This window comes from Lygodium microphyllum, chromosome 27 (genome assembly GCF_053477565.2).
Source record: "Lygodium microphyllum isolate KBCC chromosome 27, Lygodium_microphyllum_v1.1.10, whole genome shotgun sequence".
Lineage (NCBI taxonomy): Eukaryota > Viridiplantae > Streptophyta > Polypodiopsida > Schizaeales > Lygodiaceae > Lygodium > Lygodium microphyllum.
Genome location: NC_141161.1, coordinates 63,712,878 through 63,784,966, shown reverse-complemented (window position 1 = coordinate 63,784,966; position 72,089 = coordinate 63,712,878).

Sequence of the window (72,089 nt, the reverse complement as noted above, 5' to 3'; positions counted from 1 at the left end):
AGCTTAGTATACACCGAGAGATCTATACAAAATTCTCCACAAAATGAGGACTCTGCTTCATTTTCAAAAAACACATCCTCTATCTCCTCTATCTCCATAGGTGAGATCTTTCACCCAATCAGAGTTGTTGTTCCAGCTAGCCTTAAGCTCTTCACCTATCTTCTGTCTAGATCGCCATCTAAGCTTCACACAGTGGAAGCGCATGGGTGGAGAGAGCCATCTTTGTATCAGTTGTTTGGAGTTAAAGAATTTACTAATTCTCCTCTTATCTGTTGTGTACTCTCTATCTCTTTCTCAGATTCTGTTCGCTGCGCCGTGTAATATTTTACATGGTATCAGAGCCGAGGGGGCTCTAGAGATCGGAGAGCGTGCAAGAGGCAAAGGCTTCAACAGCAAAGAGAAACTATGTCAACTCCGGGAAGCGGTTCTGGCGCATCAAGAAGCGGTGCAGGAGGTGGTGTTGCTGTACCAGCTATTCAAACACTGAGGATTTGTCCACCAACCTTCAACGAAGGCAAGTTAGATGGTACAAACTACACCTTGTGGAAGTTCAAAATTACAACTATCCTTGATTCTTATGAGCTTCTGGAGACTGTGCTGGGGACTGACGCAGAACCACAGCCTACCCCCGACCCATCAAATCCTAGTGTGATGATTCCTCCGAATGTAGATCTTCTATGAGCTTGGAAACGAAGGAATGCAGATGCATTGTGTGCCTTAGTTACAAGCTGTTCTGACAGTCTTTTGACTTTGATTCAGCATACAACCAAAGCGTCAAAGGCTTGGAATGTACTAAGGAGTTGGTATGAAACACGAAACCAAACAAGGATTCAAAACTTGGAGAATCAACTAGCAGCGGAGAAGTTTGCTGAAGGAGAGACGGTTGAAGCATTCATCACTCGGATTAAGAATCTGCGTGACCAGATGGTTGGTGCTGGGATACAAAAGACTAGCGAAGAGTTAGCTCGGAGGTGTCTTCGGATTTGTCCACAAAAGTTTGATGGACTAGTAACTGCCCTTACTACTCAGGTGAGACCTCAAGCTTTGACTTTTGAGGAGTTTTGTGCATTATTAATGGAGGAGGAGTTGAGGCTGAACGCCCGAGAAGGAAGCAACAATGGAGATGCTGCATTCTCTGCCAATGCAAAAGGCAAAGGTGTTTCCTCCACCAAAAATGATGGTGATAAAAAGAAGAAGGGCGGCAAGAAGAAGTTTCAAGGAGAGTGCTTCTATTGCAAGAAGAAAGGACATGCAATTGTAGATTTTCGTGTCAAGAAGGCAGATGAAAAGAATGGTACCCTTAAAAGTAAAGGGAAAGAGACAGCCAATACGGCTGCAGCAGAGTTGGAATTATTCATGGCGACCATTGAGGAAGTGTGCTCCTCGGCGCAAGAAGAATCTACCACTGACTCATGGGTGTTGGATAGTGGGGCCAACGTCACATGACCAACAAGAAAGGTCTATACAGTTCTATGCAGCCTCTACAAGAATCCATCACTGTGACGGTTGGAAATGATGCTAAATGCCCTACTGCAGGCACAGGTACTATTTCTTTTGTTGCTACAAATGGTGAAGTCAAAAAGCTTTCAAATGTGTTGTATGTTCCCGAAATCAGGAGAAATCATAATTGATCTTGGTCATGAAGTGAGGTTCAAGAAGACAGGTACAGAAATTATTGATAGTGCTGGCACAATTGTTGGCAAAGGAGAAAGAAGGAACAACCTGTATGAGCTAAGTGCTCTTATAGCCATCGCTGGAGTGGGCACAAGTAAGCTTTGGCATGAAAGGTTTGGACACATCGGATTTGCAGTATTGAAGGAGATGCAAAAGCAAGGTATGGTTGCTCACCTACCTACAATAACTGAATTGAAGGAACCATGTAAAGTTTGTATGATGGGCAAGCAACAGAGAAAGGCATTTCCACAAGAAAGCAAGAATAGAGCACAGGCTCCTCTAGAGTTGGTGCATGCTGACTTGTGTGGTAAGATGCCTACACAGGCCTTGGGGGGATCTTCTTATTTTATGTTGATTGTCGACGACTACAGTAGGAAGATGTGGGTGTACTTCCTTCGTGATAAGGCTCAAGCTTTTGGTAAGTTTAAAGAATGGCTAATACTTGTTGAGAATGAAACAGGGAAAAGTGTGAAGAAATTTAGAACAGATGGTGGTGGTGAGTTCAACTCAAAGGAGTTTGAAGGCTTTTGCAAGAGCAAAGGGATCAAGCGTCAATTGACGATGCCTCACACACCTCAGCAGAATGGTGTTGTGGAACGCAGGAATCGCACCATTGTGGAGATGGCAAGATGCATGCTAAAGGGCAAGGGATTGCCTAACCATTTTTGGGCTGAAGCTGTTAATACTGCAGTCTACATCACATGTTGCAGATGAGAAGAGAAACAAGTTACAACCAAAAAGTAACCGATCATAAGAGTCTCAAATGGATTTTTACCCAGAACGAGCTCAACATGAGGCAACGTCGGTGGATTGAAGTATTGGAGGAATATGATTTTGAAATCAAGTACCGACCAGGGAAAGAGAATGTAGTTGCCGATGCACTCAGTCGCAAGGAATTCCTAAATTCCCTAATCTTGCAGAATCCATCAACGGCCAGATCTCTGGCTACAAAGGTATCTATGCCAAACAACCCTATACTTGAACTAGCTAGAGAGGAAGCATGCCATGATTTGGCCTACCAAACAATGATAAAGGAAATATCTACCAAGGAGCAGAATCAGAAGTTGCAAGCTAAGTATCAGGAATTTTCCATTGATAATGGACTTGTCTACTATAGAACAAGGCTGTGTATACCAGCAAGCCAATCACTTAAGCAGAAGATATTATGGGAAGCTCATGATTCTCATTTTTTAGGACATCCTGGCTATGCTAAGACTCTTAATGCAGTTAGGAAGAGCTATCATTGGGAGAGGCTTAAAGGTACAAATTATATGACCAAGAGGCAAAGAAGATCATCGCGAGCCGTGATGTGGTGTTCAAGGAGGAGCCGCATATAGTGGAGGAGGAGAAGGCAAGTTCTTCCACTTTATCATCAAGCGAAGAAGTAGTCCACTATAAACCTGTCCCGAGAGCTATCCCTATCCTTAAGGAGGAGGAAGCATCATCTTCAGATGATGAAGAAAAAGTTCACCAACCTGACATCACCCCACCGGAAAAGCCATTGCCGCGCTGAGTGAAGCAGCTCTATGACCACAATAATCCTATACCTGCATCTGTTGAGGAGAAGGCAAACATACCAAGGAGGTCTCAGAGAATAGAGGAGCAAAGGAGGGCTTCTGCTCACATAGTCAATATGGCCTTGATGGTTGAGATTATGAGAGAAGTAAAGGAGCCAACTGACTTAGAAGAAGCACTTGCAGATCCATCATGGAAGGCTGCTATGCAGGCGGAGTATGATAGCATAATGAAGAATGACACTTGGGAGCTAGTGGATCGACCAGCAAAGCGGAAGGTTATTGGCACCAAGTAGATCTGGAAGGTAAAGTACAAGGCTGATGATACCTTAGAAAAGTACAAAGCTAGACTGGTTGCCCAAGGATTTTCACAAGTTGAAGGGTTTGATTTTCAAGAGTCATTTGCCCCAACTGCCAGAATGACCACTATTCACATGGTACTTCCAGTGGCTGCCCACAAGAAGTGGCCAGTGTGCCAAATGGATGTTAAGTCAGCGTTCTTAAATGGTGACCTCAAGGAGGAGGTGTACGTGGCTCAGCCACCAGGGATTGAGGCCCCCCATTCTGAGAACAAAGTGTGTAAACTGAAGAAGGCATTGTATGGGCTGAAACAAACCCCCAGAGCATGGTACCAGCGGATAGATAGGTTCTTTTTAAACCTAAACTTCAAAAGATGTGCCTCAGATGCTAACTTGTATGTTTACAGGGATGGTAAAAAGTATGTAGTGATTGTCCTATATGTGGACGACCTTCTTATTACAGGTGACTATGAAGATATGATCAACCAAACTCGAAAGGCTTTGAGTTCTGAGTTTGAAATGACAGACTTGGGCTTGCTGCACTATTGTTTGGGGATTGAAGTCTGGCAAGAGCCAGGAAAGATCTTCATCTCTCAGAAGAAGTATGCATGGGAGATCTTGAAGGCATTTGGCATGATCGAGTGCAAGGAGATAGCTACACCTATGGAAGTGAATGCAAAGTTATCCATCGAGGATATATCAGCACTAGCAGACATTGGGAGGTATAGGAGGTTGGTCGACAGTCTGATCTACTTGTGTAACACCAGACCAGATATCAGTTTTGCTGTTGGTGTTTTGAGCTGGTTCTCAAACAAACCTCATGAGAGTCATTGGAAGGCTGGGATGCGGGTGCTCAGATACTTGAAGAAAACTCTTGATTATGGTATCACATACAGTTTCGGAACTTCTCTTGTGGGGAACTGTGACTCAGATTGGGCAGGAGACATTGATTCCAGGAAGTCAGTTTCTGGTTATTGTTTCTCTTTGGGTTCAGGAATTTTCTCTTGGATTAGTAAGAAGCAACCAACAGTGGCATTGTCTTCTACCAAAGTAGAGTACAAGGCAGCTTGTTTTGCTGCATGTGAGGCCATATGGTTGAGAAGGATTCTATGGCATATGGGAGTGCAGGATGAAGAACCAACTGTGCTGAGATGTGACAATCAGAGTTGCATCGCCATTGCCAAAAATTCAGTGTTTCATGCACGCACCAAACATATAGAGATCTAGTATCACTATGTGCATGATTTGATGGAGGATGGGATAGTGGAATTGGTCTACTGTCCAACAGAGAAGAATGGAGCAGATATCTTCACCAAAGCACTTACGAAGGATTTGCTTCAAGTTCATCTTCAGAGACTTGAGGAGATAGTTCATCTATGGGTGGACATTGAGGGGGGGTGTTAGATATGATCAATGCCCCACCCTCATTAGGTGCTACCAATGATCCATGGTGCTCAAAGTTGTAAGGCCCCCATTATGAGGAGAAGCCAAGTGTGAGCCCAGACATTGGTGGAGTCCTGACTTGTATATCAGATGAGGTCTATGTGAATGGATGGCAAAAAGGTGACCATTGTGGATCTAATCTTTGGGTTAGACGGAGTGGTTAAGCTGGTAGCAACTCGAGGTGCATTGCATCGAGTTGCGGTGTAAGGGAGTTAAAAGGGGCCCCTATTGTGGGGTCCGGGGGCCCCTATTGTGGGGTAAGGGAATATTCCCTGGCCGACTAGTGGAGGCTCATATGGTAGGTCGGCCGACCTAACGACCTTCGCGGGCTATAAAAGCTAAACCCCTTCACAGCCATCTCATACTCATCTTTCACCCAGTCAAAGTTGTTGTTCCAGCTAGCCTTAAGGTCTTCACCTATCTTCTGTCTAGATCGCCATCTAAGCTTCACACAGTGGAAGCGCACGGGTGGACAGAGCCATCTTTGTATCAGTTGTTTGGAGTTAAAGAATTTACTGATTCTCCTCTTATCTGTTGTGTACTCTCTATCTCTTTCTCAGATTCTGTTCGCTGCGCCGTGTAATATTTTACAGTCGTGAGGTTACTTGTACCAAGCAAACTGCTAAGGTGGAATTCTTCCTGGGAGGAAAGAAGACTTCGGTCAAATTCAGAGTCGTGAATTTAGGTATCCATGAGTGTCTACTCGGAATGGATTGGCTTAAGCCTAATGACGCCCACATTCACTGTGGAAATGGTCAAGTTTCCTTTCGAAACTTTGAAAGGGAATTAATCACAACTCAAGGTGAGGCTAGAATTAGGCACAACTCAAGGTGAGGCTGGAGTGCCAAGAATCCAATTGGCCAAAGTATCTCGGATCATAAAAGGAGTCAGAAAAGGATTATCTGTCTACTTGATCAAACTCAACAAATTAGATCAAAAGCAAGAGTCTAATGAAGGACCTTCTTGGTTAAAGGAATACGCGAACGTATTCCGTGAAGAGTTGACAGAACTTCCACCTCAAAGAGAAATGGATCATGAGATTAATTTAGTACCAAGAGTTGCGCCAATTGCAAAGAGACCTTATAGAATGTCCATACCAGAAGCAATTGAGCTAAAGGAACAACTCAAGCAATTGCTAGAGCAGGGCTATATCTGGCCTAGCAGCTCACCATGGGGAGCTCCAGTACTATTTCAGAAAAAGAAAGATGGGACACTTTGACTATGTATTGATTACCAAGGATTGAATCAATCAACGGTCAAGAACAAGTACCCTATCCCTAGAATAGACGATCTTCTTGATCATCTTCAGGGTGCAAAGATCTTCTCCAAAATTGATCTTAGGTCAGGTTATTATCAAATAAGGATCAAGGAAGAAGATATCCCAAAGGCAGCCTTCAATACAAGATATGGGCACTTTGAGTTCCTAGTTATGTCATTCGGGCTTACGAATGCACCTGCCACCTTCAACAGGTTAATGCAGAATATCTTTAGGCCATATCTTGATGATTTTGTACTTGTCTTCTTCGACGACACTTTAGTCTATTCTAAACATGAAGAAGATAATGAACCCCAACTTCGGATTGTCCTTGAGACAATGAAGTCGCATAAGCTGTATGCTAAGATGAAGAAGTGTGCATTCTTCAAATGCCAGATTAAATATCTGGGATTCATAGTATCAGCAGAAGGAATCTCAGTGAACCCAGCCAAGGTCAGAGATGTGCTAGAATGGCCAATACCAACATTTGTCAAGGAAATACGCAGCTTTCTTGGATTGACAGGATGGTATAGGGACTTCATAAAAAACTATACTTTGATTGCAGCACCTCTGACGGACTTACTCAAGAAGCAAATAGCCATTGCATGGTCAACTTCCGAAAAAAATAGCTTCAACAGATTGAAGCAAAGTTTGGTATCAACACCTATCCTAAAACTTCCAGACCTCAATAAAGAGTTCGAGGTAGTAACTGATACTAGCATACTTGCCTTGGGATGTGTACTTATGCAGGAAGGTCATCCAGTAGCATACTCTTCAAGGAAATTGAAGAGTCATGAAAAGAATTATGCTACGTATGATCTGGAATTGCTAGCTATCATCCATGCTCTAAAGCTTTGGAGACACTACCTGTTGGGTAACAAGTTTACTCTAGTAACTGACCATAAGAGTCTCAAATGGATCTTTACCCAGAATGATCTCAACATGAGGCAACGTCGGTTGATTGAAGTGTTGGAGTATGAATTTGAAATCAAGTACCGACCAGGAAAAGAGAATGTAGTTGCCGATGCACTCGGTCGCAAGGCATTCCCTAATTCTCTAATCCTGCAGAATCCATCAACAGCTAGATCTCTAGCTACAAAAGTATCTATGCCAAACAATCCAATACTTGAGTTAGCTAGAGAGGATGCATGCCATGATCTGGCCTACCAAACAATGCTAAGAAAGATCTCTATCAAGGATCAGAACCAAAGGTTGCAGTCAAAGTATCAGGAATTTTCTATTAATAGTGGACTTGTCTACTACAGAACGAGGCTGTGTATACCAGCAAGCCAGCCACTTAAGTAGAAGATATTGTGGGAAGCTCATGATTCCTCTTTCGCACGACATCCTGGCTATGCCAAGACTCTTAATGCAGTTAGGAAGAGTTACCATTGGGAGAGGCTTAAAGGTGACCTTCTCAAATATGTCACCGAGTGTTTTTGTCAACGTATCAAAGCCGAACATGTCAAGATGCCAGGGAAACTGCAACCACTTGACATTCCCCAAATGAAATGGGAATTCATCAGCATGGATTTTGTTCTAGGCCTACCCCAAGTCCAGGGAGGATACAACTCCATCATGGTTGTGGTTGACATGCTCACTAAGGTTGCACACCTTATTCTAGTAAAGACAAACTATAAAGCCTCACACATTGCAAGATTGTTTATCAAGGAGATATTCAAGCTACATGTTTTACCCAAAAGAATCATTAGTGATTGTGATTCTCTCTTCACGTCACACTTCTAGAGAGCTATCTTTGAAGCTATTGGGACTCAAATCTGTTTTAGCACTGCTTACCATCCCCAAACGGATGGCCAAATAGAGCGAGTAAATCAAGTCATGGAGGATATGCTAAGGGCATATTGATGTCGTGAGCCGAAGAGGTGGATTCAATACTTGCCTTTAGTTGAATTTGCCTACAATGCTTCTTACCAACAAAGCATTCAAATGACCCCTTTCCAAGCATTATATGGTCATGACTGTCGAAGTCCCCTAAACTTCTCAGATCCAACCTTAAGGGTTGAAGCTTCAAGGCAGATGTTGGAAGAGATGGATGACCAAATAAACTCAATAAGACAAGACATCCAAGCTACCAAGGATAGACAGAAGGCATACGCGGATTTGAAGCATCAAGATAGAATCTTCAAATAAGGAGACATGGTCTTCATTTGTGTACGCCCAAAGAGGAGTTCCCTATCCTTAGGAGATTACAAGAAGATAAGTCCAAGGTATTGCGGATGTAACGTGTCCTCTTAGTATCATCCAGGACACCTCTTAGCAGTCCATCGGAAAGGATGTCTAGAAAGCTCCACCTGGCACTCCCATGGAATGTTATGGGATTTGCGACTGTCATTACCTAACAGCAACTAGCATCAAACCCGAGTGAACTACTATACACAGAAACGCCACGTCTGAAGCGGATTCACGCTGCACTTGGTTCAAGGAGAATGGGAAACGAGAGGGATGCAAAGCTCAACCTCTCTGACATAAGGCATAGTCCCATTCCATTCCCCTAAAACAGCGTAAATCGGGTAAGACATAACTCTAGGTCATCGCTTTCGTTATTCGTTTTGACCATCATCCCGCTGTTTTTCGAGATTTTTGAGAAAAGTTCCCGGCTAACCGGAACCACCCAACCATAGGACAGACCCATGGCCCATCCTCCGCACTTTCCTCAGTTTGTTTTAGTTATGTAATTATCTAACACATTAATTTGGACATGTAACAACCAGCTTCTTTAATTGAACCTTTAAGCACTAGTTCCTTCACGTAATCATATCACGTGACATAGAAAAACAATATCAAACAAGTTCTTTATTAAGATAACATCATTTTTATCTTTGAAATACAAGGAGTTCCGCCCGTAGGCTTGTCCATAATCCGCCCGAAGGCCATCCAGTAATCCACAGGGATCACTAATCCAAGCTTCTTCCCATAGACCAGTATGTGGGCCTCGAGATCCAATCCCAAGTCACGTTAGCCTCTTGTGCAGGACCCGAAAGGCGAGAGATTTACGGCTAGAGCCCCCCCGGCACCCAAGCATCCTCCTGCTCCAACTAGAGCTCAGTGGAGAGACCTCTTGCGGTGGGTTTGGTCCACATTCCTGGCGCTGTCAACAACCCCCTTGGTTAGGGTTAGACAGGCACTCGAGGATAACTGAAACTCCCTCTCCCTTCAGGACTTCAACCTGAAGTATAGATATTCATTTAATTTGTAATTCACAAATCAAACAGTACTCTAAAATCTCTAGCAAGCACAAACATTTCCATTAATCGACCTTGTTGTTTGGCAAACTGCTAAGGAATGATTCTTTCCTTTCGAATGCATCAGCACTCGTTCCAAGGTGTCTTGCAACTTGGCAAGATCCCTTATATTCGGGTTAGGGCGTACCTTTTTAACCCAACTTGGTCAACCCTAAAGTTCATTGCATACTTTAGTTTCCGGTTTTTAACTTTCCCTGTTTAGAAGGATATCAAAGAATACATCCTTTTGCAAGATAACTTGCGTAAGGATCCACCATCCTTGTTGAGGATATTTAACCTTTCTTCTTGTGAATCAATCACAAGACTATGTGACTTCGTACTTGCTGCACAAGTCATGCGATGAAATAATCCGTTTTAGATTCTTTAAGTTGACGTATGTCGGACCTAGGGTCTCTTTTTAAGAACCTCAGGGACAACCCTAGTTCTTTTACCTTACGAATTTATTGACCCTACAATCAGGGAAGGTAGTCAAGTGCTTAAGGTATAAACATTTCTTTGGTCTTTAAATCATTCCCAAGGCATATTTTGTAGCATGGTATTTCTAAGTTTAGATTGATTTGGTTATCTTTTGGAAGGTAATATTGAGATCACCTCGGCACAATTTGTTATCCTTGTGACAATTGATTTTTCAGTCCTAAACTTTATTGCTTTGAGGTAGGTAAATTCAATTTAATCTTCCTTTTTCCTTGCAAACAAACTCATGCCAAATAACAATCTTTTCCTTGCTAAGATATGCAATTAGCAATTATAACTTCCTAGTAATTCGAGCAACGTAAAAAAAAAACCTTTCATGAATTTCATGATAATTCGTTGCAAAAACGAATAGGGTTAATGGTGCAAGATGCAGTTTTTATACCTTCAGGATTTACCTGAAATATACTACTATAGTAAGTAGATAATCTTGTTCGTAATTCTTTATAATGCATGATGCTATTCCAAGGAAACTATGCTCTATACATTATGATTTGTTCAATTAAACTAAACTCATTCATTGTAAATAACTCAGAAAAATATATCCTATCCCTAACAATTCATCTTTGCATGATTGACTTAAAATCGATAAAAAAACCAAGAAGGAAAAACTTGGTTTTGGGGTGAGATATCCACATGGATATCGGGAGATGACCCTCCCGCAGCTACTCCTTGGACTTTCTTAGGCGGCATCACAATTGTAACCCTTTGGATGTGAAGGCAGCTTTTACTCTCCTTTTTGGATTTCCACCATCTCTCTTTCGAGGCAAGGAGTCGTTTAAATGATTGACCTCGAGAAGGGATAATAAGACCTTTAGGTTCTTAGCTTCTTCAGAGAGGGAAAGGTTTATAGTAGGGAGGAGAGGGAAAAGGGAACACGGGGTTAGAAAGGGCTTAGGGGGTGTATTAAAAGGAATATGGGGTGAAATACGAGCTCACAAGAGGGGACTTATAGATTTAGGCACGAGGGGAAAAGGGAATTTGCGGGTTACGAGGCCAAGGGATGTGGAAGTTTAATGGCCCATGGAAAAAGGTCAAGGGATTTAAGACTGGGCGGGTTGAAAGGATTTTTAAGGGGGTAAAAACTGGGAGGGGGGTGAAAAGGGTTCTAAGAAAAACCGGGGAGGGGTTTTAGTGTAAAAAAGGGATATGGGGGGTGAAAGGGAAAAATCACAGGAAGGGGGGGCTTGAGGTTTAAAAAAACCCGGGGTGAAAGGGATTTTTAAGTATAGGAAGGGGGGCTTGAGGAGCCCCCCTTAGAAGCTTCAAGAAGCTTCTTGAAGCTTCCACAGAAGCCATGTGGGGGAAATTTGTTGTAACCACCGGGGGGGTTTCTAATGGCGACGACGGGAGGTGAAAGTCCACCTGGTGCGTCGAGATGGCGTCCTTCTTCCCACAGGTGTAGGGTGCTGCCTTCTGGCCACAGCTCCTCGCGAGCCTCCCATAGGCCCAGCTCACTTCCCTCCTTTCTTCCCTCCTCCACTCGATTGGCAATATGGTGACGGTCGTTCTTACCTATCCCCCACCCCCCAGACTGACAGCGCTCCCTCCTTTATATAGGGGAGGGGAGGGAATCCTCCCCCCCTTGCCTGTCCGCTTGCATGGCGAGGGCCTGAGCAAGCTCTAGCGAGGAGCTTGCTGGCCCCCTCTATCCCCCCTCAAAGATCCAGCCCGATGCGCCGCCACGAAGGCGTAAATTTTTTTCTTATATATTTAATATATTACATTCTCTCCCCCTTAGAAGAATCGAGATGTCCTCATCTCAAGAAAAACTGGGGATATTGATGGTTGAGAGTGCCTTCATCTACCCAGGTGGCATCCTCTTTGGGATAATCTTTCCACTGGACGAGGCATTCTCTCAAGGTTCTGGATCTTAACTGTCTCTCCCTAACATCTAAGATCCTATCCGGCCTTAGTTCAAGGACTCCTTGACTAGGCATTACAATTTGTTGGTCATCAAGTACATGGTTAGGGTTGGGTACATATTTTTTCAATAGGTTGATATGGAATACATTGTGAACCTTTAGGCTGTCAGGGAGTTGCAATCTATAAGCATTGGGTCCTAGGCATCTGAGGATTTTGTACGGCCCACAATACCTTGGACTTAGCTTCTTGCAATCTCCTAGGGATAGAGAACTCTTTTTAGGGCGTACGCGAATGAAGACCATGTCTCCTTGTTCAAAGACTCTTTCTTGACGCTTCAAATCTGCGTATGCCTGTTGTCTATCCTTGGCCGCTTGTATGTCTTGTCTTATTAACTTTATTTGATCATCCATGTCTTCCAACATCTGTCTTGACGCTTCAACCCTTAGGGTTGGATTAGAAAAGTCTAGGGGACTTCGACAATCAAGACCATACAATGCTTGGAAAGGGGTCATCTGAATGCTTTGTTGGTAAGAAGCATTGTAGGCAAACTCTACCAAAGGCAAGTATTGAATCCACTTCTTGGGTTCTCGAGAGAAGTATGCCCTAAGCATATCCTCGATGACTTGATTTACTCGCTCTGTTTGGCCATCCGTTTGGGGATGGTAGGCGGTGCTAAAACAGAGTTGAGTCCCAATAGCTTCAAAGATAGCTCTCCAGAAGTGAGATGTGCAGAGAGAATCTCGATCACTAATGATTCTTCTGGGTAAACCATGTAGCTTGAATATCTCCTTGATAAACAATCTTGCAATGTCGGAAGCTTTATAGTTTGTCTTTACTGGAATCAGGTGTGCAACCTTGGTAAGCATGTCAACCACAATCATGATGGAATTGTATCCTCCCTGGACTTGGGGTAAGCCTACAACAAAATCCATACTGATGAATTCCCATTTCATTTGGGGAATGTCAAGCGGTTGCAGTTTCCCTGGCATCATGACATGTTTGGCTTTGATACGTTGGCAAGACAAACACTCAGTGACATATTTGAGAACGTCACCTTTAAGCCTCTCCCAATGGTAGCTCTTCCTAACTGCATTAAGAGTCTTAGCATAGCCAGGATGTCCTGCGAAAGGGGAATCATGAGCTTCCCACATTATCTTCTGCTTAAGTGACTGGCTTGCTGGTATACACAGACTTGTTCTGTAGTAGACAAGTCCATTATCAATGGAAAATTCCTTATACTTAGCTTGCAACTTTTGATTCTGCTCCTTGGTAGATATTTCCTTTAGCATTGTTTGGTAGGCCAAATCATGGCATGCTTCCTCTCTAGCTAATTCAAGTATAGGGTTGTTTGGTATAGATACTTTTATAGCTAGAGATCTGGCCGTTGACGGATTCTGCAAGATTAGGGAATTTAGGAATGCCTTGCGACTAAGTGCATCGGCAACTACATTCTCTTTCCATGGTCGGTACTTGATTTCAAAATCATATTCCTCCAACACTTCAATCCATCGACGTTGCCTCATGTTGAGCTCATTCTGGGTAAAGATCCATTTGAGACTCTTGTGATCGGTTACTAGAGTAAACATTTTACCCAACAGGTAGTGTCTCCAAAGCTTTAGAGCATGGATGACAGTTAGTAATTCCAGATAATGTGTGGCATAATTCTTTTCATGACTCTTCAATTTCCTTGAAGAGTATGCTACTCGATGACCTTCTTGCATAAGTACACACTCCAAGGCAAGAATGCTAGCATCAATTACTACCTCAAACTCTTTATTGAGGTCAGGAAGTTTTAAAATAGGTGCTGATTGCTTCAATCTGTCGAAGCTATTTTGTTCGGGAGTTGAACATGTAATAGAAGTTTGCTTCTTCAGTAAATCCGTCAGAGGTGTTGTAATCAAAGCATAGTTTTTTATGAAAACCCTATACCATCCTGTCAATCCAAGAAAGCTACGTATCTCTTTGATGGATACTGGTATTGGCCATTGAAGCACATCTCTGACCTTGGCTAGGTCTACTGATATTCCTTTTGATGATACTATAAATCCCAGATATTCAATCTGACGCTTGAAGAATGCACACTTTTTCATTTTTGCATATAGCTTATGTGACCTCATTGTCTCAAGGACAATCCGAAGTTGAGGTTCATGATCTTCTTCCTGTTTAGAATAGACTAAAGTGTCATCGAAGAAGACAAGCATGAAATCATCAAGATATGGCCTAAAGATGTCCTGCATTAATCTATTGAAGGTAGCAGGTGCATTCATAAGCCCGAATGACATAACCAAGAACTCAAAGTGCCCATATCTTGTATTGAATGTCGTCTTTGGGATATCTTCTTCCTTGATCCTTATCTGATAGTAACCTGACCTGAGATCAATCTTGGAAAAGATCTTTGCACCTTGAAGACGATCAAGAAGCTCATCTATTCTAGGAATAGGATACTTGTTCTTGACTGTTGATTGATTCAACCCTCAGTATTCAATACATAGACGAAGTGTCCCATCTTTCTTTTTCTGGAATAGTACTGGAGCTCCCCACGGTGAATTGCTAGGCCAGATGTAGCCCTGATCTAACAGTTGCTTGAGTTGTTCCTTCAACTCAATTGCTTCTGGTATGGACATTCTATAAGGTCTCTTTGCAATTGGCATAGCTCCAGGTACTAACCTAATCTCATGATATACTTCTCTTTGAGGCAGAAGTTTGGTCAATTCTTCATAGAATACGTCAGCGTATTTCTTTAGCCAAGAAGGCCCTTCATGAGACTCTTGCTTTTGATCTAACTTGTTGAGTTTGATCAAGTAAACGGGTAATCCTTTTCTGACTCCTTTTATGATCCGAGATATTTTGGCCAATTGGATTTTTGGCACTCTTGCCTCACCTTGAGTTGTGACAAATTCCCTTTCAGAGTTTCGAAAGGAAACTTGACCCTTTCCATAGTGAATGTGGGCGTCGTTGGGCTTAAGCCAATCCATCCCGAGTAGACACTCATGGATACCTAAATTCATGACTCTGAATTTGACTGAAGTCTTTTTTCCTCCCAGAAAGAATTTCACCTTAGCAGTTTGCCTGGTACAGGTTACCTCACGACCATTTTCCAACTCCACAAGCAGGGTAGGTGCTTCTACTATGGCTATTCCTAATCTTTTTGCACATGATAAAGGAATGTGTACTACCACAATCAATCAAGGTTTTGAAACCTTTATCTTGATAGTCCGACGGTGTCTGAATCACCCAGAACTAGCGATTCGGCCCTTTATTGTGTAAAGCGGTGTCGTACTGCTACGCATCCGAGATGTGGAATCCACCAAAAAAGATATGTTGAATATGGATTTCACTAAATAGCAGATTAGTGGAAGCAACTTCGAAGCTTAAAAAGGGCGACTCTCTAGATGAAGACACCTTCATTGGTCCAATCATTGCTAAATCAGAAGCAAAACGTATTGAGTCATGGGTAAACAAAGCTATCGATCATGGAGCCACGTATGATATTATATTGTGTATTTATCAATTCACAAGTGTATGGTGACAGGTCCTCTTTCATAGAGTCTTAACCGAAGGAAACCGTGATGGAGCATTCTACGATGCCACTATCTTGGAGGGGGTACATCCTAAAATGGAGGATGGAGTATTTGTCAGTGATATAAACAAGGTTTTCTATGCATTCGAGTAATTAGATGTGCGAGGCGTATGCATCAATGATGTCCCTAGCATAAGGATAGATTCTCAGCCTTATGGTAGCGTCAAGGAATCTGGGCTGGGCCATGAGGGTGTTCGGTATGCCATGGAAGATATGACTGAGATCCGGGTAAAGATGCTTTGGAATGCCGGCCAATTGAGCAATTGAGGATGCCTACGTATGCTCATGAGCACTTTATCCATGCTTTTTACGTTTCACGATGGCTATCTGAAGAACAAAGGGTTCAGAAAAGAAAGCATCAGGTTCAGCATTGTAGTGTAATAATAATCTCCCTCCACGTGATCATGTTTCTCTTGGCTCTTCCACATGCCACAGAAAGGGGCCGCTTTTCTGGTGGGGAGAAAAACCAATTTGGGGGGGCCGCTTTATTAGTTTGAAGGCGAAAGAGGAGCCGCTGGAAACTTTCGTCGATTGGGAAGGGAAGCTTTCTCTGGGGGCGCAGGGAATTTCTGAATCATGGCTAATGTAATTTTTTTCTTCGGGATTGAAAAGGTGATTAAACGGAGGGGAGGGAAGAGGATTGTTAACAAAAAATGACAGGGAAATATGAAGTTCATGCTGGGGCGTTGAGTCCTCGGCTCTGGTTTGCTGTAAGGGACTCATCGCTTCTCTCAACTCTCATAGCTTGGGTGCAAAAGGAACACAGCAGAAGAGGAGGCTAATGAACACAGATTAAAGGAGACGAGCTCTAGATGACTGTCGTGAAGGAAGATGACGGATCGAGTTGCAGCTCAGACAAAGAAAGAAATTGTGATCGAATGCTGGAGAGAAGAATCCAGACGAAGAAAGGAGAAAAGAAGACGGACAGCTGAAGAAGACTGCTACCTATTAGCCTCACGCCATATGCTTGTTCATCGAGATTAAAATTCATGAGTTTAGAAGCACAGCCTCTGACTGTGGATTCCAAGGAGATGGCGCAACCATTAAAAATACCATCTTCAACAAGATTCAAAGGAATTGCACGAAGGAGGAGGATTGTTTCCAGAAATTCTCCGTTAGCAAGACAGAATGAGACGGGATTCGACTTGCATTTCTGTGCTGTTCAGTGAAATGTTGTGGAAGCTGATATGTGTGATAGCTACTGTAGATCTACTGCAAATCCAGACCAATGAGTTGCTACAGTGCTAATGCTTCTCTATCCTTTGTATGCATCAGTCCAGGTCATCGAAAGTGAGTCGAAAGAGAATGATCATCAATGGCTCACATACTGGATCCTATACTCTTCCTTGACCTTTGTCGAGATTGTGGCAGCCCCTGTTTTTGCATGGATACCTTTTTGGAACTTATTGAAACTGTCATCACATACTAGATCCTTACTTTCCCCTTTTCGAGGAGCCCATCATGTGTTGAGTGGCTGATACGAGGGAAGCTCCTGAAGCAGGAAGCAGCATTCAAGAGAAGAGCTTGATGAATCCAGGGCGAAGAAATATACTTCTGCTGTCAATGCGCTCCGGTGCTGAATATACTTCAAACAAATACAAGTGTTGCAAGCTCCCTTGGATAGCCTTTCCTTACACAAATATCACTTATCTACCTGCATATGCTGAATGTATACAGGATGAATAGTGAATTCATATTAAGTAACATAGTGACAGAGAGTTTAGACCAGACCCTGACTGGTTCTAAACACTTATGATATTGACAACTGCACTTTTCAATGTCCTATTACAACTTGTAAGCTCAAGCTTTCCTGAGTGTGGCCATGAATTGCAAATCCTTGGCAAATTGTTTGTGAATACATCTCTGCTGCTATGATTTTCAGATTCAGTTTCTCCTTGAACTTGGATTTCATATTGTTGGGAAGAATTTATTTTTGAAACCTTATACTTCTCAACTGTGCACGGCTTTGAATAGAAAAGATCTAACACAAGATCCATCTTTTATCACCGATATCTCTTATTTTAGAACTGATCTTCTATCTTGAAATTTATCAAGGACTTCTAAAGTCGCGACATTGCTTTCGAAACCCTTCAACATCTTTGGTGAACCCGACGTGAAAGCGTCACAGAAATTTCAGGATGGGAGATACTTCAGCATCTATTTCAGCCTCTTCTACAATTCCAGCTATGTCTTCTACTTCAGCTCCATCAATGACTGCTGCGTCAAGTACTTCAACAAATGATCTAAAGCAGATTTTGCAAAATATGTCCATGTATATGCAGCTTCAAAATCAGCAGACACAATTGTATATGCAGCAACAGCAACAATTGCATCAACAACAGTTGTCTCAGCAAAGGCAACTATATTCGGAGTAGGAGAATGCAAACAGCGCGACTAAGGCGATTGAAGCAGTTGAGAATGAGAAGAAGCTATTTGATGGTCGTAATGTTTCAGCATATTTGAAGACATATGAGATCAAGATGGGGCTTTTTGGAGTTCCAGCTGGACTTATGAGTAAGTACTTCCTTCATCTTGTCACACCCGCCTTGAGGGAAAAAGTGACTGATGGCAAGATTTTAAGAAGGCCCTGAAAGAAGAGTATTTCCTTGAGGACTTTGGGATGGCTACATGGCAGTCATTCCGAGAGTGGGTCTACATGCCAAACAAAGGTCTAGCTGCTTCAGAGTTGATTCGAGAATTTGAAGAAAGGTATAGTCAGCTTGATGCCATTGAACAAAGAGCATTGGATGTTGAAAAAGTTGAGCTTTTCTTGCAAGCTACAGATCCTGCTCTTCAGGAAGAATGGGGAGAGCTTCTTGAGGATCGCACGAAGCCTATGGGACTTAAAACGGATTGGCAGGATGCCCAGGATGCAGTCTCAACTTTGACCAAGAGGAGGATATGGAAGACCCGCCTACAAAATGGTTCTATGACACCGATACCATCATCTGCTCCTATGCCTGCTTCTATCCCTGTTATTTCTTCTCCTCCTCAGCCAGTTTCTTGGCCTATGCCAGTGCCTACTATTTCCACTCCACCTATTCTTCCTGTTCCACGATCGATGCCAGCAGCTTTTGCTCCAAAACCATCCGTTCCATCGGTGCCTACCTCTCTTGATGACATAATCAAAGGCATAACGGATTTGACACTGGAGTCAGTTAAAGCGGAGTTGGTGGGAAAATTGAAAGAGCAGTTTGCCTCGACTGCGCCTACTACTTCTTCTGGTGCTCTTACTGCACCTAGGAGTGCTCCTAGTGCACCTAGGAGAGATCGGAGATGTATTTGGTGTGATAGTACGGACCATCAGCATTGCAGGGATTGTGAAACTTTTCAGGATGCAAGGATGAAGAATTTGGTATATTGGGGACAAGATGGTAGGATTTGGTTGATTGAAACAGGAGCTCCGCTTGCTACCAACTTTGGTAAAGGCGGAATGAAGAAGTTAGTGGATGACATGGCTGCCCGTACTTCTTATGTGATAGCTAGAGGAGATGCTTCTGCATATGGAGTCCAGATTGAGAAGGGATTAGAGAATCAGTCAGCACTATGGACTTATACTATGGAGACTACAAACAAGGGAAAAATTCAGCAAACTGTTTTGACTAGTGCAGGCTCTAGCATCAGATCTAAGACAGGTTGGGATTCGCCTATTGACAGGTACTCTATTTATGCCTACTTGGCTAAGTATGAGGGAGCAGATGTACTTGTTGAGGAGAAGCGTAAGAGGGATGAAGAAAATCCAAGTGCAGCTAAAAAGACTAGAGGGGGTGAGTTTGTTACTCCACCTACTACAGGACCATCTTTGAGACCAGGGCCAGAACGATAGATGGAAGATGCTCAAAAGAGAGAAAAGAGGCAAGTGCCTAGAGAGAGAAAACAGCCAGGGTTTAGATTGATGTCTGATATTGAAACATCTACGGGCATGAAGAAAATGTTTAATGACAAGATACTTGGCAGTGAGGTGACTTTCACTATTTCTAAGGTTTTGGGCATCTCGAAAAGAGAGTTTCAAGATCAGTTCCAAGAGGTCCTGAAGAGGAAAAGACATGCATTGCCTACTACTGATATACAGGGAGTTTGGATTGGGGAGTTGGATGAGGATGAGGATGAGGTTATGGTTGAGAATGCTTCTGTTTTTCCGCGGGTAGAGAAGAGGGTTAAGCCTATGCATTATGCTGAAACTGATGAGCCTGTCTTGATACCGCGTAGTCACTTTTCGCGGAGTCATTGGGCTAGGGCAACTACAAAGACGATGGTAAAGATTGGAGAGAAACAGGTGCCTTATGTTGCTTTGGTGGATCATGGTTCAGAGATTAATCTCATAGTTCGTGGAGTTTATGAAAGTAACAGATGGCCTATGGATGTAGAGCATGGGTGGCGTATGAGAGCCGCCAACAATACTGCAGGTGATTTGTATGCTGCCTGTCCCAATGTCAGGGTTTCTATTGGTGATGTAGAGGAGGATTTCCATTTCTTTGTACAGGATTCATGCTCTTATCCTATAATTCTTGGACAGCCATTCATCACAAAGATGCGCATGGAAACAAAGGTAATGGATGATGGATCTGCTTATGCACGGATTCGCAGTAAAGATGGCATGAGAGCAGTTCAGTTTATGACTGTGTGTGTGAACCATGTTAGAAACAGGGATACTCTCAGAGATGCACCTTTGCCCACTGTGAGGGATTCGGGTTTTCATTAGGTACCGCCGTTTCACAAGACGACGGTGGTACAGAGCAGAGGAGACTGGAGTTCTCGCCTCCTGGCAACAGTGTTTTCTCCTCTGATTTTGTTGGGATTTCAGCAAATAGTTTGATGAGTTATCAGAAGACTTCTAAGTTGCCTAGAGCTGCCATGCAGTACATATGCAGGAAGGAGAAAATTTTGAAAAATGCAGGAATTTTAGAGGATGATGAGCACATAGATGGGATGTATGACAGTATGATTTGTGCATATACGATGGAAGAGATGGAACATATGCTGAAAACTGATATGCAGAGTTGTCACAGTTTTGTATTAGTGCAATCCCTGGACATGTTTCATGAAATTGCAGATTTTGTGTCATAGATTGAGTTAGAGGCTGAGGTGACTCAGCAAAAAGTGTTGAATGCTGAAGAAATTCAGCAAACAGAGTTTCCGGCTGATTATGATCAGCTTATAGAGACACAGAGGGCTGAAAATTTTCAGCCAACAGAGTTTACTGCTGAAATATTTCAGCATCTAGAGTTTAGGGTTGTTCCTATGCAGTCCATAGAGCAGAGGGCTGAGGATATTTAGCCATTGGAGTACAGAATTGCTGATTTACAACAAGAATTGAGTAATGCAAAGGATCATAATGAAGCCAAGGTTGACACAAAATACAAGACTGTGGATAAGAAGGTGAAGCCGGTAGCTGTACTGCTTCCACCTAACAGTGAATCAACAAATAGAGAGGGCGGCCAAACAGCCAATTTTGAGGAATCCGGAGCATATTGGCCATAAATTTTCAGCAGAGACTCTTGCTAAATTGAAAATTGGAAATGGTGATTTCTTGCTACCCACAGAGAAACAATGCTTTTAGGAGATGCTTGAGCGACATGGAAGGCGATTTGCTTTTTTCCCGCATGAGATTGGATGTGTGAATCCGGATATTGTTGCTCCTATGGTCATTTTTACTATTCCTCATATTCCATGGAATCTTCGACCTATTCCAGTGCCTAAGGCACACCTGCCAAAGCTGATTGATTTATTGAATGAGAAAATCAGGATGGGAATTCTTGAGCCTTCATCTACACCACACTCAAACAGGTGGTTTACGGTTCCAAAGAAGAATGGTACTCTCCAATTTATACAGGATATGCAGCCAGTAAACAGAGTTACTATCAGGAATGTTGGTATAGGTCCAGTTGTGGATGAGTTTGCAGAAGCATTTGCTGGACGTGCCATTTATTCTTTAGGTGATTTGTATTCAGGATATGATCAGTTTCAGCTGGCTTTGGAAAGGAGGGACATAACCACCATGAGAACTCCTATTGGGCTTGTCAAGATGTGTACCTTGCCTCAAGGTGCCACTAATTCTATTGCGCATATGATGAATGCCATGCATAAGGTTCTTCATGATTATATACCTCATCTTACCATGCCTTTCTTGGATGATGTGCCCATTAAGGGGTGTGCAGAAGAAGAGAAGAATGAGAGTCTAAATGAGCAGGGATGCAGATACTTTGTGGCTGATCATATTTTATCTTGTGAGAAGATTTTGGCCAAGTTAGAAGAAGTGAACTTGACACTTTCAGGGCAAAAATCTGTTTTTGGAGTGAATGAGGTTGTCATTGTTGGACATATGTGTGGATATTATGGCAGTAAACCCTCACCTGATAAGGTGGATGCTATAGGCAAGATTGCGGAGTATTGTTCTACTACTTCAGAGGTGCGGAGATTCATTGGAGCTTGTGTAGTTTATATGATTTGGATACCTCATTTTGCACACATAGTAGATTGTTTATATCAGTTGCTTCGAAAGGGGCATAAATTCTATTGGGACGAGAGCCACACTAGAGCCATGCGGAAATTGAAGAAGTTATTGCAGATTGCTCCTACTCTCAGGAAAGAGGATTATAATTGCAGAAGGCCTATTGTATTGACAGTTGACACTAGTCCAATTGGCATAGGTTGGGCTATGGGTCAGGATGATGCAGATGGAAACATGTATGCTATTCGGTTTGGGGCGAAAGTCCTAAACGAGAGACAGAGGAGATATCCGCAAATCAAGAGGGAGTTACTGGGGATTGTTACAGCTCTCAAATGTGACAAGGAGTACTTTATTGGAGCTTCAGTTGTGGTAGAGACAGATTGCTTGCCATTGATTGGTATGATTACGAGTTGCTCTACTCCGGATATAGCCATGTTGAGATGGATTGCATACATCAAGTCATTAAATCCGGAATTTAAACACATAGCAAGAAAGGATAATCCAGTGGCAGATATGCTATCTAGAGCCAGATATGATGATGAGGAGATGCTATTTGCAGAAGAGGATGATGCAGAAATTTCAGCCACTATGGTTGATCATGTTTGCCATGTCTATGATATTGTGGCTTTCATAAAAGAACTCTATGTTGGAGATTGGTTGCAGATTGGCAAGTACCTTAGTACACTAAGAAAAAGAGATGAATGGAAAGATGAAGAGTTCAAGAAGATTAGAAGGAAAGCCTATGGTTATTTTCTCAAGGACGCATTTCTTTGGAACCATCCAAAGAAAAGAGGCGGATTACCTTTGCGGGTTGTCTGCGATAGAGGGACACAGTTACAGGTGATGAGGGAGTTTCATGAGAGTCCTTGGGCTGGTCATAGAGGAATGTGGGCTACTTATGAGAAAATCAAGGAGAAATATTGGTGGAAAGGCATATATAGAGATGTTTCTCACTTTGTTGAGACTTGCAGGGACTGTCAGATGTATTCGGCAGTGCGTCATCGAGATGAGCTTCATCCGACCTATCCACTATGCATTCATTATAAGTGGGTAGTTGACTTGGTTACTATGCCTATGGGTCTATGGCAGATGAGGTATATTGTTTTGGCTAGAGAGGATCTTACCAATCATGTTGAGGGCAGATCTTTGAGAACGAAGACCACTAGTGCAGTGTGTAAGTTCTTATTGGAAGAAATTTTCTGCAGGTATGGTTGTGTGGGTAAGATCACTACGGATCGCGGTGAATTGGATGCAGATGAAGCTAGGGAGTTTTTCTCTCAACTAGGAATCAAGTTGGCTCTAACCATAGCATACAATACAAAGGGAAATGGAAAGAGTGAAAGAGGGCATCCACCGATAGTGAAAGCATTAGCCAAAGCATGTAGAGGACGGATTCGAGAATGGCCGAGACTTCTACCATTTGCTTTATGGGCTGATCGTACGACTCACAGTGTTACCACAGGATATATGCCCACAGAGTTGATGTATGGTCAGAAACCGGTTATGCCGACTGAGACTTGTGCTTTGACTTGGTCAGTTTTACCTTGGCAGGAGGATTTGACGAGAGAGGAGCTCTTAGCTCTTCGGATTCGACAATTGGAGAGAAGACCAGAGGATATTTAGCTAGCTATTGATAGGTTGAAGGTTGCTAGACTAAGAAATAAGGACAGGTTTGACAGCAGCATCGCTTGCGGCCTAGAGCAATAGAAGAGGGAGATTGGGTATTAGTCTTTGATAGCAGCCTTGAAAATCAGCATACTGCACTTCGGAAGATGGTGAAAAGATGGTTTGGGCCATACATAGTCAGACATGTCTTTGATAATGCAACATATGAGTTGACAGAATTGGATGGGACAGTGCTTAGAGTGCCTATTGCTGGAAAAAGAATCAAGATTTTCAAGAAAAGAGATGATGAAGATTATGCATTGGAAGAATTTTCAAGAGAAGAGCAACGAGAAGAAACTCCAATGGAAGAGACAGATGATATGATAGATAATCTTGTTGATATACCGAAAATGCATAATGAAGAGATTGATCTGTTTGTGGATCTTGATGATAACGATCATGGGTATTTGGCCCATCCGGAGGATGTGCAGCATTAGAGGGGGTGGATGTCGTACTGCTGCGCATCCGAGATGTGGAATCCACCAAAAAGGATATGTTGAATATGGATTTCACTAAAGAACAGACTAGTGGAAGCACCTTCGAAGCTCAAAAAGGGTGACTCTCTAGATGAAGATACCTTCATTGGTCCAATCATTGCTAAATCAGAAGCAAAACGTATTGAGTCATGGGTAAACAAAGCTGTCGATCATGGAGCCACGTATGATATTATATTGTGTATTTATCAATTCACAAGTGTATGGTGACAAGTCCTCTTTCATAGAGTTTTAACTGAAGGAAACCGTGATGGAGCATTCTATGATGCCACTATCTTGGAGGGGGTACATCCTGAAATGGAGGCTGGAGTATTTGTCAGTGATATAAACAAGGTTTTCTATGCATTCGAGTAATTGGATGTGGGAGGCGTATGCATCAATGATGTCGCTAGCATGAGGATAGATTCTCAGCCTTATGGTAGCGTCAAGGAATCTGGGCTAGACCGTGAGGGTGTTCCGTATGCCATGGAAGATATGACTGAGATCTGGGTAAAGATGCTTTGGAATGCCGGCCAATTGAGCGGTTGAGGAGTCCTACGTATGTTTGTGAGCACTTTATCCATGCTTTTTATGTTTCACGATGGCTATCTGAAGAACAAAGGGTTCATAAAAGAAAGCATCAGGTTCAACATTGTAGTGTAATAATAATCTCCCTCCACGTGATCATGTTTCTCTTGGCTCTTCCACATGCCACAGAAAGGGGCCGCTTTTCTGGTGGGGAGAAAAACAAATTTGGGGGGGCCGCTTTATTAGTTTGAAGGCGAAAGAGGAGCCGCTGGAAACGGAAGAGGATGTCGTCGATTGGGAAGGGAAGCTTTCTCTGGGGGCGCAGGGAATTTCTGAATCGCAAGGAATTTCTGAATCGTGGCTAATGTAAGGTTTTTCTCCGGGATCGAAAAGGTGATCAAGCGGAGGGGAGGGAAGAGGATTGTTAACAGAAAAAGACAGGGAAATATGAAGTTCATGCTGGGGCGTTGAGTCCTCGGCTCTGGTTTGCTGTAAGGGACTCATCGCTTCTCTCAACTCTCATAGTTTGGGTGCAAAAGGAACACAGCAGAAGAGAAGGAGGCTAATGAACACAGATTAAAGGAGGCGAACTCTGGATGACTATCGTGAAGGAAGATGACGGATCGAGTTGCAGCTCAGACAAAGAAAGAAATTGTGATCGAATGCTGGAGAGAAGAATCCAGACGAAGAAAGGAGGAAAGAAGACGGACAGCTGAAGAAGACTGCTACCTATTAGCCTCATGCCATATGCTTGTTCATCGAGATTAAAATTCATGAGTTTAGAAGCTGTAACGTGTCCACTAGAATCCTCTAGGACACGTCTTAGCAGTCCATCGGAAAGGCTGTCTAGAAAACTCCACCCGGCACTCCCATGGAATGTTGCGGGTTTTGCAATCTAGGACTTTCCGCGTCTGCCACGTAACGGAAGCGTCCTGGCCGTTCCCACTAGGATCGACTGGAATTGTTGGTCATTTTACTAACAGCGACTAGCGTCAAACCTGATCGAACTACTTTACGCAGAAACGCCAGGTCTGAAGCGGATTCATGCTGCACTTGGTTCAAGGAGAATGGGAAACGAGAGGAATGCAAGGCTCGACCTCTCTGCCAAAAGGCATAGTCCCATTCCGTTCCCCTAAAATAGCTTGAATCGGGTAATTGGTAATTCCGAGTCATCGTTCTCATTACTTGTTTCGGTGATGTCGATCGTCCTTCTGTTCGTCGAATGCTTTGAGAAAAGTTCCCGGCTAACCGGGACCACCCATCCGTAGGACGGACCCATGGTCCATCCTCCGCACTTTCCTCGGCTTGTTTTAGTTATGTAATTACCTACCACATTAGTTTGACATATAACAAACAGCTTCCTTGATTAACCCTGTTAAGCACTGGTTCCTTCACGTAATCTTATCACAGGACATAAAAAAAACAATGCCAAACAACTTCTTTATTATCATTTTATCCTTTTATCTTTGCAATACAAGGAGTTTCCCGCCCGTAGGCGTATTCATAATCCGCCCGAAGGCTATCCAGTAATCCACCAGGGATCACTAATCCAAGTTTCCGCCCGTAGACTAGTATGCGGGCCTCGAGATCCTATCCCGAGTCACGTTAGTCTCTTGTGCAGGACCCGAGAGGCGAGGGATTTACAGCCAGAGCCCCCCCTGGCACCCAAGCGTCCTCCTGCTCCAAGCAGAACTCAACGGAGAGACCTCTCACGGCGGGTTCGGTCCACGTTCCCGGCGCGGTTAACAACCCCCTTGGTTAGGGTTAGGCAGGCAGTCGGGGGTAACTGAAGCTGCCTCTCCCTTCAGGCTTCAACCTGAAGTATTTAGATATGTTTTCCTCCTTTAGTTCATTGAGCAAACAATGCAAACAGTGCTTTCTAAACTATTACAAGCACAATCAATTTCCAATGGTCGTTTGGCTGGCAAACTGTTAAGGAGTGACTCCTTTCCTCCGAATGCAACCCGCATTCGATCCGGAATCAATTGCAACTTGGCAAGATTCCTATCATTCTTGGGTTAGGGTCATACCCTACCAATGCTTAAGGTTCTGTTGTGGCAGGATCCAGCGACCATGTCGCTTTGGTTTATTGTCGGGTCATTCGCAAATACCTAACTTTCCTTTTCCTTGGCAATTATTCCCCAAGAAAAGTGAGTAACAGGATGATTACTCATCCTCTTGTAAATTAACTTGCCAACCTCATTTCGAGAGATGACAAAACTCTCTTGTGGACAAATCTCAAGTCTATACAATGTTGCAGCTTTTTGCACATGTATTGCATCTAATTCCATGGGATCATTCCATTGCTTAGTGTTTTCCGTTCACGGAATTTACCCCAGCCGAGTAACAGGGTTTTAGGGTATCCTCCAAATCATTCCTAATTAGGTTGACCCATGGTTCTAGAAATATGCAACTCCGTCGGAGTTTCATCATGATCCTTAGGATAAAACCTTAGATCATTTCATACATGAACATCCAATTGCTTCGACATTTTGTGAACGCGTGTAGGATCTTTAGATTCACGGTTTTTGTCTAAAGCTAGGTCGAATTATTATTGCACTAAATCCTAGTTAGCACTTGGAATACCTATCATACCGACGGAGCCATACCCATATGAGTCCCTTGTGGTTTAGGTTACTTAGTCACTTCAATTATACCTATCTTGCGACGAGGATGATCCTTCTAAAGGTAATAAACTAAATCTAACGGAGAGCAATAGATACAATTCCACCAATACGCGTAAACATGCGATTGATTGCCTCTACGTATCACATGGTTCATGATAACTTTATCTTTCCTTGGTAAGGTAAAATGCTTGCCAATCTGTACGCTAACTTTCCTAGGTCCTGCTAGGATTTACCAATTAATCATGCCTACTACTTTGTAGTCTATACTTTCGAATCCTATGCTTTTACGAACCATGCAATCTTTCCTAAATGCGGTTTCTAATGAATGACGTTATCGCATGATGACTATGCAATATGCAACATTCTCCTAGCTACGAAGTAGTTAATGAAACTTATACAAAGCTAGTGTTAACTTATTCCATCTTACATGCTATTTGCAAGTTTATAAGACCATCTTCGTACTCTATTATTCCTTTTCGGATAATACCTTATGGGGTTAACCTTGCCTCATGAAGTCATTACGAGAAGGATGTTGCCTAACATGCGGCACACGCTTATTTCTACCATGTCTAGGACGAAAGATAATGCACTTATAAATCCCATTTCCTTGCCTAGGATTAGACTCATTACTTTGATATTGTACCAAAACTACATGCAACTAGCCTTCTACTCGTTCAAATTCATGACATAATTCAACCTTGCCTAATGTTTCAAGAGATGCTTTATCACATGTATTTCTTTCCAATTTCCGTATGCATTAAAATTAAGCGTAAAAATGCAATTCCTTTTATGAGCTAAGCGCGCCTAATCATTTCTTTATGCAAAAACAAATCGAAAGAACCTGGACTTGAGGGCTCGGGGAGATGTCCACTTGTATATTCGGAGATGAGCCTCCCGCAGTCGCTCCTTGTGATCTTTTTGGGGCCATCGTAGACGTGGATTCGACTTATGATTTGCCCTTGCGGTCTACGAAGTGACTGGCCTCGGAATGCGGCCTTCCGACCTTTGTCTTTTTCCCCGTATGCGGAGAATTCCTTTTCGGGATGGCGCTTGCGGAAAAGCCTTTAGGAGATCTTTAGGGAAAACCCCGGGTTGGCACGGAGTTGATTCTCGGATGACTTGCGGCTTCAAAGTCCTTTTACGAAAGCCTTTTTCAGAGGGTCTTGTGGGGTTCTTTACGGCCTTCACCTCCTCCTCTTCAAAGTCCCGGGGAGGGGTATGAACGGGTCTTTTGGGGAATGTGGTGGGAAGGGGGCTTCAGGAGGCCCCCCCCTTAGAAGCTTCTAAAGAAGCTTCAAGAAGCTTCTGGGCTTCAGCCGTGACGTCGAGGGGGGTAACGTGGTCTAGCGGCGGCGGACTAAGGGCCTGCCGGCTGGCGGACCACAACGGCAGCGTGGCGGCGGACTGGGCGAACTGCAGCTCGGGGCGTCGGCGACCTCCTCTCCACGGCTCACTCTCTCCTCACGGGCCGTCCTCCTTACCCCTCACACAGCCTTGGGGGGGGTTTTTATAGGCATTGGGGGGTGGGGAAGGGGGCATCCACCACGGGGCCCCCTTGCATGGGTTCCCCCCCCCATGCAAGCCACGTCTGCCATATCCCCATCCTCCCCACACTCCCCCTTCTCCAGCCATGCATCGGCTAGAGAAAAAGGGGAAAATAAAAAAAATTGCCTTGAATTCCTCAAAATGCCCCTCCCAAGAGGGTGTTTTTGTGAAACTTGCGGTTTTTAATTCCCGGTTTTGATTTACCAATGCGGAGGATCCCATTTCACGCGTGCGGACCACATTACACTGCCAATAATTTCAATGCAAGAGATAATCCTTTGCACAAGGTTTACGTCGTGTGCGGGACGTCAATATTTACGGTACGCAGTTGCGGAAATATTACAGAAGCACAGTCTCTGACTGTGGATTCCAAGGAGATGGCGGAACCATTAAAAATACCATCTTCAACAAGATTCAAAGGAATTGCACGAAGGAGGAGGATTGTTTCCAGAAATTCTCCGTTAGCAAGACAGAATGAGACGGGATTCGACTTGCATTTCTGTGCTGTTCAATGAAATGTTATGGAAGCTCATATGTGTGATAGCTACTGTAGATCTACTGCAAATCCAGACCAATGAGTTGCTACAGTGCTGATGCTTCTCTATCCTTTGTATGCATCAGTCCATATCATCGAAAGTGAGTCGAAAGAGAATGATCATCAATGGCTCACATACTGGATCCTGTACTCTTCCTTGACCTTTGTCGAGATTGTGGCAGCCCCTGTTTTTGCATGGATACCTTTCTGGAACTTATTGAAACTGTCATCACATACTAGATCCTTACTTTCCCCTTTTCGAGGAGCCCATCATGTGTTTGAGTGGCTGATACGAGGGAAGCTCCTGAAGCAGGAAGCAGCATTCAAGAGAAGAACTTGATGAATCCAGGGCGAAGAAATATACTTCTGCTGTCAATGCGCTCCGGTGCTGAATATACTTCAAACAAATACAAGTGTTGCAAGCTCCCTTGGATAGCCTTTCCTTACACAAATATCACTTATCTACCTGCATATGCTGAATGTATACAGGATGAATAGTGAATTCATATTAAGTAACATAGTGACAGAGAGTTTAGACCAGACCCTGACTGGTTCTAAACACTTATGATATTGACAACTACACTTTTCAATGTCCTTTTACAACTTGTAAGCTCAAGCTTTCCTGAGTGTGGCCATGAATTGCAAATCCTTGGCAAATTGTTTGTGAATACATCTCTGCTGCTGTGATTTTCAGATTCGGTTTCTCCTTGAACGTGGATTTCATATTGTTGGGAAGAATTTATTTTTGAAACCTTGTACTTCTCAACTATGGCTTTGAATAGAAAAGATCTAACACAAGATGATCCATTGATCCATCTTTTATCACCGATATCTCTTATTTTAGAACTGATCTTCTATCTTGAAATTTATCAAGGACTTTTGAAGTCGCGACATTGCTTTCGAAACCCTTCGACAGCAGCATGGACTGTCGCTCTTTCAAATTCTGCTTCCATGGTCAGATCTTCCTCTTCTTCTTCTTAGCATCTTTGCCTATTGGCAATGCAGGCGGTTCTTCCTCTTCCACGGGTAGCGGCTCCTTGACCACGGCCTGCTCCTTGGAAAGGCGTTTGGCGATGTCCTCCGCTGAGCTTGGGACATTGCCTCTTGAAGTGACTGGGTTCGTTGCAGTGGAAACAACGGAGGTTTCGGCCATTGCTTTGAGTAGGAACAAAGTTGTTGACATTATTTGTCCTTGCTTTCTTTCTTTGTCCCTGATTATGACCTTGAACTCTCTTCATTTGAGGTCTGAATGCTCCTCTATTCGGGTCATTATAAGACCAAGTTTTGTTACCCCTTGGTCTAGCTTGCACCTCCTGAATTATAGGCGCCGTTCGAATGAGTGCATCTTGAAGATCTGATGGACGCATAGATTTGAGATGGGTATTTACTAGTGGATTTAAGCCCGCACAAAATTTGGACACCTACTGTGTCATATCCATCTCTGGCGCATACTTTAAAAGTGAGACGAATTTAGAGTAGTATGCGTCAAGAGTGAGTCCTAGCTATTTTAGCTTGTAGAACTCGTTCATTTTCTGCGTGTGATATGCAGGTGGTAAGTATCTACCCTGCACCGCTTCTCCCAGGTAATGGATCCCTCTGCAATCCCTTGATTCCTGCATCGTTGCTTCCACCAAAGTCTGACTTCGTCGGTGAGCTTTAACTTGGCGAGCATAGCCTGATTGGTGAGTGCAGTACCAGCTGCTTCGAAGTAATCCTCCATGGATTCAATCCAAATTTCAGCATCAACTTGAACAAACTTGCCTCTCCCGTCAAACTCGGGTGGCGAGTTTGGAACCTGTACCTGGGGTTGTGCCTAAATAAAGGTTTTCTTAACGTTATTATACGATAATCTACGTTAGCTTATCCTTAATTCAGCTATCTCATAAACAATGTAGCTACTTAACTTCTTATCAACTCTTATGCATAGCCAGACATTGATAAAAAGAAGTCTTTATTTGTATTTACATGGGCATAGCCCTTTCGAATACAACGTTCCGTGTGATGATAAGTCAGTTGTTACATTTAGTTTGGGGAGAACAACGTTGTATTGCATTTATCTACAGGAACTGAGTAATAATAGGGTTTTGGGTCATGGATCTTTAGGAATCAATAAGTCATTGGAAGTTCAGGATACCCTTTCCGTTGGAATCCATACTTCTCATGGCAGCCCAACACTTTAATCCTGTTGGCGGGGATTACACGGGTTACTTCCTCATATACATATGAGTTCATTTCAACCCTCCGACCTTGAATATGTAAAGCTGAATTTATATGAGCTTCCACAAAAACGAACAGCTTCATGACTTTCACGTCTTCCAACCACTTGATCCTCTTTAGGTTGGTCTGTAGATAAGCAAACCCGTGGGCGGCTATATAATAGATTCCTAAAGCACCCGTCCATCTTTGTTCCATGTACAAAGGTGATAGATTATAGATCTGCTCCAGGATGTTCATCATCCCAATTCTTTGTCTATAAAGCGGAGAATGCATTGCAGTCATAAACATGACAGAAATACCAAAAACTTGTTCCACACTTCATAATTCTGCAAGATAGCATTGAAGGTAAGAAAATGTTTGGACAACAACAATTTCTTTACTTCATTTTATTGAGATCTCATAAAAACAATTCCATTGTTGGTCGGCTCTGATATCAACTGTGACGTGTCCTCTAAGTATCATCCAGGACACGTCTTAGCAGTCCATCGGAAAGGATGTCTAGAAAGCTCCGCCTGGCACTCCCATGGAATGTTACGGGATTTAAGATCTAGGTCTTCCCACGTCTACCACGTAGCGGAAGTATCCTGGCCGTTCCCACTTAGGATCGACCGGAATTAGGGTTTTCCTGATTGGTCATTACCTAACAGCAACTAGCGTCGAACCCAAGCGAACTACATTACACAGAAATGCCAGGTCCGAAGCGGATTCACGCTGCACTTGGTTCAAGGAGAATGGGAAACGAGAGGGATGCAAAGCTCAACCTCTCTACCATAAGGTAGAGTCCCATTCCGTTCCCCTAAAATAGCATAAATCAGGTAAGACATAACTCTAGGTCATTGCTTTCGTTATTCGTTTTGACAATCATCCTACTGTTCTTCGAGATTTTTGAGAAAAGTTCCCGGCTAATCGGGACCACCCAACCGTAGGACGGACCCATGCCCATCCTCCGCACTTTCCTCAGTTTGTTTTAGTTACGTAATTATCTAAGACATTAATTTAGACATGTAACAACCAGCTTCTTTTATTAAACCGTTAAGCACTATTTCCTTCACGTAATCTTATCACATGACATAGAAAAACAATATCAAACAAGTTCTTTATTAACATAACATCATTTTTATCTTTGAAATACAAGGAGTTCCGCCCGTAGGCTTGTCCATAATCCGCCTGAAGGCCATCCAGTAATCCACAGGGATCACTAATCTAAGCTTCTGCCCGTAGACTAGTATGCGAGCCTCGAGATCCAATCCCGAGTCACGTTAGCCTCTTATGCACGACCCGAAAGGCGAGGGATTTACGGTCAGAGCCCCTCCTAGCACCCAAGCGGCCTCCTACTCCAAGTAGAGCTCAACGGAGAGACCTCTCGCAGCCGGTTCGGTCCACGTTTCCGGCGTAGTCAACAACCCCCTTTGTTAGGGTCAGGCAGGCAGTCGGGGGTAACTGAAACTGCCTCTCCCTTCAGGCCTTCAACCTGAAGTATAGATATTCATTTAATTTGTAATTCATAAATCAAACAATGCTCTAAAATCTCTAGCAAGCACAAACATTTCCATTAATCGACCTTGTTGTTTGGCAAACTGCTAAGGAATGATTCTTTCCTTTCGAATGCATCAGCACTCATTCCAAGGTGTCTTGCAACTTGGCAAGATCCCTTATATTCTGGGTTAGGGCGTACCTTTTTAACCCAACTTGGTCAACCCTAAATTTCATTGCATACTTTAGTTTCCGATTTTTAACTTTCCTTATTTAGAAGGATATCAAAGAATACATCCTTTTGTAAGATAACTTGCGTAAGGATCCGCCATCCTTGTTGAGGGTATTTAACCTTTCTTCTTGTGAATCAATCACAAGACTATATGATTTTGTACTTGCTGCGCAAGTCCTGCGATGAAATAATTCGTTTTAGATTCTTTAAGCTGACGTATGTCGGACCTAGGGTCTCTTTTTAAGAACCTCAGGGACAACCCTAGTTCTTTTACCTTACGAATTTATTGACCCTACAATCAGGGAAGGTAGTCAAGTGCTTAAGGTATAAACGTTTCTTTGGTCTTTAAATCATTCCCAAGGCATATTTTGCAGCATCGTATTTCTAAGTTTAGACTGATTTGGTGATCTTTTGGAAGGTAATATTGAGATCACCTCGGCACGATTTGTTATCCTTGTGACAATTGATTTTTCAGTCCTAAACTTTATTGCTTTGAGGTAGGTAAATTCAATTTAATCTTCCTTTTTCCTTGCAAACAAACTCATGCCAAATAACAATATTTTCCTTGCTAAGATATGCAATTAGCAATTATAACTTTCTAGTAATTCGAGCAATGTTAAAAAAAAACATTTCATGAATTTCATGATAATTCGTTGCAAAAAAGAATAGGGTTAATGGTGCAAGATGCAGTTTTTATACCTTCACGATTTAACTAAAATATACTACTATAGTAAGTAGATAATCTTGTTCATAATTCGTTATAATGCATGATGCTATTCGAAGGAAACTATGTTCTATACATTATGATTTGTTCAATTAAACTAAACTCCTTCATTGTAAATAACTCAGAAAAATATATCCTATCCCTAACAATTCATCTTTGCATGATTGACTTAAAATCGATTGAAAAACCAAGAAGGAAAAACTTGGTTTTGGGGTGAGATATCCACATGGATACTGGAAGATGACCCTCCCACAGCTACTCCTTGGACTTTCTTAAGCGGCATCACAATTGTAACCCTTCGGATGTGAAGGCAGCTTTTACTCTCCTTTTCGGATTTCCACCGTCTCTCTTTCGAGGCAAGGAGCCATTTAAATGATTGACCTCGAGAAGGGATAATAAGACCTTTAGGTTCTTAGCTTCTTCGGAGAGGGAAAGGTTTATAGTAGGGAGGAGAGGGAAAAGGGAACACGGGGTTAGAAAGGGCTTAGGGGGTGTATTAAAAGGAATATGGGGTGAAATACGGGCTCACAAGAGGGGACTTATAGATTTAGGCACGGGGGGAAAAGGAAATTTGCGGGTTACGAGGCCAAGGGATATGGAAGTTTAATGGCCCATGGGAAAAGGTTAAGGGATTTAAGACTGGGCGGGGTGAAAGGATTTTTAAGGGGGTAAAAACTGGGAGGGGGGTGAAAAGGGTTCTAAGAAAAACCGAGGAGGGGTTTTAGTGTAAAAAAGGGATATGGGGGGTGAAAGGGAAAAAGCATAGGAAGGGGGGGCTTGAGGGTTTTAAAAAACCTGGGGTGAAAGGGATTTTTAAGTATAGGAAGGGGGGCTTGAGGAGCCCCCCCTTAGAAGCTTCTTGAAGCTTCCACAGAAGCCACGTGGGGGAAATTTGTCGTGACCACTGGGGGGCGGGGGGGGGGTGTTGGGGCGGGGTGGGGTGTTTCTGATGGCGACGATGGGAGGTGAAAGTCCGCCCGGTGCGTCGAGATGGCGTCCTTCTTCCCACAAGCATAGGGTGCCACCTTCTGGCCCCTCAGCTCCTTGCGATCCTCCCACAGGCCCATCTCACTTCGCTCCTTTCTTCCCTCCTCCACTCGATTGGCAATATGGTGACGGTCGTTCTTATCTCTCCCCCACCCCCCAGACTGACAGTGCTCCCTCCTTTATATAGGGGAGGGGAGGGAATCCTCCCCCCCTTGCCTATCTGCTTGCATGGCGAGGGGCCTGAGCAAGCTCCAGCAAGGAGCTTGCTCAGGCCCCCTTGCCTATCTGCTTGCATGGCGAGGGGCCTGAGCAAGCTCCAACGAGGGGCCAGCAAGCTCCAGCGAGGAGCTTGCTGGCCCCCTCTATCCCCCCTCGAAGATCCAGCCCGATGCGCCGCCACGAAGGCGTAAATTTTTTTATTATACATTTAATATATTACAACGGACCATACAAGATCCTCAAATGCCTAGGACCTAATGCTTAAAGATTGCAACTCCCTGAGAACCTAAAGGTTCACAATGTATTCCATATCAACCTATTGAAGAAATATGTACCTAATCCTAACCATGTACTTGATGACTAACAAGTTGTAATGCCTAGTCAAGGAGTCCTTGAACCAAGGCCTGATAGGATCTTAGACGTTAGGGAGAGACAATTAAGATCCAGAACCTTTAGAGAATGCCTCGTCCAGTGGAAAGATTATTCCAAAGAGGATGCCACTTAGATAGATGAAGGCACACTCAACCATCAATATCCCTAGTTTATCTCAAGATGAGGACATATCGATTCCTCTAAGGGGGAGAGAATGTAATATATCAAATGCTGAATGAACCTCCTATTAAGGGTAATGGGAAATTTTTTTGTTTATTGTCCCATCGGCGACGGTCATGCTGGAGGGGGAGAAGGGAATAGAAGGGCCAGCAAGCTCCTCGTTGGAGCTTGCTCAGCCTCACGGCCATGCGTGCTGACATGAAGGAGAGGGAGGATCCCCCTCCCCTCCTATTTAAACCAAGCGATGAGTTGTTCGAAGGGAAAAGTGAAAGGGCCGCCATGCTGAAACTATGAGGGGGAGGACGTAGGAATAACGACTGCCATGCCATATGCTGAGTGTGAGAGGGGAAGGCCTAGAGAGGGGAGGATGACCGAGAGCTACTATAGCAACGTAATCAGGCCGCCGCCATGGAGTCGGCCCGCCGCTGAGGACCTACGCCAGAATTGAGGCTGTACTCTCCTCCCTTACAACACGTAGAAGCACCTACAAGCTTCTAAAAAGGCGCTTCTTAAGCCCCTTTCCCCCTGGCTTTATTACCCCCATACCCCTCCCCCCCCCCCCATGTTTTACACTTTTTAAGCCCCTTTTCCTTGGAACCACACCCCCTGTGTGTTAACCCTTAAACCCTTTCCTTGGGCATCCTGAAACCACACCCCCCCCCCCCCCCCCCGTGTTAAAAGCATTATATGCCCCTTCCCATAGTTGGAACCCAACCCCCGTGTTTTTTTAATTTTCCTTTAGCCCTTCCTCACTGGCCTCGGAATCATTTTCCCCCTCTGTGTGTAAACCCTCATAAGCCCCTTTTCTCCTAATTTTCCTAAGGGTCCTTAGACCCTTACTTATAACCTTTACGGTTATTATTTTCCCTTGGAGCTCTCCCGCACCCTGTTTCTTTTCCACACCTTTCTATTCCTCGTTTGTGCAAGTTTACAAAGGCCATTAAGCCTTTCCCATGGCTTAATGGGTCTTAGTCCCAAAAGATTCTGAAACACCCCTTTCGAATTCCCGACTTCAAGCAGGGAGCCTTCTAAAACTACTTTCGACGGATGGAGCAAGGGAGCGACGGTGGAATTCCAAAGAGAAGCTCTAAAGCTACTTCCACGTCCGAAAGACTGAAATTGCGATGCCTCCTAAGAAAGTCCAAGGCACAGCTGCGGGAGGGTCGTCTCCCAGCATCCATATGGATATCTCACCCCAAGCGCAGGTTTCCCTTCCTAATTTTTATTTGATATTATTGTAATTCAATCATGCAAAGTTAATTATTAGAAATAGGATATACTTTCGTCCTAGTTGTTCATGATGAAGGAACTTAGTCATCAATACTTTTAAATGAAACATGCAAATTAAGAAAGCATAAATACATTTCTAGCAAATAGCTTATGCATTGAAATGAATTATAAGACTAGATTATTATCCATTAAAATAGTATACTTTGGTTAAGTTTAAAAGTATAAACTGCATCTCGCACTATTAACCCATATCGCAATGAATCATCATGGAAAGTGCAAAGCATGAAATGATTCTTACGATGCATAAAATCTATGAATCTATCGTTGTCAACTGCATAAATTAGCAAGAAAAAGGTTGCTTATTTAGCATGAATTTTGTTCGCAAAGAAAAGGGAAGATTAGTTGAAATTAACCTAACCTATGCTTGACCTCAAACCGATAAGTTAGGGTTTTTAAAAAAAATCAATTTACTCATAGTCAACGAATTATGTGGAAGTAATCTCAAAATTATCTTCTAGAGTTAACCAAAATGGCATAAAACCTAAAAACACCGAAGCCGCGGAATACTCGTTCGGAATAAGTGAAATTCCAGGAAACGCCTATACCTTAAATACTTGCCCACATTCACTGAATGTAGGGACAGTGAATTGTAATCGTAAAGTGAGCTAGGGTTTGTCCCTAAGAATCTTACAAGATGAAACTTGAAAACCCTAGGTCTAACGACGTCAGCCAAGTAACCTAAAACAGATTGTTCATGATTCCATAGACTCATAGTTCGATGCAGCACTTGCGCAACAAGTGCGGAGTCATATGATCTTGTGATTGGATCACAAGGGGATGGCCAAGTTCTCACAATGAAGTTGGCATGTCCTTACGCAAGTTATCTTGCAAGAGGATGAATAATCATCCTAATTTAGTAGTCTTTCTTAAGTAAAGAAGATTGATTGGAAACTAAAGACCAGCCGATAAACTGAAGTAACCAATGAACTTAAGGGTTGACCAAGTTGGGTTAATAGGGTACGCCCTAGCCCAGGATATAGGGGATCTTGCCAAGTTGCAAGTCATCCCGGATCGAGTGCTGGATGCATTCATAAGAAAGGATTCATTCCTTAGAAGTTTGCCAATAAAAACGATCAATGGAAATGTTTGTGCTTGCTTCAGATTTTAGAGCACTGTTTGGCTTTGTTTGATCAATGAATTAAAAGATAAATGGATATCTATACTTCAGGTTGAAGTCCTGAAGGGAGAGGCAGCTTCAGTTACCCCCGACTGCCTGCCTGACCCTAACCAAGGGGGTTGTTAACCACGCTGGGCAAGTGAACCGAACTCGCCGCGAGAGGTCTCTCCGTTGAGCGCTACTTGGAGCAAGAGGATGCTTGGGTGCCAGGGGAGGCTCTGGCCGTAAATCCCTCACCTTCCGAGCCTTGCACAAGAGGCTAACGTGACTTGGGATTGGATCTCGAGGCCCGCATACTAGTCTACAGGCGAAAACTTGGAATGGTAATCCCTGTGGATTGCTCGATAGCCTTCGGGCGGATTGTGGATAAGCCTACGGGCTAGACTCTTTGTATTTCAAAGATAAATATGATAACCTGTTAATAAGAAACTTGTCTGATATTATTTTTCTATGTCAAGTGATAAAATTACGTGAAGAAACGAGTGCCTAACGGGTTAATTAAAGAAGCCGATTGTTACATGTCCAACTAATGTGTTAGGTAATTTAATAACTAAAACAACCTGAGGAAAGTGCGGAGGATGGGCCATAGGTCCGTCCTATGGATGGGTGGTCCTAGTTGGCCAGGAACTTTTCTCAAATCACGATGGACAGCAGGAAGATCATCAAAGAACACCAACAACAAAAGCGTTGACCTAGAGTTATGATTAAACCCGATTTATGCTGTTTTAGGGAAACGGAATGGGACTATGCCTTATGGCAAAGAGGTTGAGCTTTGCATCCCTCTCGTTTCCCATTCTCCTTGAACCAAGTGCAACGTGAATCCGCTTCGGACCTGGCATTTCTGCGTAAAGTAGTTCGCTTGGGTCCGACGCTAGTTGCTGTTAGGAAATGACCAACAAGGAAAACCCTACTTCAGGTTGATCCTAAGTGGGAATGGTCGGAATACTTCCGATGCGTGGCAGACGCGGAAAGCCCTAGATCGAAAACCCCATAACATTCCATGGGAGTGCCGGGTGGAGCTTTCTAAACACCCTTTCCGATGGATTGCTAAGACCTGTCCTGAAGATGCAAGTGGACACGTTACAAGTGATATCTTGTCATGATTGTACCAATCGCTTATTATGCGATCATGTATTTATTTCATGTATCAGTGTTATGATTTCAGTATACATTGTTTTTGTTTGCAAGCGCATTGTATGCAGTGCAGAAACTATTTTGTATGCCTCTAATAAAGCAGACAGTGCTATATGTGCTGCCCTGCCACAAATTTTTTTTCCCCTGTTATCGTCGCTATTAGCGTCGCAAATTTTACTGCTCATGTCATTATTGCCATCGTTATTTACATCGCAAACCATCGCTATCAAATCGGTATTAGCTGATACCGACGCCAATACCGATGCTGATAGCGACGCTGATACCAACTATTCTATGGCGTCGCCAATAACGACGCTTTTTGCGATGACAAGGGTAAATTTTGTTATTTGCATTTTCGTCACTTTTAACATCGGTATAAGGCCTATATCTTGTAGTGATTTTGTCTCCACTTGTGCTTCAGCCTTGTTGAGTAAACCATTTTCTTCCTGTTCAACAAATTCTTGAATTTTTTGATAAAAATCCAATGTACATACTTCTATGGACTGATTTTGAGCCTGATTTTCTGCATGTGTAGCTGTATATATTTCAGCCAATGTGTAATCAGTCCAAAAAATATACCCAAAATATCTTCATTTTCAGCCATCATGTCATAAGTTTTCAGCTCCCTTTTTACATGACATAAATATTTTCTTTCAGCCTTAGTCATGGCCGGAAGAGACTTATAACAACCCATACTTTTGGCTGTACATACATACAAATTTGCTAGAGACACAGTTTCTGTAGCATAAGAAGGTTCAATCTTTTTACATGATGCACTACCATAGCCTCCCTTTATAGTAGTGTAGCTCAAAAACCCTTGGATTCTCGGGCATTAGGAGGCACAGGATAATCACGCAGTCGATCTCTGTTTCGATGATGGTTAACACACACAGTAAGAAATTGGATAGCTCGTTCATTATCCTTGCTTCAGATTTGAGCATAGGAAGAACCATCATCAAGAGCTTTTGTTTCCAAGATGGCTTTAGAAATGTAAGGTTGCCCAAGAATGATAGGGTAACTACAAGAGTCTTGAACAAAAAAGTGAAAATTGTCTTTTATATCTCCAATAGTTACCTACACATTAGGACATGCGGCATATAACTCTCCAGAAGAGTTGTTTGCAGCTCTCATTCGCCAACTTGGATCAACATCTATGGGCCATCTGCCACTTTCATAGAGACTCCTTGCCATGACGTTTATCTTCGAGCCATGGTCTAAGAGTGCAATACATGGTGTTTCTTTTTCTCCAATTTTGACGACTGTCTCTATTGTTGCCCTTGCCCAATGTGTACGGGAGTAGTGACTGCTTGGAATGAACCGAGCCTCTTCTTCCTCATGCATGTGCTGTAGATAGCTTTCTTTTTTAGAGGTGGGCTGCTAAACTGGTTTGGACCAGTCGACCATTACATTTTCAACTTTCACTTCTTTAATTTTTGCATTCATATTTTCTTTATCTTCAGCTTCAATTGCTACAGTTAATTCTTTAACTACTTCAAGTTGAATTCCTTGTGAAGTCAGCTTCTCTTCATCCTGCTCAAAAACTCGAAGAACTTGCAAAAAAGCATGCACTGTTTCTTCAGCTTCATCACCAACATATTGTCTTTTCCTTTTGGTTACATTAATAATTACATCATGGAATTCACGTTTGGAAATTCCAAGAATTTCGCCTATGATGAATTCAATTTTGCTTCCTAGAATTCTTTCTTCTAGAACTCGTTTGAGATCGTTGCAGATTCTATGTCAGATTGCAATTTGTAGCCTGGCTACTTGCCTTTCTTCTTTCCTTCGGTCTTCTTTGTTTGTGGCGCATCTTCCATCTCTTGGTCTTGGGTTATATTTTCAGCAAGCTTTGGTTGTTCAGGTGTTCTTCTAGTTACCCGTTTTGGAGGGCCAGAAGAGGAAGGCCCTGGTCCATATTCTCTTCTTCTCTTTTCTTCAATCAAGACTTCTTTATGATTGACGTCAGCCAAATGTGCAAAGGCGGAAAAAGAATCTACCGGTTCTTTCCAACCAGTTATTCCTCGAATGCACTGACTGGCATTAGCCAAATCTTCTTTGGTTGCTTTACCACGTTCCATTTGATCTAGTGCCTGCATCCATACTTTAGATTGCACATTAGCCTTACATTCTTTCAAACTTGATTTAGTTGGCTCAATTTGCAGCCCATAGGTAGCTACATCAATTGCTGCATAGGCATTCTTTACAGCTAAATCTTCTAATCTTTTCTTTATTCCACCATTGTCAAAATTTGGCTCTGGTGGAAGACCAATTTCAGCTGCATGAATCTTTCTGTCTTTCCAAAAGATGAGCTTTTGTGCTTCAGTCTCACGGAAGGCAGAACACTCCCTCTTGTCATGTTGTTGGCTGTTACACCAAATACAGTGCCTCTTAAAGCCTTCTCTCATGGGTCTTTGAGTTGATGCTCGTCCTCGCTCTTTGACTTTGACATCTAGGTTCTCTACTTTGGAACTAATTTCTATAAGATTCAGATGAAGGTCACACATGCTTTTAATGAGTTCATCCATTACATCATTTTTAGAAGGAACAGAAGAAGAAAGAGTTGGTTGATTAGTTAAAGAAATAAGGGATTTTGAAAGAGGAGTTGTTGAAGTTAAAGTAGAGCCCAATCTTAGTTGCATCCACTCTCTTCGAGCAATCATGTTAACTGCATCAGTAACATCTGTCCATGCAGTCTTGACTCCTGATTCGGAGGTAGCATCTTCTAGGAGATCAGCAAGATTTTCTTGCAGAATAGGATTTGCAGCCTCTTTAGGAATAACTCAATCTTCTAAGCTTCCATACTTTGTTGGTCTTCAACATCAAGTTGTCCAATTTTACTTTCAAATTCATGGTATAGAGATGTTGCAGCTAAACCTTTGTTGGGTTTTTCAACCCATTTAGTGAAACTTTTCTTCGTCATTAGGCCAGAGTCTTCTAAGAAGAATTCTTCGCGTAGGGCTTTTTTGAATGTAGCCTAATCTACATCTTGTTGAAAAAGACCATGGATTCTTTCTTAAGACCATGCTTGGCTAGTCTGGCAAAATAACGGCTCCATGCATGTTGCGGTAAATCAAAGAAGAGCATTTTCTCAACATACAAATGAATGAAAACAGAGGCATTTTGACCATTAAATTGTTTTAATTCATGCCCAACTTCCTCTAGGGCCTTGATAGCTATGGAATCAATCTTCTCTTTGTCTTGCCTTTGTTGTTGTTGTTGTAACATTTGGATTTGTTATTGCTGAGTCTGCTGTAGTATGTGCAGCAATTGTTGTGGAGTATCTCTTGAAGAATCCCCCATCTTGGAGTTCTCTTACAGCGACCTTCATGTCAGGAGTTCACCAATGTCGCAGTGCGTAGGGTTGAAGGTCACCATAGGGGTTTGGCAAAATAAGAATGTATGGGGATTCAAGAGCTTAGACTCCACAGATTGTAGAGATAAGAGAAGGGTTGAAGGTTTCAAGCAAAGTTCTTTGAAGATAAGTGACAGCAAGGTGAAGCTAGATTCAAAGAGAGGATTAGAAAGAAGAGAAGGGGTTCGAAGAGATTGAAGATGTAGAAGAATACTTCAAAAAGAATTAGAAAATATAGAAGAATACTAACAGAGATGAAGCCTGTCAGTTTCTTTCAGCATTATGAGAAAATATAACTCTAATCAACAAAAACGTATACAAAATAATACCTTCCTCTATGCTCCTTAGATTGCCAATCTGATGCTTCCAATGGCTCCAAATGGGGGGTTAAATGCCAAGAAACTTGGCCAGAATCCTGCCAGATCACTCCTTCTTCATCTCCTACTTTCGGAGTGCTATTCATTGCCTGAAAACAGTGATCACGCGTCACGCGATTTCGCTAATCTCTCTTTTTACATAAAATTCTCTCAAATTAGCTAAAAGGTACATGCTTTCTTTTACATGTCATCCTAATCTAGAATTTGTCTATAGTTTTGTAGATTTTTTTACAAGAGATAATATCTAGAATATTAAAAATTGACTAAAATCTAATATTTTGAAGCATGGACACTAACACTAATGTCTAAAATGGCATTGGCTCTCTAAATCTAAAAGGAAGCCACACTCTAGATTTGTTTACATGGTGTGCGCATAGCGGCATGACAACATAAATACTTTTGGGAATTGCAATTTGAAGACCGCACAAACTATGTTTATGACAAGTTTTAATCATCATGTAGGATTGATTACTTGGGAACAAGGAAGTACAACTTCATCTTCAATGGACAAGTGGTATGTGGAAGGGCATGGTATGAGATTCATGGAATCCCAAACACATCTTTTTACCACAGGTACAAAACACAATTTGAGCATGGTGTGAGGAGGGCAATACATGGAAACAAGGGGGTAATAAGAGCAGCTTGGGATCACACAGAGATGGGAAGAGCCATCCTTAGAGACTTTGTTAAGAGTAATTCAAAGCAAATGCCACACAAGAGTAGAACAATGCAAGATGGATCAAGGGAGACACACTTGGTCATCCCACATGTTTCCAAGTAGGTAGATATAAGGACAGAAGTAAATACAACATTGAGTGGTATTGGATATAAGAAAATGTCCTTATCCACCTTTAATCGTATTTGGAACACAAAGTTCAAGCATGTAACCTTAGCAAAGACAAGTGAGTTCTCCAAATGTAGTATTTGCTCAGAGATCAAAGAGCAACTTGCAGCAACAAAGTGTATTCAAGAGAGAAATGTGCTTCTAAAGAAGCGTCAATGTCACATGCTACAACAACAAAGTTGTCGGAACATATACTACAGTTGGCATTTGGCCTCAGCATTAGATCCAGATAAAAACTTGTGCATCATACATGATAAAATGGACGAACAAAAGATAGATATCCCTAGGTTAAGGCTTCGATCAAAGGAGACTGAAAGATCTACTCAACTACCAGTTTCTTTAACATGCATGATTACACATGGACATGGAGAAGGTAGATATGGACATTTCTCACTTGATCTATGGCCACATATACAAATACATATATCTACATATCCACATACATACATACATATAGATGTGCATACACATGCATATACAATATGCACCCATACGAGTTGAAAAAGGATTAGAGTTAGGGACTAGGGAGAGGAAAATATAGGAGATAACTGAAAAACTATGAAAGTGAGAGAGGATACAAGCCTATGAGACTACAAAAATGGAAACATACCTATTAAAAATACACACATCCCCATGGTAAGAGAGAGAGAGAGAGAGAGTGAGTGAGTGAGCATTTCCCACAAACATAGTACACATACACACAAACAAAGAATAGAAAAGAAAACAAGGAGAGTAAAAGAAAAATTAAAATCCATTCTATGCATTATTTTGAGCTTTGTGTTGGGGATTTCTGAAGGTTTCTGAGCCTATGTGATGTGTAGGAAAGGTTTGGTATTCAAGAAATAAATAAGAGTTTTCTTAAGGACACTATTATAATGAAAATGAAAGATATGTGTCTTTAAAAAGTTGTCCATGGTTCTCTCTCTCCTACCCTCTCTCTCTCTCTCTCTCTTCCTTTAGTGTAGAAAGAGAGGCTTGGAATTCAAAAAATAAAAAGGGGTCTCTTTGGAAGGGTAGCATAATTATGAAAAGGAGAAAGATGAGTTTTTGAAAGCTATTCCTCTCTCTCTCTCTCTCTCTCTCTCTCTCTCTCTCTCTCTCTCTCTCTCTCTCTCTCTCTCTCTCTCTCTCTCTCTCTCTCTCTCTCTCTCTCTCTCTCTCTCTCTCTCTCTCTCTCTCTCTCACAAAGAAAGGCTCTCTCTTTTAGAGAAAAAGATTACTTGTTTTTCTAATTGAACATATGAGATGAGATGAAATGATATATTTTAAGGGTTGAACATGTGCATGCAATGTGTATATACTCTCAAAACAACTAGAAATATATAAGTACTATAAATAGAGAGATTAATTTCTTTTTAGAGATGAGGTGATATTTTTACATATACTATAAAAGCACACAAAGAACATACATGCATACATACACATATACGCATACACACATATGTACAAATACATATACATGTATGCACATATACACGCATATTCATACACACATAAATATATAAGTGAGAAAATGTGGAGGAAGAGAGGGGGAGGGAGACTAGAAAATTTGATGAAAAAGAGAGAGAGCTATAAAAGATAACAAAGACGAGATAAAGGAGAGAAAAGAGAATGGATGAAAACTTATAAAATATACTTCTATATACATGAAAATACACACATGATGCAAACTTGTATATCCACATATATCTTACATATACACATATGCATACACATGCATGTACAACATGGACACATATGAGGTAAACTTAAGATGATAGACATGGGACTTGAGAAAAAAACAAAAGGAGATGAGGGAGAGATACGATACATACTTATGAGATCATTAAAAAACACACATATTACACCCACACACACATACACACACATATCAACACATGTGCAAACATATGTACATATAGAGATAGATAGATATATATATATATATATATATATAACTCTACACATGTAGATCCAGATAGAAAGAACACTTCACACACACACACACACACACACACACACTGAAGAGGAGAGAAAAAGAAGAAAGAATGTCTATTCTATATATTACCTAGACATTTCCCTTAGGGATCCTAGAGCAACCAAAAGGTTGTTGGTCCTATGTGACACAAGTATGGGAGGTTTGGTATTCAAGAAATAAAGTGAGGTTTTTAAGGGTATAACAATGAAAATGAAAGAGGACAACCTTTGAAAAATTGCATGTGGGTTTCTCTTTCTCTCTCTCTCATACAAAGTGTAGCTTGGTACTCAAGAAATAAAGTAGGATTTTTAAAAAGGTATATATGATGATAAAAAGGAATAAGTGAGTCTTGAGAAATAGTTTGCATATATATGTGTATGTGTATGTGTATGTGTATGTGTATGTGTATGTGTGTGGGTGTGGGTGTGTCTCCCCTAGAGATAGAGAGGAATGTTGTGTGCATGCAATGTGTACATACTCTAAAAACACTAAAAAATTTATATATATTATAAGAAAATATATTAATTTTCTCTTTGAGAAATGAGATGATATTTGTACATATACTATTAAAACATACATAACATACAAACATATGCACACATGTATACACAAATGCACACATTCTTGTACACACTTAAAACTATAAATCAATTAAAAGAGTAAGTAAAGGAGAGGAGAGAGCATGGATACAAATTATAAGGCATAAACTTACATACATGCATATGTGCATATGCAAATACATACATCCACAAGAAACACGTATATACATGTACACACACATCTATAAACATGCATACATATGAGGTCAAAAAGTTGAGAGATAGGGGACTTGAGAGAAAAAAGTAATGGAGATGACATACAACTCATGAGAGCTTTAATGTTATGCTTATTGCTTCTACATTCTATGCAAAAATTGTTTAGTAATTACTTATACAAATTATGATATAGGTATATACATCCAAGATATAACATGTATTTATACATGTTCGTATTGTATAAAAACTATCAATGGTCAAAGTATGGTTGCATGGTTACTTGTGTTTATGCATATTCTTTAGATCATTATTGCATCTTATCTCTTTCATAATTGTGTCATGTCACATGCATGACGTGTTTATTAAAAGTAGACAAGAGATTTATTATAAATTTTTATTTGATCACAAAAATGAGTAGTATGTGTATATAGTTGTCAAAATGATATAGTAATAACCCCCACATATGAGTGTATGTTTTTTATTTGTAATTACACTTAATTGGTATATTTAATATTGAGGATTTAGATGATTAATTGTTCCATGGATTGAGGTTTTAGACAATTGATTTTAATACTCAATTCCTTGAGAGAAATTCACTTAAATTTGGAATGCAAACATATACACACACATATACATAGAGAAAGAACAATGAAAAAAAGAGTAGGGAAAAGAAAAAAGAAAATATATTCTATCTATTACTTAAAGTTTTGCCTTGTTCATTTGGAACCAACCAAATGATTCCTAAGACTATTTGACACAAGTAAGAGAGGTTTGGTAGTCAACAAATAAGGAGGGGCCTCAAATCCTAGAAAGTCATGCATAGTCCACATAAGAATGGCTCGTATATTAGTGGACCATCAACCATCATGGGGTTTTTGAAGGGTGATATAATAATGAAAAGAAAACAGGCAAGTCTTCAAAAAGTTGTTTGTGGCTCTCTCTCTCTCTCTCTCTCTCTCTCTCTCTCTCTCTCTCTCTCTCTCTCATGATTGAGAGTGGCAAAGCCAGTGGCATCCCACGGGAGGAGAGGATATGCCCCCTTTGCAGATTAGAGGTGGAGAGTGAGGAGCATTTTGTTCTCAGATGCCCAGCATACTCAGAGTTGAGATCTAGATACACTTTGAGCAGCTCACTTCAGGGATGTATGACTGATATGGATTAGAGATCATTTGGCCGTTTTCTGGGAGAGGCATGGCACATCAGAGAGCAGAGCACACAGCGGGTCCCAGTCAGAGAGGGGCCCACCCAGACGACTATTACACAGTTCTTTCAGACAGACAGAGTGAGAGCTACTGTACCAGCCTCCAGCCAGACCTCCGGGCTCACACAACAACAGGCTGAGGACCAGCGTACTCGACGCCGCACGAGGATCCGTGGGTTTCGGACCCCACAGCCACACCGACAGGAGATCCAGAGGATTCTTGATCTACATCGACAGCAGACTGAGATCCGACGACACTCGACACATTGGATCTCAGATCTCCAGTTTGCTCTTTCTCCACCGCCGATGTACCACATCCTGCATCCAGGATGGATCACCTGCTATTAGCGACTTCGACGACTGCTACTACATCCCAGGATAGTATATCTCCCTGCATCTGTTACATATACACATCGCACCACTTTATCACAGCCGACAGTTGTTCCCCTATCACAGCTGACATTTGTTCCCCTTTTGTAGCCATTATCTGGAGTACCAAAGCTACATATGCACATACACATACACGACACTTATCACACTCACAGCACCGTATTTTCAGTTTCCTGTTTTTAGCTTTTCATTCAGCACTTTTATTTTGGATAGCTATACCTCATCAGTTGTATCACAGTTTGTCTCATAGGCCAGTTTTGGTCTTTAGAAGACGTTAATATAACTTTCTTTCTTTCTTTCATTTCTCTCTCAATGAAAGGATAGCTTTTAAATATTGCAACAATAAAGAAGGGTTTCTTTTGAAGGGTGATGTGATGATGAAAAGAAGCAAGGTAAATATTTGAAAGTTACTAGTATGTGTGTGTATGTGTGTGTGTGTGTATATGTGTGTATATCATAGAGATGAATTTTTTTTCTAATTGAACATATGAATGAGATAGCATGATATAGTTTAATGATTAAACATGTGCATACAATGTATATATTCTCTAAAAATATATAGAGATATATGTACACCATAACAAGAGAGATTCATATACAACATACGTACACATGTACACATATAGCTATATGTGTGTTAGCCATGGTCATGGTCTCACACTTTATGGATCATGTATTATTCCCTTAGCATGGTTGGACCTTAGTTATGTTAGTCTTATGTGTGAGGTAGCCTCTATTTGTCTCATGAAGTTCACTGCCTCATGAAGTGCAGTTTTGGGGTAGCTACAAAAACGTGACTTGATGAGGCATTTTGTGTATTCTTCTCATCAATCTGGTCATATGTGATGTCTACACCTGATGTGTGATGGATTTATTTGATTATGAAGAGAATCTAGCAATTGTGGCACCATCATCTATGGTGTCTTTGTCTCATTTGCAGCATGTTCTATGTGTTGCACTTCTCATTTTTTGATCTATAGTGCTGAATATAGTATGTCTATGATTTTATATGGTTAGTTTTGAGTTTCCATGGTTTTTGGATACAATATCGAGTATTTACCCCATGAAGCATTCTCTGTCCTATTATGTATTCTACATAGATAGGGTAGCAACACTTTGGTGATCCTGCCACACTTTTCTGAATCTTTGGTGTGGAATTTTAACAGCAAAATGACTTCTATTGAGGCCCAAAAAATCAAGCTCTATCAAAAATGACCCTATTTGGGAAAGGAAACCTAATTTCGTGTATGCAGTTTGGAAGGTTTTCTAGATGCATAATTTCTGCATAGATTTATAAGAAGTACTTGAGATTTGTGAAAAATGACTTTGTTTTATGAATGAAAAATGTATTTTCTGTATGGATTTTGAAGGGTTTTCTATTGGTATATCTTGCCATTGATTCTCTGTGTCTTTGTGTTCAAACACCATTAAAATTTGCAAAGGTTGAGGCCAGAAATTAATGGAGTAGATCCCTGTATGGAGTGAAATTTTTGCATGAAGTGAATATTCTATTTGAAGCAGAGTTCTTGCATGAAGCAAGTTCCTGCATGGAGAAAAATTCCTACATGAAGCAGAATTCCTACATGGAGCAGAATTCCTGTATGAAGCAATTTTCTGCATGAGGCATAGTTTTTGTATGAAGCAAAATGTCCTAAAAATTTAAAATTTTTGTCAAGACATGAAGTAGAGTAGATTGCTTGAAGTAGTGACAACTACTTGAAGCAATGGGTAAATCAAAGGAAAAGAAAAAGCGATGCAAAGTTTGCTTTGAGTTTTGACAGACTTCAAAGCATTGTTCTTATGTTCATGGGTCTTGTGAAGATGGAAAATCTTGCAAGTATTTTTGCATGTTTGATTTATGCAATGAGTTCAATGGTATCATCAACAGGTTTTCATCAGCAATAAATAAGGCTTCAAGTTCAAAGATTGATAAAGTATGGGAGAAGTTGGATTCTTTTGAGGATATTCTTCATGATGCTTATGAATGGCATGATGATCATGAAGGTAAGAAAGTCAGGTCTTGTTCAAGCATTAAGCATATTGGGAGATTGCTTATAGCAGTTGAAAAGCTCAAGGAAAGATATGAATATGTTTTGGATTCCAATTTAGATTCCGATTCAAGTTCAAGTGATGATGATGATGATTGGTGCTCTTTACCCATGGTCTTGCCAAAGATTGAGGTAAAGGGAGCGAGAGAGCACAAGAGCCAAAGAAGTCACGAATCCTCGAGTGCCCCAAACCCAATAGATCAAACTACCAATGGGGGAGTGGATCATCATACACTTTGCATCAATAATCTCAATGTATTTTTCATATTTTGGTATTTTGCAAATTGTCATAATCAATCTCCAATCATCTTTAATCAAGAAGAAATGAAGCTAGCAATTATGAACAATGAAGATGATCAGATTGGTGATGAAGACATGTTTTACGGAAGCTTGTCATGGACAACAATAACATCCATGCATGTATCAATGATTGCGGTCTATTACGAGGAGAATACGAGACTATGGAGACATGTCCAAAGTGTGGTGCTCACAGGTATTGACAGGACTTGCAAGGGCAAACCATCCCTCAAAAAGTTCTCAGACACTTTCTGCTCATCCCCCGCATAAACCACATGTTTCGTACATCTGGCATGGCGAGCTTGACAATGTGGCATGCGCAGAATAGGTCCACGGATGGAGTTCAATGAATATTAGCGGATTCGCGCGCATGGAGCCACATTGACTCTATCTTCCCAGGCTTTACGCGAGAGCCAAGGAATCTTCGGCTCGGTCTCGCAATGAATGGCGTGAACCCATTCGGTCTGCACTCAACTTCTTACAGTGTGTAACGTGTCCACTAGAATCATCCAGGATACGTCTTAGCAGTCCATCGGAAAGGATGTCTAGAAAACTCCGCCCGGCACTCCCATGGAATGTTACGGGTTTTGCAATCTAGGTCTTCCCGTGTCTGCCACGTAGCAGAAGTATCCTGGCCGTTCCCACTTAGGATCGACCTGAATTTGGGTTTTCTTGTTTGGTCATTAGCTAGCAGCAACTAGCGTCAGACCGAGCGAACTACTTTACGCAGAAACGCCAGGTCCGAAGCGGATTCACGCTGCACTTGGTTCAAGGAGAATGGGAACGAGAGGGATGCAAAACTCAACCTCTCTGCCATAAGGCATAGTCCCATTCCGTTCCCCTAAAACAGCGTAAATTGGGTAAAACATAATTCTAGGACATTGCTTTCGATGAACCTCCCGCTGCTCTTCGAGATTTTTGAGAAAAGTTCCCAGCTAACCGGGACCACCCAACCGTAGGACGGACCCATGGCCCATCCTCCGCACTTTCCTCAGTTTGTTTTAGTTATGTAATTATCTAACACATTAATTTGACATATAACAACCAGCTTCTTTAATTAACCCTGTTAAGCACTGGTTCCTTCACGTAATCTTATCACGTGACATAGAAAAACAATATCAAACAACTTCTTTATTATCATTTCGTCATTTTATCTTTGAAATACAAGGAGTTCCGCCCGTAGGCTTGTCCATAATCCGCCCGAAGGCTTGTCCAGTAATCCGCTAGGGATCACTATTCCAAGCTTCTGCCCGTAGACTAGTATGCGGGCCTCGAGATCCAATCCCAAGTCACGTTAGCCTCTTGTGCAGGACCCGGAAGGTGAGGGATTTATGGCCAGAGCCCCCCCTGGCACCCAAGCGTCCTCCTGCTCCAAGTAGAGCTCAACGGAAAGACCTCTCGCGGCGGGTTCAGTCCACGTTCCCGGCGCGGTCAACAACCCCCTTGGTTAGGGTCAGGCAGGCAGTCGGGGGTAACTGAAGCTGCCTCTCCCTTCAGGCCTTCAACCTGAAGCATTTAGATAGCTTTTCATCCTTTAGTTCCTTGAGCAAACAATGCAAACAGTGCTTTCTAAACTATTACAAGCACAATCAATTTCAGTGGTCGTTTATTTGGCCAACTGTTAAAAAGTGAATCTTTCTCTCCGAATGCATCCAGCATTCGATCTGGGATCAAATTGCGACTTGGCAAGATCCCCAAGGGTTTGTTTGTTCACCCTTTTGTCCTTGGGTTAGGGCCATACCCTGTTAACCCAACTTAACCAATACCTTAGGTTTTATTAATAGTAAATCCTGGCGACCATGTCGCTTCAATTTATTGATTGGTCATTTGCTTACAGGCAAATACCTAACTCTCCTTTTTCTTGGAAATTATTCCCCAAGAAAGGTGATGTAACAGGATGATTACTCATCCTCCTGTAAGTTAAATTTGCGCAATAACTTGCCAACCTCATTTCAAGAAATGGCAAAACTCTCTTGTGAACAAATCACAAGTCTATGCGATGTTGCAACTGTTTGCACATGTGTTGCATCTATTCCACGGGATCATTTCACCCATTGAATGGCGTTTTCGGATCACGGAATTACCTCCAGCCGAGAAGCAGGGTTTAGGGTGTCTTCTTACCCAACCCATTCCTAATTATATTGGGCCACGGTCCTAGGAATTTCCAACTCAGTCGGAGTTTCATCATTTGAACGAGTGATCCTTAGGATAGAAACCTTAGATCGTTTTATGCATGAGCATCCAATTGACTCAGCATTTCGTGAATGTGGGTATGATCTTTGGGTTTGAGGGTTTTGACTTGGCAACAAGTGAAAAACTAGGTCGAATCCTTATCGCGCTAAACCCTAGTTAGCACTTGGGATATTTGTCATATTGACTGAACCATGCCCATATGAATCCCTTGTGGGTTAGGTGATTTAGACAACTCAATATACTTGTCTTGCGACAAGGATGAACCTTTCCTAGAGATAATAAACTAGATCTAAAGGAGGAAAAATAGTTACAACTACACCAATACATGTAAACATGCGATTCATTGCTTCTACGCATCACATGGTTCACAATAACCCTATCTTTCCTTGGTAAAGTAAAAATGCATGATAATCTGGATACTAACTTTCCTAGGTCCTACTAGGACTTACATCAAATAATCATGCCTACAACCTTGTTGTCTACGCTTTAGAATCTCATGCTTTAGACAAGTATATTGATTTAGACAACTCAATATACTTGTCTTGCGACAAGGATGAACCTTTCCTAGAGATAATAAACTAGATCTAAAGGAGGAAAAATAGTTACAACTACACCAATACATGTAAACATGCGATTCATTGCTTCTACGCATCACATGGTTCACAATAACCCTATCTTTCCTTGGTAAAGTAAAAATGCATGATAATCTGGATACTAACTTTCCTAGGTCCTACTAGGACTTACATCAAATAATCATGCCTACAACCTTGTTGTCTACACTTTAGAATCTCATGCTTTGATAAACCATGCAACCTTTCCTAAATGCGGCTCCTGATGAATGAAATTTTTGCATGACGACTATGCAATACGCAACTTTCTCCTAGCTACAATGTAGTCAATGAAGTTCATACAAAACTAAAGCTAGTGTTAACTTATTCCATTTTACATGCCACTTGCAAGTCCATAAGATCATTTTTGTGCTCTTCTATTTCTTTTCGGATAACATCTTATGGGTGTTAACTTTTCCTCATGAATCATTACAAGGAAGATTTATCTAAAAATGTGACATGCCATTAATCTTTCCATGCCTAGTAAAAAGGTGTACCTCAATAATTTCAACCTTGTAATGAGGCAACAGTTGTCCTAGGCTCGTCACTTTTGAATGCACAAAAGGAAACTTACTGATAAGGTCCTAAAAATGCATAGACACCTTATGTTCTTTTCATTCATTCCATTGAATGTACCAATGACCAATTTTCATATCTTGAGCTAATTCTAGTAAATGTTCAAATAGCCAATTCATTTTCCAATTGCGTTTAACTTGACTAGGTGAATTTGAACATGCATGGGTGCTTCCTAATCCATGAAGTTATTGTGACTAATTCAATACTTTTGTGTGGAATCCAAATAGATAAAACCTGGACTTGTGGGCTCCGAGAAATATCCACGTAAATACTAGGAGAAGATCCTTCCGCAGGCCCGCCGACTTGCAACCTCTTGGCCATTGTGGGCATAATTTTGGACTTCCAGGTTGCCTTTGTCTTTACACGATTTGGTGAATTTACTCACCTTGGTACGCAGCCTCAAGATCTTTACCTTTCTCCCTCGTATGCAGGAGATCCCTTCCGAAGTACGGATCCTTGAGAATACCGGCTTGCGGGATTTGGGCTTATTGGAGGCCTTGTGGGGTTGGAGCTTGGATTGTGGAGATGGTCCTTTTACGAGAGAGCTATGGGAATGGAGGCTTTCTAAGCTTCTTCTTCTTCTTTTAAAATCGCGTGGTGGCCATGTGAAAATAGGGCTTAAGGAAGCTGGGACTTTTCCCCCTCGTGCGCAAGAATTCTTCCACAAAAATGGGTTCCCTTGAAAACCCGCGGTGGCTAGTGGGAAGGGACTAATAGATGGCTTGTGTGAATGGGGCTTATCAAAGCCCCCTTACAAGCTTCTTAAAAGAAGCTTCTGGCTATGACCAGAACCCACGTGGAAGAGGGAGGGGGTAATAATGAGGTGGAAGTTGACATCGATTAGGGGGGGAGGGGGGAGAAAGATGGACTTGTGAGGGAGATGGCGGTGGCCTGACGGCTTATGGCGGCCAAAATGGCAGTGCTGGCGGCTGGTCTGGGCGGTGATAGCCAGCGGCCTGGCAGTGTATACAGCGCGGCCTACCATGACACGGTGGCCTGCTTCTCTCACGGCATCAACAACAGCTCCCTTCCTCTCTCCTCGCAACACGACCTCCTCTGGTTCCTCTCTACGGCCGCCTTTTGTCAGCTCCTCCCCTCTATCAGTCTCCCGACTCTCCTTTTAGCCCCCAACTCCCCCGTTAGAGGGGGTTTATATAAGAAAAGGGGGGAGAGGACACCCTCCCACGTGGTGGCCTGCATGGCTCTTCTCCCCTCCACCTCTCAAGTTCCCTATTTCAGTCCATCCCCTTTCCTCAGCCACGCTTTGGCTGGGGGAAAGTAATTTTAAAAAAAATTGCAATAAATATTACATTATCCTCTTGACCTCCTCCCAAGAGGATGTTTACCTATGGTTATGCGGGTTATTTAAACCTCAGTCCCGTTTTGCCAGTGGAAAGGTCATGATTCTTCGATCCCAATTTACCAATGCGGAGTACTCCTTTTCTCGCGTATGATCATAAATCAACTACCGGAAATGAAGATAACCTTTTCACAAATTTACGATGTGCGGGAGGTTGGTCTAGTAATATTTCAAACGGAAATATTACATTCTCTCCCCCTTGGAGGAATCGAGATGTCCTCATCTCGAGATGAACTGGGGATATTTATGGTTGAGAGTGCTTTTCATCCACCCAAGTGGTATCCTCCTCGGGATAATCTTTCCACTGGACGAGGCATTCTTTCAAAGTTCTAGATCTTAGCCGTTTTTCCCCTAGCATCTAAGATCCCATCAGGCCGTAGCTCAAGGACTCCTTGACTAAATATTGCAATTTTTTGGTCATCAAGTACATGGTTAGGGTTAGGTACATACTTCATTCTTCAATAGACTGATATGGAATACATTATGAACCTTTAGGTTTTCAGGGAGTTGCAGTCTATAAGCATTAGGTCTTAAGCACTTGAGGATCTTGTATGGTCCACAATACCTTGGACTTAGCTTCCTGCAATCTCCTAAGGATAGAGAACTCTTCTTTGAGCATACGTGAATGAAGACCATGTCTCCTTCCTCAAATATTCTATCTTGACACTTCAAATCCGTGTATGCCTTCTGTCTATCCTTCGCAGCTTTGATGTCCCGAGAAAGTGAAATCATGAGCTTCGCACAATATCTTCTATTTAAGTAACTGGCTTGTCGGTATACATGCTCTCATTCTATAGTAGACATGTCCATTATTGACAGAGAATTCATGACCTTTGGCCTATAGTCTTTTATTCCTAGTCCTTGATAGAGATTTCCCTTAGCATCTTTTGATAGGCTGGATCATGGCATGCTTCTTCTCTAGCTAGCTCAAGTATTAGGTCGTTTGGCATGGACACCTCTATAGCTAGTGATCTAGCTATTGATGGATTTTGTAAGATTAGTGAATTAAGGAATGCCTTGCGATTGAGTGCATTAGCAACTACATTCTCCTTTTCAGGTTGGTACATGATCTCAAGGTCATACTCCTCCAGCACTTCAATCCACTGACCTTGCCTCATGTTGAGCTTGTTCTAAGTAAAGTTCCACTTGAGACTCTTTATGATTAGTCACTAGTGTAAACTTGTTACCCAGCAGGTAGTGTCTCCAAAGCTTGACAACTAAAAGTTAAGATCATGGGTAGCATCATTCTCCTCATGGCTTTTCAATTTCTTTGAAGAGTATGCTACTGGATGTCCTTCTTGCATGAGCACATATCCTAAGGCAAGCGTGCTGGCATCAGTTACTACCTCGAACTTCTTACTAAGGTCAGGAAGTTTTTGAATAGGTGTTGATACCAAACATTGCTTCAATTGGTCGAAGCTATTTTGTTCGGAAGTTGACCATGTAATAGAGGTTTGCCTTTTTAGTAAGTCTGTAAGAGGTGCTGCAATCAAAGCATAGTTTTTGATAAAGACCCTATACCATCCTGTCGAGCCAAGAAAGCTACGTATTTCATTAACGGATATTGGAATTGGCCATTCAAGCACATCCCTGACTTTGGCTAGGTCTACTGATATTCCCTCCTAGATATTCAATCTGACGCTTGAAGAATGCACACTTCTTCATTTTTGCATACAGCTTATGAGACCTCATTGTCTCAAGGACAATCCGTAGTTGAGGTTCATGATCTTCTTCCTGTTTAGAATGGACTAAAGTGTCATCGAAGAAGACAAGCACGAAATCATCAAGATATGGCCTAAAGATATCCTGCATTAACCTGTTGAGGGTGGCAGGCGCATTCGTAATCCCGAATGACATAACTAGAACTCAAAGTGTCCATATCTAGTGTTGAAGGTCGTCTTTGGGGTATCTTCTTCCTTGATTCTCATCTGATAGTAACCAGACCTAAGATAATCTTGGAGAAGTTCTTGGCACCTTGAAGACTATCAAGAAGCTCATCTATTCTAGGAATATGATATTTGTTCTTGACTGTTGATTGATTCAACTCTCTGTAATCAATACATAGCCGAAGTGTTCCATCTTTCTTTTTCTGGAACAGTACTGGTGCTTCCCATGGTGAACTGCTAGGACGGATGTAGCCCTAATGTCAAGATTGTGGGAGAGAAGGAAGGAGTCTCGCTTGGAGCTTTCTTGCTTGCACAATGGGGGAAGACACACAAGGGTGGAGGCTGAAAACAGTTTTCCTCTTCTTAGTTGTGGAAGCCAAAAGAACTCTATTACAAGGAAATAGAAGAACCCTATATATGGGTCTCAAACCAAACTCAACTAACTAAGGTGGCATACAAACTGAGCCACGAACTAGAGTAGATAAGGATAGCTATCATGTAGCTATTATTCATGGGCGGTGTACCAACCGCGTCTGCAACTGACAAGTCGGTGACATAAATACACAATGGTCACCCTGGCGTATCACGAGTGGAGCTCGATATCTCAACACTCCCCCTCGAGCTCAATCCCAATTCCTGCACACCAAGCAGGTCTCTGAACTTGCGCAGCTTCTCTGCGCCCAATGCCTTCGTGAATATGTCAGCTACCTGATCCTCTGTGCTGACATAAACTAGATCAATAAGACCTAGTAAAACCCTCTCTCGCACATAGTGATAATGCACCTCAATGTGCTTTGTTCTAGCATGATAGACTGGGTTATTTGCCAAGTGTATACTACTCATGTTGTCACAATAAATGACAACTGGCCCATCTGTAGACTGATGCATATCATAAAGTAGCTTATGCAACCAAGCTACCTCACATGCAGCCATTGCTGCACCCCTGTACTCAGCCTCTGTGCTCGACAAGGCAACTGTAGGCTGTTTCTTGCTGCTCCAAGTGACTGCAGCACTCCCAAAAGAGAATACATATCCACTGGTAGATCGTCTATCAAAAATACTACCAGCCCAATCAGCATCAGTGTATCCATGCAACTGTATCTGAACCCCAGTCTCATAAAATAGTCCATACTGCAATGTGGACTTCACATACCTAAGTATGCGTCTAGCCGCATCCAAATGTGGTTTCCTTGGAGCCTGCATAAACTGACTTACCAATCCAACAGCATAGCTCAAATCTGGCCTGGTAATAGTCATATAAATCAAACTTCCTACTATGCGTCTGTACATAGTAGGGTCTTCTAGAAGCTCACCTGCATCTGTGCTCAGCTTCACATTTTGCTCCAAAGGAACTGAAATAGGCTTACAGCCTGTCATCCCATATTTGGACAGCATGTCCAATCCATACTGCCTCTGCAAGAGCTGTATCCCACTTGGTGATCTAATCACCTCAATGCCCAAGAAATAACGCAGCTCTCCCAAATCCTTCATCTCAAACTTCTGCTTCAATAGCATTTTCACATGAAGGATATCTTCATCACTATCACCTGTCATAATCAAATCATCAACATAAATGACAAGTAGCATAATACCTTTCTCTGTTTTTTTTCACATAAAGTGAGAAATCTGCCTTGGAAATCTGAAAGCCAATAGTGACAAGATACTGTCCTATCTTGTCAGACCATGCTCTAGGTGCTTGCTTCAAGCCATACAAGGCTTTCTTCAACCTGCAAACAAACTCAGGATGAACAGCATGCACATAACCTGGTGGCTGCTCCATATAGACCTCTTCTTGCAAATCACCATGCAAGAAGGCATTCTTTACATCCATCTGATGTAAAGACCATCCCTTTGATGCAGCCATAGCAATGACTGCTCTTACGGTTGCCATCCTTGCAACCGGACTAAATGTTTCTTCATAGTCAATGCCATATGTTTGTGCATACCCCTTGACTACTAATCTTGCCTTGTATCTGTTCACAGAACCATCTGCATTGTGCTTCACCTTATAAACCCACTTACAGCCAATTGCATTCTTACCTTTAGGCAAAGATACTAACTCCCATGTAGCATTTGCTTCCAAGGCATCCATTTCTTCATCCATGGCTTTCTCCCATTTTTCTTTTCCCATGGCTTGCTCAAAAGATGTGGGTTCTGGTTCCTGTATCACTTTGACCATATATGCATAGTGAATGGCTGTAAATCCATCATATTTCAGCCTATCCACAGGATACCTAGCTCTTGTAGACCTGCGCAAAGTAGGTTCACTCCCAGGTGCTCTCAAAACATCCCTGGTCTTCCTTACTCCAGGTGTAACAATAGAAGGAATACCCAACTCATCATCAATGCTCTGTTCTGAGCCACTGGATTCACCATCCACATAAGAGTGACCTGCATTCACATCAAACATGGGCTGATCAACCTTCTCTTTTCCTTTTCGTGATACCTGAATACCACTATCTGCATTGCTTTGAGAAGATTCTCCTGATCTCAATCTGCCTGTCCATGGCGAAGAATGTGAACCACTGCTAGAGGACGCTCCAGGTCCACTAATATTTTGTGACTGCTGCTGTGAATTCTGTGTAGCATTACCATTTTGTGCATCTTCATCATCAATCACATTTACTGGTTTATACCAGCTACTCATCTCATCAAAAACAACATCTCTGCTCACTGTAAACTTACGAGTAGAAGGGTTATAGCATCTATACCCTTTTTGCTGCAGAGAGTAACCAATAAAGATGCACTTCTCAACTTTTGGATCCAACTTGGATCTCAGCTCATCTGGCACATGTACATAGGCAATGCAACCAAAAATTTTCAAATGAGAAATATCTGGTTTCCTACCAGTATACCTCTCCTCTGGAGTCATTCCATGTATTGCTGCAGTGGGAGTCCTGTTCATTATGTAGACTGCTGTAGCAACTGCTGTAGCAACTGCTTCAGCCCAATAAAAATCTGGCAAGTCTTTTTCATTGAGCATGGCACGAGATACCTCTCCAATATGCCTGTTTTTCCTTTCTGCAATTCCATTTTGTTGTGGGGTATAACTGCATGAATATTGCTGCTTTATGCCATGCTCCTGCAAGAACTTTGCAAACTCATTTGAGAGGTACTCTCCCCCTCCATCTGACCTTAGGCATTTTATTTGCAGACCTGTTTCTTTTTCAGCCATAGCTTTAAGGGTTTTGAAATGCCCAAACACTTCACTTTTCTTTTTCATAAAATACACCCAAACTTTTCTGCTATAGTCATCAATAAACGTGACAAAATAATGACAGCCTCCAAGAGATGCAGCTTTCGTAGTCCACACATCAGAGTGGATTAATTCCAATGGCTTCTTACTCTCTTGAACATGTCTAGGAAATGGTTTCCTTGCCTGTTTTCCAAACTGACAGGCTTCACATACCTTATGCATTTCTGCAACCTTGAATTTTGGCAAACCTGCAACAATATTTTGGGCCTGCATTGATTTAAGTCGCTGTACATTAACATGACCAATGCGTTTATGCCAGATATCAATATCTGCAACTACACCGGTCCCATGTGCAAACATTGCCGCACTCAATTCAGACATGTCTGCATCCAGTGTAAACATTCTGCCCTTCTTCTTTCCTTTTGCTATCAAGCGACCTTTATTTTTCATATCCTCAACAAAGCATCCATGAGGATTAAATCTGACCTGCAAGCCCTGCTCAACCATTTGACTGACAGAAACCAGATTCTTGGTGATATTAGGGACATGAAATACATCGGACAAGTATTTCTTTTTTCCATCCTGCATAGACAATGGAATTTTTCCAATCTGCACAATAGGATGTGCAGTATCATCACCAGTCTCCACAAATCCTGGTTTTTCCATTTCCCTTGCATCCTTCATCCATTCTGCATGACCTGTCATGTGGTTTGATGCACCTGAGTCAACATACCATACATCATTTCTTTCTTTTGCACTTGTCACAGAATTGTTCATGTGCTGCACCATGAACAAATGCTCATTTCTGTCATCACCCTGTCTGCTAGAAGATGCATAATTCCCTTGTTGCAGTTTTCCATTCATGATGTCATTCTGCTTTTTATAGCAGTCTTTAGCCATATGACCCATTTTACCACAATAGTAGCATTCAACATTATTGTTTGCATTTTGGCCTCTTTGCCATCCACCACGACCTCTTTGGCTCCCCCTGCCTCTAGAGTTACCACGTCCTCCTCCATAGGACTGGTTTTCTTGAGTTTGCTGCATACTCTGATTTCTACAACGGCCTCCAAATCGGCCTCCTCTACCTCTGCCTCTACCTCTTCCAGCATTTGAGTAGAAGACAGCTTCTTTTGAAGTTCCTCCTGAAGAAGATGCACCACCATTTCTCTGCTCCTCAGAAATTAGAAGAGCAATCAACTCCTCAAAATCAGGAAATCTTTCACGAACTGAAATGGATGTCCGAAACTGTGCATAATCCTTTCCTAGACCATTCAAGGTCACGGAAACTAAATCATCATCTTCCACTGGCGACCCAATGGAAGCAAGTGCATCTGCAATCTTCTTCACCTTCATGTGGTAGTCGTTGATGCTCATACTTTCTCTCTGCACATTATGCAACTCTTGCTTGAGCTGCATTTTCCTGGCTTGCGTATTTGTGCTATACATTTTTGACAAAGTATCCCATGCCTCCTTTGGCGTACTTGCATCCTGAATATGCACAATCATAGAGTCCGAAATACTGATAGACAGCCAGTACATAACTTTCCTGGCTCTCTCATGCCATGCTTTGAATGCCTGCATTTGCTGTTGATTGGGAACATCAGGAAGAATTGGTTCTTCTTCATTTCCTGCAACAAATTCCCAATATCCTTTTCCCATAAGGAAATTCGTCATTCTAAACTTCCATGCTTGGAAGTTGTTCTTGTCAAGTTTTTCAGTGACAATCTGGGAAAGAGAATCAGATGCCATTACAGAAGACTGCAAAAAATTCTGTCACTGCAAAAACCACAGCTTCACCCTCACAAAGGAAAAACTGTAAAACTGGCGAAAGTGGTATTTGACCACACAGTCACTTCCTAGTGACGATTTTGCATAAACAGGAACCAAGGATGATTCTGTAACCCAATGTCTTTGCACACAAGCATACGATGCAATTTCTGTGGTAACTTTTCACCAACCTGTAGAGCAATGGTTGCAAAGCATAAAACAGGGCTTTCTTCTGAGTGCGTGCAGAAAACTTCCGCCTCCAAAACAGGCCCCGAAATGGCCTCAAATCAAAAAAACAGGGTCGCCAAGGGGTAAAGCCCTTTCCCGCAGTATATACTACCCTCTTGCTTCACCGCGAAGGGTGTCTCAACCTGAGACAATGCACTCCTGCAATTTCCGGTTGTGCTGCCTGCACAGATCTGCTCCCAAAACAGAAAATGAAAGCAACACTGCTCCTCTTACCAGAACACCGCGAGCTTGGCTTGCTTTCTTGAGCTCCTTACCACGAACAAGGCTCTGATACCATGTCAAGATTGTGGGAGAGAAGGAAGGAGTCTCGCTTGGAGCTTTCTTGCTTGCACAATGGGGGAAGACACACAAGGGTGGAGGCTGAAAACAGTTTTCCTCTTCTTAGTTGTGGAAGCCAAAAGAACTCTATTACAAGGAAATAGAAGAACCCTATATATGGGTCTCAAACCAAACTCAACTAACTAAGGTGGCATACAAACTGAGCCACGAACTAGAGTAGATAAGGATAGCTATCATGTAGCTATTATTCATGGGCGGTGTACCAACCGCGTCTGCAACTGACAAGTCGGTGACATAAATACACAATGGTCACCCTGGCGTATCACGAGTGGAGCTCGATATCTCAACACCTAATCTAGTAGTTGCTTGAGTTGTTCCTTCAACTCAATTGCTTCCGATATAGACATTCTATAGGGTCTCTTTGCAATTGGCGCAGCTCCTATTACTAGCTTGATCTCATGATCTACTTCTCTTTGAAGCGGGAGTTCTGTTAACTCTTCAGAACTACGTCCACGTATTCCTTCAGCCAAGTGACCAAATCACTTTACTTCTTTATCAATATTCACAGTCAAGACAATCATTGATTTTTTTAACAAAAAATTTATTCCATTCATATCAGCATAGCCCTTTCGAGGTACAATTATTTCTTGGGGCGATGGAACAAGTTGATACATTAATTCGAGAAGAATAAGATATTGTTGCATTCAGCTACAGGAACTGAGTAGTAGTACGGATTGGGGTCATCGATTTTCAGGAATCGATAGTTCATTGGAAGATTAGGGTATCTTTTCCTTCGATATCCATTCTTCTCATGACGTCCCACAACCTTGATTCGGTCGGTAGGGATTCTTTGAATCACTTCCCTGTACACATACTTATTCTGGTTAACCCTTCGACCTCCGACCTGTAGGGTCGCGTTTACGTGAGCCTCAACAAAGACGAACAGCTTCATGATCTTTAAATCCTCCATCCACTTGATTCTCTTCAAGTTAATTTGAAGGTACGCAGGTCGATAGGCAGTTATGTAATAGATCCCTGAAACACCCATCCATCTCTGTTCCATGTACACAGGCAATGGATTGTAAATGCGGTCTAGGATGTTCATCATCTCAACCCTTTGTCGATAATCCGTGGAATGCATCGCGGTCATAAACATGACTCGAAACACTAAGAACTTGTTCCATGCTTCATAATTCTGCAAGACAGCATTGAAAGTAAGGAAATGTTTGGGACAGTAACATTTGCTTTACTTCTTCTTATTAAAATTTCTTAAAAACCAGTCTTTTGTTGGTTTGCTCTGATACCAACTGTAACGTGTCCACTAGAATCATCCAGGACACGTCTTAGCAGTCCATCGGAAAGGATGTCTAGAAAACTCCGCCCGGCACTCCCATGGAATGTTACGGGTTTTGCAATCTAGGTCTTCCCATGTCTGCCACGTAGCGGAAGTATCCTGGCCGTTCCCACTTAGGATCAACCTGAATTTGGGTTTTCTTGTTTGGTCATTAGCTAGCAGTAACTAGCGTCAGACCGAGCGAAGTACTTTACGCAGAAACGCCAGGTCCGAAGCGGATTCACGCTGCACTTGGTTCAAGGAGAATGGGAACGAGAGGGATGCAAAACTCAACCTCTCTGCCATAAGGCATAGTCCCATTCCGTTCCCCTAAAACAGCGTAAATTGGGTAAAACATAATTCTAGGTCATTGCTTTTGATGAACCTCCCGCTGCTCTTCGAGATTTTTGAGAAAAGTTCCCAGCTAACCGGGACCACCCAACCGTAGGACGGACCCATGGCCCATCCTCCGCACTTTCCTCAGTTTGTTTTAGTTATGTAATTATCTAACACATTAATTTGACATATAACAACCAGCTTCTTTAATTAACCCTGTTAAGCACTGGTTCCTTCACGTAATCTTATCACGTGACATAGAAAAACAATATCAAACAACTTCTTTATTATCATTTCATCATTTTATCTTTGAAATACAAGGAGTTCCGCCCGTAGGCTTGTCCATAATCCGCCCGAAGGCTTGTCCAGTAATCCGCTAGGGATCACTATTCCAAGCTTCTGCCCGTAGACTAGTATGCAGGCCTCGAGATCCAATCCCGAGTCATGTTAGCCTCTTGTGCAGGACCCGGAAGGTGAGGGATTTACGGCCAGAGCCCCCCCTGGCACCTAAGCGTCCTCCTGCTCCAAGTAGAGCTCAACGGAAAGACCTCTCGCGGCGGGTTCGGTCCACGTTCCCGGCGCGGTCAACAACCCCCTTGGTTAGGGTCAGGCAGGCAGTCGGGGGTAACTGAAGTTGCCTCTCCCTTCAGGCCTTCAACCTGAAGCATTTAGATATCTTTTCATCCTTTAGTTCCTTGAGCAAACAATGCAAACAGTGCTTTCTAAACTATTACAACCACAATCAATTTCAGTGGTCGTTTATTTGGCCAACTGTTAAAAAGTGAATCTTTCTCTCCGAATGCATCCAGCATTCGATCTGGGATCAAATTGCGACTTGACAAGATCCCCAAGGGTTTGTTTGTTCACCCTTTTGTCCTTGGGTTAGGGCCATACCCTGTTAACCCAACTTAACCAATACCTTAGGTTTTATTAATAGTAAATCCTGGCGACCATGTCGCTTCAATTTATTGATTGGTCATTTGCTTCCAGGCAAATACCTAACTCTCCTTTTTCTTGGCAATTATTCCCCAAGAAAGGTGATGTAACAGGATGATTACTCATCCTCTTGTAAGTTAAATTTGCGCAATAACTTGCCAACCTCATTTCAAGAAATGGCAAAACTCTCTTGTGAACAAATCACAAGTCTATGTGATGTTGCAACTTTTTGCACATGTGTTGCATCTATTCCACGGGATCATTTCACCCATTGAATGGCGTTTTCGGGTCACGGAATTACCTCCAACCGAGAAGCAGGGTTTAGGGTGTCTTCTTACCCAACCCATTCCTAATTATATTGGGCCACGGTCCTAGGAATTTCCAACTCAGTCGGAGTTTCATCATTTGAACGAGTGATCCTTAGGATAGAAACCTTAGATCGTTTTATGCATGAGCATCCAATTGACTCAACATTTCGTGAATGTGGGTATGATCTTTGGGTTTGAGGGTTTTGACTTGGAAACAAGTGAAAAACTAGGTCGAATCCTTATCGCGCTAAACCCTAGTTAGCACTTGGGATATTTGTCATATTGACTGAACCATGCCCATATGAATCCCTTGTGGGTTAGGTGATTTAGACAACTCAATATACTTGTCTTGCGACAAGGATGAACCTTTCCTAGAGATAATAAACTAGATCTAAAGGAAGAAAAATAGTTACAACTACACCAATACATGTAAACATGCGATTCATTGCTTCTACGCATCACATGGTTCACAATAACCCTATCTTTCCTTGGTAAAGTAAAAATGCATGATAATCTGGATACTAACTTTCCTAGGTCCTACTAGGACTTACATCAAATAATCATGCCTACACCTTGTTGTCTACACTTTAGAATCTCATGCTTTGATAAACCATGCAACCTTTCCTAAATGCGGCTCCTGATGAATGAAATTTTTGCATGACGACTATGCAATACGCAACTTTCTCCTAGCTACAATGTAGTCAATGAAGTTCATACAAAACTAAAGCTAGTGTTAACTTATTCCATTTTACATGCCACTTGCAAGTCCATAAGATCATTTTCGTGCTCTTCTATTTCTTTTCGGATAACATCTTATGGGTGTTAACTTTTCCTCATGAATCATTACAAGGAAGATTTATCTAAAAATGTGACATGCCATTAATCTTTCCATGCCTAGTAAAAAGGTGTACCTCAATAATTTCAACCTTGTAATGAGGCAACAGTTGTCCTAGGCTCGTCACTTTTGAATGCACAAAAGGAAACTTACTGATAAGGTCCTAAAAATGCATAGACACCTTATGTTCTTTTCATTCATTCCATTGAACGTACCAATGACCAATTTTCATATCTTGAGCTAATTCTAGTAAATGTTCAAATAGCCAATTCATTTTCCAATTGCGTTTAACTTGACTAGGTGAATTTGAACATGCATGGGTGCTTCCTAATCCATGAAGTTATCGTGACTAATTCAATACTTTTGTGTGGAATCCAAATAGATAAAACCTGGACTTGTGGGCTCCGGGAAATATCCACGTAAATACTAGGAGAAGATCCTTCCGCAGGCCCGCCGACTTGCAACCTCTTGGCCATTGTGGGCATAATTTTGGACTTCCAGGTTGCCTTTGTCTTTACACGATTTGGTGAATTTACTCACCTTGGTACGCAGCCTCAAGATCTTTACCTTTCTCCCTCGTATGCAGGAGATCCCTTCCGAAGTACGGATCCTTGAGAATACTGGCTTGCGGGATTTGGGCTTATTGGAGGCCTTGTGGGGTTGGAGCTTGGATTGTGGAGATGGTCCTTTTACGAGAGAGCTATGGGAATGGAGGCTTTCTAAGCTTCTTCTTCTTCTTTTAAAATCCCGTGGTGGCCATGCGAAAATAGGGCTTAAGGAAGCTGGGACTTTTCCCCCTCGTGCGCAAGAATTCTTCCACAAAAATGGGTTCCCTTGAAAACCCGCGGTGGCTAGTGGGAAGGGACTTATAGATGGCTTGTGTGAATGGGGCTTATGAAAGCCCCCTTAGAAGCTTCTTAAAAGAAGCTTCTGGCTATGACCAGAACCCACGTGGAAGAGGGAGGGGGTAATAATGAGGTGGAAGTTGACATCGATTGGGGGGGAGGGGGGAGAAAGATGGACTTGTGAGGGAGATGGCGGTGGCCTGACGGCTTATGGCGGCCAAAATGGCAGTGCTGGCGGCTGGTCTGGGCGGTGATAGCCAGCGGCCTGGCAGTGTATACAGTGCGGCCTACCATGACACGGTGGCCTGCTTCTCTCACGGCATCAACAACAGCTCCCTTCCTCTCTCCTCGCAACAAGACCTCCTCTGGTTCCTCTCTACGGCCGCCTTTTGTCAGCTCCTCCCCTCTATCAGTCTCCCGACTCTCCTTTTAGCCCCCAACTCCCCCGTTAGAGGGGGTTTATATAAGAAAAGGGGGGAGAGGACACCCTCCCACGTGGTGGCCTGCATGGCTCTTCTCCCCTCCACCTCTCAAGTTCCCTATTTCAGTCCATCCCCTTCCCTCAGCCACGCTTTGGCTGGGGGAAAGTAATTAAAAAAAAATTGCAATAAATATTACATTATCCTCTTGACCTCCTCCCAAGAGGATGTTTACCTATGGTTATGCGGGTTATTTAAACCTCAGTCCCGTTTTGCCAATGGAGAGGTCATGATTCTTCGATCCCGATTTACCAATGCAGAGTACTCCTTTTCTCGCGTACGATCATAAATCAACTACAGGAAATGGAGATAACCTTTTCACAAATTTACGATGTGCAGGAGGTTGGTCTAGTAATATTTCAAACGGAAATATTACACAGTGTGTGGCCTATAGTCCTTATCGTACAACATCCCTCCATGGCTTTCTATGAAGAGAGGACATCTCATCCTTAGCTTGCTCATCCCAGGCTGCTACAAAGTAAAAAATATGGACGTGTATCTTTGTCCATTAGTCGATGAGCTTAAGATTTTGTGGGAGGAGGGGATCACTATGCAAGATATGAGCAAGCACGATGGTCGGCGGTCAGCCAATATTCGAGCCATTCTCATGTGGACGATGCATGGCTTTCCGGGATTGGGAGAGTGCTCAGGTGAGTACGCCTCCGTTCTCGCTGGTAATATCTATATTTTATCTCATTCAATCAAGTATTCACTAGGTTGTGGTGTTGGAATAGGTCTGGTTACCTCAGGTTATCATGCATAGGCCACAGTTAGACTCCCGAAGGTCACGAACCATGAAGAAGATGGTATATCAAGGACACGATGCTTTCTTACCGGAGGATCACAAACTCCGGGAAGGCTTCCTTGGACAAGCTCCAACACATATGAACGCCGCAAGCTAGTACTTGCTGAAAATGGTCCACCCAGAATCACATCCAAATGGAATGCAGCGGTTCTCAGTTTTCTACGAGTTGCCATATTGGACCCACTTACAGGTCAACCACTTGTTGGATCCCATGCATATTTTCAAGAATGTGGGCAGCTTGTTATGGGACCACATCACAGGAAAGAGAGACACTATAGGGGCACGAATGGATTTAAAGGAGGTAGGTAAGATGGAGGCGCTTTGGTTGCAGTCGAGTGCTGATGGTCGTGTGCAGCTTCCTCGCACTCCTTGGGTTTTGTCCACTAAAGAAGAGCGCATTGTGAAGCAAGTAATCAAGTCTATCCGCACTCTGATGGGTATGATGTGTTCTCTCAAGTCCGCATTTTCTAAAGATGACCAATTATCAAGGCTAAAATCCCATGATTGATATAAGATATGTCAGGCTTATACTACGAATGGATTGTAATTAGTGTGGGTATTTTGCTATTTGGAATGTGGCCATTATTTATAATGCTTTCTCATTTGTGGAAGTTTGTACTACCGATTGCAATCACAGAATGTCTTACTCCAGAAATTCGCAGAACCATTTACAAGTTGTTGACTTTGGTGCAATGGATCTCACAGAAGGAGATTAAGACATCCTCTATTGAATTCGCGAGGCGAGGAGCAGTGGAGACGGTCTGTCTCTTTGAGAAATACTTGCCCACCAGCATACTCATGATACAAATCCACCTTCTTGTGCATCTTGTGGATGAAGTGGAGATTGCTGGACCTGTCCATACGCGATGGATGTTCTTCTTGGAGCGCTTCATGAAAACCCTGAAAGGCTTTGTGTGACAATGAGCTCAGCTAGAAGGTAGCATGGTCGAAGGTTGGTTGGTGTCTGAGACACTAATGCATATTTCACAATGGCTACCAACGGTGGAACCAGACAATGAAATGCTATGGTCGCTGAAGGACGATGATAGACTAACTAGAGATGTGGTGGTTGGAAATGGAATAGAAAAAAGAATGGATGCCTCAATAGAAGAGAAGGTGAGTCGCTTTTGTATGTTGCAGCATGCCTCTATGGAGACGTGGCTCGCCAAGTACCAGATCACTAGGCAAGATCGAGAAAAAGCGCGAGCTGAGTTCCGACGTAGTACGCATCATCAATCGATTCGATATCCCTAAGGCATGGAGGAGATGCCGCGGTTTATGTCAACGCGATGGTTGCATGGAGCCTTGATCGCAGCATCTCGCGAAGGGACAGAGCTCTCAATGGAGGAGTGGGAATTCTCGAGGGGATGTAGTTCAAAGGTGATGAGGGGTTTAGAATCTGTCGTATCTAAATTTTATATGCGACATCTAATTTGAGTGTTTCAATGTACAGTACAAAATATATAGTGCAGCGTGGTCGCGCGAACGGCATTTTCACGTGGAGCGTATTGACAAAATGCGCTCCACAATGGACTGTGGTGTCATGGCAAGGTTTGAGCAAGAGAGTCGACGATGAGCAACGGATCCAAACATGGTTGTGGATGAGATGGAGTATTTTGGGAACTTGCAAAGTGTTATTACGGTGGATTACCGTAGCTTCTCCATGATACTATTCGATGTGCAATGGTTCCAAGTGGTACTTGGAGGAGCTGAAGCAACAGTTCGACGAGGTCCATTTGGATTTCTCAAAATAGATTCCGAAAAAAAATGGACGGATTTGCGCGACACCTGTGTTGCCGGCCCATTGTGAATAGGTGCATGGAGTCATTTTCTTGCTAATTGTATTATGACATGGTTTATGTCACAATGGTTTGAACTCTCTTGTACGTGTTTGTGAACAAGTAATCTTCTATCCAAACCCCTGACAACCTCTATGGTGGTATATTATACCTTCAAATCCCCGAAGTACAAGAGTATATGATCAAAGCGATGTTTCGAGCATAGATGAATATAATATGCAAATAGAGGGGTCGATATTGCAAGGGGTGGAGGCCATCGAAAGCTTGGAGCCAGCATCGACTAACAATGATGGAAATACAGGAGTCCAAGAATTCTTTAAGAACGAGGCAGACTCATTCTTTTGTGGTGACATGTCTATTGACCTTCCAGTGTATACGGAGTTGTGTCAGGAGATTAACATGGGACCATAGGATACTTCATACTTGGAGCATCCACTTACTCAATGCGTTGACCAATCGCTTATAAGGGTACATAAGATATGAATTTTAATTGAGATTTTTTTTAAATGATTTATACTACTGTGCTTTGTATGGTTTAAATTGATTATTCTAACATCATTTTTTATCTGTGCAGGTGACATTTTCAGGATGAGTCGAGGGATGAACGATGAGGAGTTACAGGACATCTTCGCACGCATGTCTCCAGACCAGATCGCCAGATTCAGAGAGATGGTAGACCAGGAGCTGTCTCGTTCTTCGTCACGGCGCTCTACGAGATCTGCTTCAGCGCGATCGGATGCTTCAGCTTCGAGCACACGATCTCGACGCTCACGACTTGAGCCAGAGGGAGGGAGTGCATCGGGATCAAGGTCAGGGGGATGCTACAGAGATACAGAGGCAGTGAGCCCGCGGTCAACACGGGATACAGGTGCGACTCCTCGCTCTCGTGGCTCAGGTGGATGCTATGGAGATGCGGATGTAGTATCTCCATCTCGTCGTTCACTTGGAGCTGTGTCACCTCTAGGATTTGTCACACCTGTGGGGACGTCTACTCTAGTTACTCCGGCTTTTGCGCAGCCGTCAGCAGCAGGTGGCACCCCTTTGGGTGCCACTCCCAAAGAGATTACCCCCGTCGGTACACAGGATGCAGAGGGGTCTCCTGGATATGCCCAGGAGCGTGGACACTGATGGGAGAGGACCCATCTTAGGCATACTCCTAGGGATTATGGATATTTGGTCAATAGTAGTTCAGGAGCCATCATCATGAATGATGAGGGGAGGAGGGTGATGGCTCGCATGAGAGAGTTGTGCCAACAAGTTTTTTGGCACAACGTCTTGGATCATTGGAAGAACATACCGGAGGGAAGCAAGGACTACATAGTAGCATCCTTGCACGCAGAGTTTCCAGTGCCAGCCGTAGTAGATAGATTCTCTATGGGCTGGATGATGGATTGTATGCGTGCATACATGTCACATAGACGATCCGACACATGCAAGGTGATCAAGAGTGGGGATGAAAAGCCCAAGTGGTTAGATGCAGACGACTGGCGCCGACTGAGGGAGGAGGCTACAGATTCTCCAGGACGTTGGAGTCAGCAGCACGAGGTGGCGAGGGTATGACTCGAGGCCGGAGTGGTCCATCATCTTGGGAGTGGCGGCCACAGGACATATTTGAAGGACTTTGTAAGTTTTTCTTTTGTTTTGCTTGTTTATTTTTTTAAAATATTCTTTGTACTGACAATCATATTTCTAACAGTTAGCATTTTTTTTTCTTTGCAGCACTCCATTACAAATCACGATCCGTCTGGCCTTGAGACTCGATATGCAGAGAAGCACGATCTCAATGCATTGATCAACCGATTGTATAGATGCGGCGGCCCTGTAAGTCACTCATCTTTCTTGTCCGTAGTTACTATGAGATATTTGAATGCATTATTGTATGGTGGACCGATTTATTGTTTCTTTTTCTCCAGAGTCCATTCGATGCTCCTTTTTGCGGCG